Source organism: Anolis sagrei, chromosome 3 (assembly GCF_037176765.1).
Source record: "Anolis sagrei isolate rAnoSag1 chromosome 3, rAnoSag1.mat, whole genome shotgun sequence".
Lineage (NCBI taxonomy): Eukaryota > Metazoa > Chordata > Lepidosauria > Squamata > Dactyloidae > Anolis > Anolis sagrei.
Window position 1 is genome coordinate 233,949,079 of NC_090023.1, and position 60,948 is coordinate 234,010,026.

Below are 60,948 nucleotides of genomic sequence, written 5' to 3' on the forward strand. Positions count from 1 at the left end.
CATTCTGTGATAAATAATACAGGCGTTTTCTGAATGTAACTGGCATTCATTTGGTTTGCCAGTTTATCCAAGCAAAGCAGACAAGCTAGTCTTGATTTATAATCAAGCTGCTTCCTACTAATGACAAGTTCCTCCAAAACTAAATAAATGATTTTGCACTTTATGCCACTCCTCTAAAATTTCATTGAAAAAGAGAAGATTCCTGTAAAAAGATAATTTATGAAAATTACTCACACCTTTTGTAAACAAGCTTAAGGTCTTTCCAGTCAACAAAGCTGCACATTTTCTGATTGCGAGCCAGAACAATCTGTACAATTTCACGAGTGATCTTCTTTCTCTCTTTTTCAGGCAGCGTAATAAACCACTTCTGAAGTCTTAATTTCCCTTGTCGGCTGAAGAGCAGCAAAAAGCGTATCTAGAGTAAAACAAAACAACCCAATAATATGGAGGCAAAGGTAGAGACAGCTACCTTTCTTTTTAAAAAACTCTAATCGCTAAAGTCTGCTTCTAACCAAATAAATTCCTTGTTGGCTAGCTCTCTCTAGGTCAATGTAAGGCTGGGAAAGCAAAGTGTAATTTGTGGACTGCATAGGACTCCCCGGGCTGTTTTTGTAACCCCCTCAGTCCCATCAGAGGCTAAACAATGACCCCAAGGAAGCATTTCCACCAGGTTTCAAAACCCTTTGCATCCCCTACAAGTCAAAACAATAAAAATGGAAAAAAAGAATGGGGAAAAAATCTCAAAATAACTCTAAGGAAGCTGCTTATCTTCAAAGCATGGTAAGAACATCACCTAAGGTTCAACTCCACAACCATAAATGGGACAATCTTTCTCTCTCTATTGCCTCTGGTGGCCTCCACCCAGATAATGGAACAGTACCAGTTTCCTTTACAGATATGTTGGGGTTGTTGTGTGATTTCAGCTTCCCTTAATCACAGGGTTTGGAAGCCTGGAGTGCAAAGCAGCCAGAAGGTCAAACCAGGACACATGGGGCTGAAGGCCAAAGCAGGGGTCTATTGCTCTTCTTGAACAGAAAGGATTTCAGCAGAGCTAATGAAAGTACTGACATACCCTAATTGTGAATACATGGGATTATATATAGTACATTTGTCAGAAAGAAGAAGCAGTACAGAACAAATGGTCAGGCTGGTTTCCCATAGGCCCTGGAAGGTGCTGGCTCGGATATGCAGCCTTGTTGGAGGAGGTGTGAGTCTGCTTCTGCCTCTGAGCCAGTCAGAGGCGAGGCATGAAATGCAATAAATTGTCATTGCTCAGTTTGAGGTTTTCTGGCTGTTGCTGGTTCCACCTCTCATGGGGTGTGTGAAGGAAAGAATTTGAGAAAACGGGTGCTAATAATGGGAGTTTTCCCAGCCTGGGTGAGGACAATGCTTTGTGCTGGTGAAACAATGGATGTTTATCAGCCTGAATAGTTCCCAGGAAGAGGACAAAAGAGAGCATTGGGCATCTTCTGTGACCTCTGATTTGCTCCACTGTTAAGTGTGTGGAGGCATTGTTAGGGATTATGGTGATGTGGGGCATTGTTCCCTGGAGTCCCAGGTGTGGTGAAGCAACATTCCAAGGAATTCATGGAAGGTGACTATTTAGGGCAATTCAAAATGACTGTGTGACTGATTATATTTTCCAATTACATTCATATATTTTATAAAAGTCATACTGTGGGAGGGTCAGATTTCTCGATAACAGGGTGATGCTCTACTCCCATGTAAGGCTTGATCATATTTTGGGAGCTCTTCCCTTTCTTCTCTTCCTTCAGTGCAGTGAGAAGACAGGATTCCAAGGATTTTGTTCCTGGTTTTGATTAACCACAGATAAATTCTGTGGTTAATCAAAACCAGGAACAAAATCCTTGGAATCCTGTCTTCTCACTGCACTGAAGGAAGACAAGAAGGGGAAGCGCTTAAATATACCATGGTTAATTTGAAAGATGATTAGTGGGAATGAAGCAAGTTCAAACCGTTGATAATTAAGCTGGCTTGTTTGCACTAAACGTGTGTGTGTGTCTTCATGTCACTTATTGACTTTTGTTAACCCCATTCATTTTGTAAGTGTTTTGTTAGGCAAGGAATACTCAGAGATGGTTTTTCAAGTTCCTTACTCTGTAATATAACTTACAGCATCTGTTATTTATTGGTGGTCTCCCATTCAAGTACTAACCAGAGCTGACCTATGCCTTTGGGATCTTTAGAACCTACACTAAGCATAAGAAGACATGCTAAACTGTTGTAAATCTAAAACAGAATCAGACATTCCCCATCTCTGAGTCCACTCAGAGAGGGCATTCTATAAATAAAGTTTTTTTTAATTATCTCCTCCCTAGTCATAGTGGTGATGGTGGAGGTAGGATTAGATGATCCTGGGGACCTGCCTGCGGGTCTGCCTTATTTCTTTAATCATGGGCAATGGTTATACATTCCCTGCTTACATGCCTCCATTATAAGATCCTCACATTTATATTTATTTTATTCATTATTTTGCATTAGTTGTATTTATAGTCTGCTTCTTCTGTGCTGAGGACTTTCCCTAAAGGATGCCCTCTTGTTCCTTGGTCTATCCTTGCAATCATCTGTGAGATAGGACACTCTGGGGTTAGCCAGGGAGTTTCATGGTACAAACGAGACTTGAGCCGGTATCTTTCAAGTCCCATCCTAACATTGTAATCACTCAAGGCATTCGTTGCTGCCCAGCTGGAATGATTCTCAATACAGGGGGAAAGAAATGCTGCAAAACAGGAAGAACAAAGAAATTGAAATCATGTCAGCATGAAAGATGCATTAAATATAAATCCAGTGGTATCCTTTGTGGACATTTTAATTCCATTGATGATAGGGTTTATATGAAAGTTGTGGTCAGCTGCTGCTGGGACAACACAATGAGTTCTTACTATCCCTTTAAACAAACAGATAAACTACCAAACCAAAACCCATAGTAGAAGGAATTATGTTTTGATTACCTTTGGATGTTATTACAATACACACACACACAAAGCCCATGACAAAGCAACTATGGTCAAATTAAACAAGAATAGTCTAACATTCAAGGCTTAAATCAGATACAAAATATATACACCTATATTTGGTTTATAAATCCAACATAGTGACCTCAACCAAATGCATTTTGTTATCTTTCTGTTCACTGAAAGAAACAGTGGCTCTGCTCACTATTCAGGTTTGATAATGTTGAGTTGCATTTGGCTGTTTCTGGTATGAATCATAAAGAAAGACCTTTAAAAAACTTTCGCCTTCACTCCTCCAATATCTGGCACCAGTTGGTGCACAAGACCCTACAATGATCCTTCATATTCATGCCAAATGTGCAATAAAAATATAGCACATTGCAGATCAGTGACTATTAGGACATCCATTTCGTGAGACCCGAACCAACACTGCAAACATTGTCAACAACCTAGTAGTTCGGAACAGAAATTAATCTACTATCAGCCAGGTAGAGCACCAAAAGTCCAAGGTTTGGGGTAAGAGTAGTAGATTGTCAATAATTTCACTTACGATATGCTTAAATCATGGAGATTATTATTTTGCTGTCATTAACACCAATATATCTTGCATCACCTCTCATCTAGAAAATGCATTGTGTAGGGCTGAGTACTCCTGGCATTTGTTAATTTCTTTTCATGTCATTTTTTCTGCCAAAAACTCAGGGTGGAATATGTGGCAATTGCAGAACATGAAAATACTACTTTTTTCAACTACAACTCTGAATTCTTGAGCCAGTAATGCCACTTGCCATGTTGGCTAGGAGAGTCTGTGAATTGTAGTCTTAAAAAGCGTATTTTCCAAGCTTTGGAGGTTAGGCTAAGAGAACATGATCACACAATGACACTGAATGCTTAATCCCAATGACACTTAATGCATAATGCATCACCAGGGACCATCCTTGGGCTTCAGGAAACATTAAAGGCATGGATGATCCTAAACTGGATAGTCTAGTTGTTGAACTACAGTACGCATCATTTCTTGCCACTGGTGGGCTAAGGCTGTTGAAAGTCACAGTCTCACAATATCTGGCACACCAATCCTGGTTTAGGGTAGAAGCAGGGATCAGTGGATCTTTTTTAAAGAATCTGAGCAGTGGCAAAAGGGCAGAAAGGCCCTTTTGTGTAATCTCATCTGGTTGCCCTGCCAGTTACTCTGCAGATATGCAAATAAGAGGTACACAACAGAGTCAGAAGTAATAAACCAAGTAAATGTAAACAGTGTAAGCTTAGTCATACTGTCAAAGTATTTATTGCTGCAGTAGTATCACATTCCAAGTTTCCTAAAGGAGAAGATGTAGCATCAGAACAAGAGAAATAACTGGAGAGGATGGGGGGAAAGCAAAACTCATTCCCAGAAGTTTCCATTCAGAATTACCAAAATTAAAGTTTAGAAATATTACTGTTTTGGATGGCAACTCTCCATTTTAAGTATGCTTTTCAACCGAAAGAGAGAAAGCCTTATTTTAATTTAATCTCAGTTTTAATTTCTGTATCATAATCCCTCTTCATTGTATTCCAGCTCATTTGGCACTTAGCAGTGAATACAGGGACACATCAGCCTTACCAGAAAATCTTGGTCATGCCCCCCATTGCACCCCTTTTTAGGGAACACAGGGAAGATCTCATATTGTTTTGGAACTTTCTTTTTGAGACAAAAATCTTTTGGAAAATTTACAAAAAAATGTTTTGATCCCTGAAGGCGGGGGCTTTTAAGCATGATAGAAGTATCCTTCATTGCATTAAAAATATTCAGAGCAAAAGAAGTCAAATCGAAAAATATTGGCATTTTTTAAAAATAGGAGACATTAAAATGGCCCCAGGGATTACACAATCTGCAATTTGCACTTCGCCCATCCTGATCTAATGCAATTAAAAGAAAGCAACAGCAACAGTCTTATATATATATATATATATATATTCATTCAATTTGCTTTCCAGGGCCCATACAAAAGGTGTGTTGTTGATTTAAGAAAATGACTCATTTCAGCCCTTTCCAGTTTCAATGACACCCTGCACCGTTGACAATACTCCTCTGCCAACAGCAATCAATACATGGTGCAAAAGAAAAGGTTCAAAAGCTGCAAACAAGAGAACCGAATGTACTTTTCTGTTCTCCCTCCTTGCATGTATCACAGTGACATAATTAAAAGGGAGATAACAGGCAGATTCATTAAGTAACATTCACACCAGTTAATTTGAGCTCATGTACATTGTGCGATTACTCATTCATCTACAGTAGCCATTCTCTATCAGAAATCTCTTGTGATGTAGTTAGAGGAAGGCACCTCACAAAGCCACAAATTTAATGATTCCATAGAAATGAACTATAGCAATGAACTATAATTTTGCAAGGCAGATACATTCTAGAAACTAAGATAAACCTCATGGTGCTTGGGTCCAAGACAAACAGTGGTGAAAAAAAATTTACTCTGCTTACTATTTTCTTTTGGCTAGATTATGTTGCCAAAGTTAAGGTGCAATTAAATTTGGTGGTGTATTAGAATCACGTACGTGAACTAGTCGAGGGACCAGTTGGAAACTGCATGAGGTTGGCAAGTTTGCTAGCCTCAGTCTGAAGTCTGTGGCTCTTTCCTCCTGGCTTCCCTGTTCCAGAGTTGGAAGAGAGAGTGGGGAGGCAAACAAAACTGGTGCAGATGCAGACATAAAGGACCATCTGGAATGAGAAAGATAGCTGAAGAACTTTGGCTCCAGTAACAGGAAATTGAGCAGGATGGGTTTTGACTGGGGATTTGTCAGAGATATTCAGAGAGAGATCGGACTGGTGGGCAAGCCTCCCTTTCCCTTGCTTACCTGCTTGGTGCTGCTAATGGGTACCTGAGATGGCAGAGGGGCACTCCGATCTCCCCCTCCACCACCACTGCATGTCTCAGCAATGCACTGGGTGCTTAGCCAGGCTTTTGCCATTGGGGCTCGCCATTGGGAGCTGGAGCATACTGAGGCTGGTGACCCCTTCCTTCCTTCTTTCCCTCCTTCCCTTCCTCGCCATATAGACCCTTTCCTGTCTTGTCAAATTTTAAAATGCGATCCCTGTGTCCAAAAGTTTGTCCATGCCTGAGATAGATGGATAGATAGATAGATAGATAGATAGATAGATAGATAGATAGATGGATGGATGGATGGATGGATGGATGGACGGACAGACACACACAAATACCTTTCTTGGGGCTCCACAAGAAAAATTTCCTTTAAAAAGGGCTCCACGGTTGAAAAAGTTTGAGAATCCCTGGTTTAGAAAGTTAATGAGTGGAAGAAAGTAGAATCAAGTTGGCACAAAAACATCACAAAGTGTCTAGGGAATGACAGGTATATAAGCACTGTGAGAAGTAACATAGTACTGTACACATATAATGATTTAAAATGTGGTGGCTCAACATATTTAACTATGGTGATAGTACACAGGTTTAAAAAATCACTCTCCTGTTGTCTTTATTGATGGGGAGATAGTTGAATTACCTGGCTCTTCAACTCTATAATTCTCAGGTACAATAAATCTGGAATATGAAATGTGTACAGTCAAGTTGGAAATGCAAGAATGCTTACCACTGAAGATTGAACAATGCCTCAGAGTGGGCAATAGTAATAGGATTGGGTAGTTTGAATGACCTGAAATATCCTCCCTCTATGTTTACTTATCCTGAGCTGCCTGTGATACAAACTGATACTCTTAGGGATGCTTCTTCAACTTTTATTCTTTCCATTAGTCCTCTCTCAATCTTCCAAGATGTAACTGGGTTACATGAACATCCTGAGGAACTTTCCTGACTTAGAATGGAGTTCCTACAATAAAACTGAGTTTTGTTCTCCAAGCCATAGGTTTCTTTGCTCCTTAAATCAAGATATTTAACCACCGAAGAACTCTAACAATTCATTGATTCCCTTCCCAAATGGTAGGTTCTCCCTGTGTAAATTCTCTCTATCTGGTTTGAGGTGATCCACACTAAAATTCACTCCACACTACAATTTACCCCATTAAGCAAGGTCCTCTGACCCTCTGTTTAACATCACCAGGGGGATGGAAGGGATGCCAGAATAAGAAAGAGTCAGGAAATCTGCTTCCAACAAGACCTGTTGCAACACACCTAAATCTGGACCCAAAATATCTATGCATACTAGATAATGTTCCCCCTTTAACTGTGATTCCCTGAATCCCCCAACCAACATGGACACCATTCTCAATGAGGGATTCTGGGATTTATAGCTTTAAAAAATGACCTTCGAGGGCTTTAATCTGCACTAAATTTCGCCATTCTCTGTAAGCAAGGCAATATCTTTCTCCCCACTTTTTTACTATCTTAACTAGTGTCACTTAGCCATTCTCAAAAAACGAATGGCTGCACAAGGGAAATAATAAAATATTTATACATAGTGCATAGCATGTAGGGAAGAAACAATGCTGTTTTATTAGCAAGAGCACTTTCCACAGACCAAAAGGATAGGAAGGCTTGCATGCAAGGGAGATGAACAAAAAAGAACAAAAAAAAAACCCCAAAAAGCAAGGCACAGATTTCAATTTATTGTGAGTTCTTTTTATCTAAGATTCACATCTTGAACTGAGATAATGAGCTGTTTCACATATATGAGGAATGGGATCAGATAATCAAGATTGCAGGGAGAGGCACATAAAGAGAAGGAAGACTGTAATTACCATTATCATATCTCCTACCAGTCAACGTTTCCTAGTTTTCCATTTAACAGGGTTATGAAGTCCTTATACATGCCATAGTTACGCACACTGTGCGTTCCTATTCTGTTCACTCTTCTGCCAAAATTGCATGTACCCTGCAGCTAAGGATCTTGTCTGCTTGTCAATCTAAATTTATTTAAATAATCAAATGGCAAGCTTGTAATATGTAAAACTTATGCAATTGTGTAATATTATGCTGTGACTCAGAAGACAGCCTGATTAGAACACCTTTCCCTGACTGGGTTTTATATTAAGACATGCTGCTTGCTCTATCCCCAATTACCAGAATATGTGGGTAAAAAGAAAAAGAAGCTATTACTTTTTTGCTTTGCTAATACTTGGGTCAGCCCAAGGCATTTTGTTGATTGAAGGAAATGGCAAGATGACATGTGCATGATGTAATATAAGATATGAAGGAACACTACAACTGATGTGCCATAACGTGGGTCTGCGTCATTTTAAAGGGCAAAATCATTTCAATGTATACAGTGCTCGAAAGCTGTTGAATGATTGACAGAGTGTGTGTTATTTGCAGATTGATAAGCACTGCTTAGATAATAAGAAGGAGTAAAGTTTGGAAGGGCATCATTTGAGTAAAGGCGAGAAAGATGGGAAAGGCAATGAAACAAACCAAGAGAAGGAGACTGTAAGAAGCTTTAAAAATTAATGGGATGTCTAGTATATGATGAAATATAGTTATTGGCATGTAGACCTGTAGTACAGTACAATATTGTAGTCCTAGTATACCCTTTAACCAAATATTTACATGCTGCAAAGTGTTGAGGGCTCGAACATTGTATCATACTACACAAAGGTAAATTATGCCATATCTTAAACTTATAATAATAATAGCAGCAACAACATTTACTATTTGGTTACATCAGGAAATAGAAATGGTCCTCCACATTTGCAAGTTTAAATTTGCAGATATGATTAATATGCTCTCTCTAGAAATTTCTAGATCCTCCATGGTGACTCTGTTATCATTTGCTGTCATCATAGTCACTCTGGAGGACCTAGAGATTATGAGAGAGGTGTTTCAAGTTTTAAAAAAGTTTTTATTTGGCATTTCCCCACTTTTGTAGGGGTCTTGCACCCTTAATCCTGATGAAAGTGTATACAGTATAAACAGAACCTAAATGCCAATGCTAACACAACATATCTTACACACTTTTGATACTGAGAGCTGGATTTGTATAAGGGTCCTAGTGTAAATCCAAGCCGGCCACACAGTGTAGCACCAAAAGACCCAGGATAGTTAATGGAAACCAAGTATCCATTTCCAAATGGGAGCAAATTAAATGAAAGGAAAGGAAATATCTCAAATAGCCTTCTCCATTTTAAGTATAGAACCCATCTGCTTGGAATACACCAAGGTGGCAAATTATGCGCCCTTCCACACAGCTCTATATGTCAGAATATCAAGGCTGAAAATCCCACATTATCTGAGTGTGGACTCAGATAACCCAGTTCAAAGCAGATCATGTGGGATTTTCTGCCTTGATATTCTGGGATATAGGGCTGTGTGGAAGGGCCCCTAGTCTTAGTCTGAACCCTTTTGAGGAACAGAGTGCTACACCCTGGATAGTTCCTTTAACCCAAACAAAACCTGGAGCTGATTTGCCCTTTCACTGATATGGAAGTCACCAGATTCTACTGAATGCAGGCCAAGCAGTGAGTCTCTGTCAATTTTGAGATTGGTTTTTTTTATTAAGATTTCTAGTATATAGGGTACATTCCATTGGGTTTATAATGGTATTCCAGGTTTATGTCTCCAGATCTAAATCTTAAAATTTTAGTGTGAACATAGCAAATGAGAAATATAGACATTCTTGAAAATCATAGTTAAAGCAAAGGACATGCTTAACTTCCCACTCACTTTCATTTTCAGATCAAGGAAGCAATTCCCTTGTGAATAAGAAGCTGCTAAGAATCTGCCATCCATAGCAGCATAAATGCAATTACGGTAAAGTAAAGTGTCATTTTATGACATGCCAAATCTCTTCTCTAAGGGCCCTTCTACACAGCCCTATATCCCAGAATATCAAGGCTGAAAATCCCACATTACCTGAGTGTGGACTCTGATAACCCAGTTCAAAGCAGATAATGTGGGATTTTCTGCCTTGATATTCTGGAATATAGGGCTGTGTGGAAGAGCCCTAAGGTTGCTGTCTTGCCCTGAATTACAGTGCATTTGACTTGGAAGGCAAAGCTTTCATTGACCAAACTGGGCAGTTGACCCTCAACACAAGTAATAGATCAATATGTTCCATGGCACCTAATGGCAGCAGGGTCACTTAGAATAGTGGTTTAAATCGGTCTCATGTGCGAGATTGGCAATTACTTTTTTTACAAAATGCAAAAGACTGGCATTGACTTCAATTGTTCCTTTCTCTTCTGGAAACTTGCCAGGGACTGTCACTCAATGGTTCAGAGACTAGTATTGGTCCAAGGACCACCACTTTGAATATCACTGACTTAAAGAAACAGAGAAAGTTGCATGATCTCTGCCCTCCATTCCCCATCATCTTCTGCCTCAAATGGCCACATCACTCAATTTAGGAGTAGGGCCCTTTCTACACTGCCATATAATCCAGATTATCAAAGCAGATAATCCACATTATCTGCTTTGAACTGAATTATATGACTGCACTGCCATATAATCCAGTTCAGAGCCGATAATCTGGATTTTGTCTTGCTGTGAGTGATTCCGGCCATGAAAGCCTTTGACATATAAAATTCAGATTTTATATGGCAGTGTAGAAAGGGCCTAGGACAAGCTCTGCAGTGCAGCAACTCATGATGTCACCTCCTCCTGTACCAGTCCATACAGAAGTGAAAATGTTGTTAAGTGAAACCACAGATATTGGTTCCACAGATCAGGGTGTTGTACTGTATTCTTACATTGTATGGGGTAACACTAAATAGCCCTCAATTCTATAATTCTTCCATTAGTCCCCCTGCCCTCAAGATCTTGGCTCTGACATCCATAAAAGGCACATTTCTAAACTTCATCCTCAAGAAAGAGAAGTAGAATTCATGAAATGTAAGCAATGAGCTCTTGGCAAACATCACAAAGCTCTTTCCCAAATTGTTTTAGATAACACTAATCAGCAACACCACTGATTGCACATACTATTTAAACTGTAGAAAAGCAAAGTCAGGGGAACAAGGAATGGCAATGAAAAGTCTACAACAACAAACACGCAACTCAAGAGGTCAAAATCCACCTGCATCATTTACTGCCCTTGCATCTACCAATAAGAAATCTATTAAATGAAGTCCAAAATAGAGCTTGATTTGTGTTCAACAATGCAGACAGGATCTCTGATCATTCTGCGTCCTCATGTGTTGCTCAATATGTGTGTTTTTCCATTTATACAGCCTTGAACATTTCCACACTGTTGGGACAGATACATTGGTTCCATTCACTCCTCAGTCTCTCTATTACATACAACACTGACTCTGGCCAGACATTAGTGAAGCTCTAGTGCAGGAAATTCCTACTTCTCCCTCTGGCCCTTTCTACTGCCCCAGGAGCAACACAAGAGGGAGTGGAAATAAAAGAGAGACTCTCTCCAGGTTGTAGCTTGAGATAAGAAGGGAGGAAATCCTGTTTTATGGCAGCTACCTTCTTCCTTGTTCCTCACATTCTTCACACCAGGAACAAAAATGGGAAGTCATAAGGTGCAGCTTACGGATATTGCTGCCCGTTGTGGGAAAGGGACACAGCCCCAGTGCAATCTCTGCCTGTCACAAGGTTCTCCATTTCCTGATTTCTCCTGGCTTACACCTTGTTTCAAAGCACTTAAATACTATGTGCGGGTGCGCCAAAATCTGTGGACGTTCAAGTCTCATTATACACAACATGCACAATGGAGGACCTCCTTATAGCAACACCTTAGGAACTGCATTAAATAGTCAGTGTACATGGGGCTCTAGGCAAGAAATACTCAGGTGGATTTGCAGTTCCTGCCTTGGAAATGCTGCTATTCAGTGGTGGTCTCCCAGGGTAGACCTTGCTCAGCTTCCAAGATCAGGTGGGAATCTGGTGTCTTTAGGGTAATTCTAGAAACAATATCATACGAAAGCTGACTGGCACAACCTGGGGATCACAACCAGATACAGTGAAAAATTGGCCCTTGCACTTGGCTACTCTGCTGCTGAATACACATGCCCAGTGTGGAATACATCTCCCTACACTAAAACAGTGAATGTGGCTCTTAATGAGACATGTCGCATTATCACAGGATGTCTACGCCATACTCCACTGGAGAAATTAAACTGTTTAGCCGGTATTGCACCACCTGAAATCCGTTGGGAAGTAGAAGCCAATAATGAAAGGACCAAGGCAATGGCATAGAATCATAGAGTTGGAAGAGACCTCATAAGCCATCCAGTCCAACTCCTTGCCAAGAAGCAGGAAATTTGCATTTAAATTGTATTCTCCAAACCATCCCGTTTGGATATTAGCCAGCACGGCAACCCCTTAAATGAAGAAATAGTTTTCTAAGATCTACAGAGATACTCACAGGAACACCTCAGCAAGCGAGAGTCCAAAAGTGGCAGGCTAAAACCCAGAACCTCAATCCATGACTGATACTGAATGAGAAACTCTCCCTTGCGCACACAGAAAACTGGGCGATTTGGAAGGCGCTGAACAGGCTGCGGTTTGGCACCATAAGATGCAGAGCCAACTTTAAGAAATGGGGCCACAAAGTGGAGTCCATGACATACTAGTGTGAAGAGGAGCAAACTACAAACTGCCAATTACAATGCAGTCTGAGCCCTGCCGCATGCACAATGGAGGACCTCCTTATAGCAACATCAGAGGCACTCCAAGTGACCAGCTACTGGTCAAAGGACATTTAATAAAATGCCAAGTTTTTTTAAAACTTTGTGTTTCCAAATACTTTACAACTGTGTCCTTGGTTTTCTCCTGATAATATGATAAATAAAGGGTACTTCTTTCCAAAAGGAAAGGAAGCTTAAAGCCAAGCGTCTTTCGATGAAGCCCTCGCTTTACCCAACCTGCCCTTTACTCCGACTCTTATCCTGGGGCTCATTAATCCCTTGGAAGGTAAGAAACTACACAAAACCCTTGGTGATCTATCTCTGTTTGTCAGGCCTGAGGTCTCTCTCATTGGTTCCTCCTTCTTGGCAGCGCATCGGCAACAGGCAGCACCAGGCACACGGCGTCAGACTGCCTTAATTTGAAAGTGTAGACCAGGCATGAGCCAACTCCAGGTATTTTGGACTTCCACAATTCCTAACAGCCAGTAGGACCGAAGCTCATTTACAAAATGAATAGAATGTACATAAAGCTTGTCAAACTAATTATCATCTTAGCAATTCCATTTCCCAGCCTGGCATCACATCCAAGATTTCAAGGACCAATATCTTCGAATGTTCAAAATCCTGGTTTGCAGTTGTGTTCACTCCCCCCCCCCCCCCCCCAAGATATTTTAATACCCTGAAATCCTATTTTGTTGCAGAGTTCACACACAAACAAATCACAAAGTGGGCATTTTGCCAAACAGAAGATGGAAACTCTACTTACAGAATCAATCTACTAATAGGGCATTCTATAGTATTGTCACTGGAGCAGTTCTAAACAATGCCTCCAAGTTTCAGCTGTCTATTGTGCAGAGTTTGGGTTGTTTTGGTTTTATATATATATGTGAGACAAAGAATTCTAAGAAATTTGTTGCATTTTGCCTTTGGATACAGTTTAGTCCATGCTTGGGACAACTTGGGCCCTTCAGGTGTTTTGGACTTCAACTCCCACCATTCCTAACAGCCTACTGGCTGTTAGGAATAGTGAGAGTTGAAGTCCAAAACACCTGGAGGGCCCAAGTTGACCCATGCCTGGTCTGGACTTTCTACAACTCTGGAAACTCCCTAGCACTGAGCCATGGCGGTCAAACTGTTGTCAAAGTGCATTAATACAACCCTTCCTCCCCAAGTCCGCTCTGGCTGCACCTTGCTGCCTCACCTGGATCCGGCAGGTAGTCCCTCCCTTCCTCCCTCCAGGGCGCTTTCCTCTCTCTCCCCCCGCCTTTCTTCCTTCAAGAACCCCAAGAGTAAGACTTACCATGGCTGCTGGTCCCGGGGAGACCCGGTGTCTGGCCCCCTCCCTCGCCTCCTGCCACAGGTGAGCTCCTGCCCGCCCACCTGGCTACCTGCCCTTCCCATCATGCCCTCACACTGAAAGTTATCAACTCCTCCCACTCCTCCTCCTCCTCCTCCTCCCCCGGCGTGGGCGTGATGTCTCTCTCTCCAGAGGTCAGGTGTGCGACTGACTGGGAGGTCAGGCTCTGCCTCCAGCATCTCCACGCGGTAGTAGTGTGACGCCACTTGGACTGCCTTGGCTCAAGGCGAGGGTTTGGTGAGGCACCAGCACACTCACTCTTTGGCAGGAGGCAAAACCACAACTCCCTGGATTCCATCGCATTGAGACATGATTGCATCAATTCTAGATCAGGTATGGGGAAACTTGGGCCCTCCAGGTGTTTTGGACTACAAATCCCACAATTCCTAACACCTGGAGGGCCAAAGTTTCCCCATGTCTGGTGTAGGTGCGTCTTAAAAAACTGGGCATGTTTACCTTGCAGAAGAGGAGGTTAAAAGGAGACATGAGACATGTATAAATATGTGAAAGGGTGTCATAAGGAAGAGGGTGCAGACTTGTTTTCTGTTGCCCTTGAAACTAGGACTAGGAGCAATGGGTTCAAATTACAGGAAAGGAGATTCCACTTGGGGCGGAGGTTTAGCACAGCTAGTCAATCGTCAGCAATTATAAGATCTATCAACCAAAAGGTTGTAAGTTCGAAGCCCCGGGTTGGTGTGAGCTGCCAGCTGTTAGCCTAGCTCATTGTTTACCTAAGCAATTTGGAAACAGCGTTAGAGAAATTAGGTACAGCTAAAAGCAGGGGAGGTGTTTTAGGATGAAATAATGGAGCTGAGTTAACAAAAATCAAAACTTTCATTAATTATTTAGATGATGATGATGATAACTTGTATTTGTTACCTGCCTATGCATTAAGATGCACCACTATAAAAAAGCATACATCAAACATAGGGTGCAAAGATCAACACACAAGGTAATAGAATGCAAGTCCAAGTGTTATGGGTCAAAGTTGACTGGGAAGTCTTTCCAGGTGAGATGGATGTTCCTTCAGTCGGGTCTTAAATCCTGAAAGATTGTTTAGCTTTTCCAACAGGTCATTCCACAGTCTTGGGACAGCTAATGAAAAGGTCTTCTTGTTCTGGCTTGTTCAAGTAAATGTTCCCAGAGGGCCTAAGTGTCCTAAAGAGTGGATTGTGCGGGAGAAGGTGATCCTCTAAGTAACCTGGATCCAAATCATGTAGGACTTTAAAGGTGATAGGGTAAAGGTTTTCCCCTGACAGTAAGTCCAGTCCTGTCTGACTCTGGGAGTTTGTGCTCATCTCTATTTCTAAGCCGAACAGCTGATGTTGTCCATAGACACCTCCAAGGTCATGTGGTGGCATGACTACATGGAGCACTGTTACCTTCCCACCAGAGCAGTAGCTCTTGATCTACTCACATTTGCATGTTTTCGAACTGCTAGGTTGGCAGAAGCTGGGGCTGACAGCAGAAGCTCATGCCGCTACCAGAATTCAAACCTGCGACCTTTCGGTCAACAAGCTCAGCAGCTCAGCGGTTTAACCCATGGGTGATAAAGATGATAATGAACACCTTATATTTTTCCCAGAAACTAATTGGCAAGCAGTGGAGTGATTGTAGTGTGGGTGTATTATGCTCATTCCTAGATGTTCCTGTAACTAGTTGGCTGCCATGTTTTGAACCAATTGGAGTTTCCAAACATGGTATGGAGTGAGTTAGCCCAATAAAAAGCACACTTCAGAAGTCTAACCTTTAGTTACCAGATGGGATACTAACCTGCTAATAACTACTTCCTGATTGTCAGCCCTGCACGTCATGAATTTATGTGTTGTGGTCCCCAAGTTATACTCATCAAATTTACATATAATTCATAGTCAAGAACTATGCCATTTTCTCCTTCATCCCCCAGCTGGGAGACAAAGGAGAAACTGTGTTCCTTTTCTAAAGAAGGAAGGAGAAGTGGTATTGTCTTCCGCCAGGCAGAAGGGCACTGCTTCTCTCTCTCTCTCTTGGTAATGCACACCACAAAACTGGAGCATTAGATTCGAGTAAATGCAGGTAGTGATGGTTCTGCATTACACAAGTGACTTAGCATTAACAATCAGTTTTAAAGAATGCAAACCAACAGAGTATTTCAAGCTCGCTCAGGGAAATGATGTCATTTCAAAGCCATTTCCCCCCTCCTACACCCAATGCTATGAAATGGTCCCAAATCCAGATATTCTAGATCAACAAGTTTCTAGATTTCTTTTTCCCTTATAATAATCTTACTGATTCTCTTAATGACAACTGTATAACATGACAAGAGGATTCCTGTTTCTGTTATTTATGGTTGAATTACATCTTTCTTCCCAGTTGTCCAATATTATTTTATATATTTATTTATTGAAAGTGTTTCTGTATTGCCTCCCAGCCTATAAGGGCTGCCTTGGTGATGAACAATCAAAAATCAATCAAAACAATACAAAGATAAAACATTTTAAAAACTCATTAAAATACTCTTTAAAACTACTTTTTCAAAAAAATGAAAACTTATTTTGAAGTCTAGGTATGTAATATAAATTCAAATGCACCCCACATACTCACAATCGTGACACAGAGGCAGATTACAATTCAGAATGAGCTTTTTAAAAACTTGGTCTCTATAATTTAACCAGAACTAGCCTAGAATGGCCCCCTCCCTGTTGTCCTTTTGAGAGTTTAAGGTCTTTTTATTCATATACATTTTTAAAGAAGAATATTTTTAAGATGAGCCAGGGGTATATTGTATAGTTCAGCAATAATTAGTTCAGCAATTTTTAAACATAAGTTATTTTAACTGGTTTGTAGATTTAATTCTATTTTATTTTGCATATGTTGTAGATTGCATATATTGTATTTTTAGTACTGTGTCCTGCAATTGAGTCTCGACCAAGAGAGAAAAGTAGGGCAGAAATATCATCATCATCATCATCATCATCATCATCATCATCATCATCATCATCATCATTTTCTATTACTACTACTGTACTTTATGGTAGAGGAGGACATAAACAGAATTCTGCCAGTCAGGTTGCCAGTCTCCTACCGAGCATAATTAAAAGAGCTGGCTTTAGCCTATAAAGCCCTAGACAGTTCTGGTCCAGCCTACCTGTCCAAACATATCTCCCTCTATGATCCACCTCAGAGGCTAAGATCGTGAGGGGAGGATCTGCTCTCAGTCCTACCCCCCTCGCAAGCACAACTGGTGAAGATGAGAGACAGGGCCTTCTCAGTGGTGGCCCCTCATCTATGGAACTCCCTCCCCAGTGAAATTAGATTGGTCCCTTCCCTCCTGGCCTTCAGAAAAAAACTAAAAACTTGGCTCTGGGATCAGGCTTTAGATCAATAATGGGAGCAAGGCAATATGAGATTGTAAATTAATTTTAATAACAACCCAGACTGGTTCTGGAATATGACCTGGATTATGTGATTTTAATTGTTGTTTTAATGATGTTTTAATTGGATGGTTTTAAGGTTTTTGTTTACTCATTGTTATAGGTATACATGCGGCAATGAATTGTTGCCTTTGTAAGGCCACCTTGAGTCCCCTTCACGGTTGAGAAAGGAGGGATACAAGTATGGTAAATAATAAAATAAACAAATATAATCATGCTCTGCATAGATGACCTGCATCTATGGAGTAGAATTATCCACTCATTTTTTTAACACTGGAAACTACAAAACTAAGGAATGCTTTTGGGATGTTTCCTAGTTGTATCAGCAAATGCTCTAAATTAGAGTTGGGCAACGTCTGTGAAATACGCAACTCACCCCCTTTTTGTGGTTTCCAAGCCATGCCTCCTCTCCCTTTTTTTAAATGGCTAAAAATAACCAGAAAACCATCCCAAATGTTCCCTAAAGCAGCAGCTTGATCCAAGTTACACCTCAAAACCAGTTAAATCCTGTCTCAAACTGAAAAAAAGAAATAGATTGAACAGGAAATAACTTCTGGTCATTCCAGTTTGGTGGAAATCCCCGGCACCACTGCCCTTCAGTAGTCTCAATTCTGTGTCTTGCTGGTTGGTGTGATTAAATTATATCATACAATTGCTGACTAGCAATTTCAGTTTAGAAAGTTATGCCCACCTTCACGGACTGACAATTTCTTGAGTGCAAAAAAATGAGGGTGAGAAATCTCCTAAATGCAGTGAATACAAATAGCATTACATTATTGAAAACAGTTTTGTAGAGCATGTAAAAGAATGCCACAAAGAACATAAAGTACCTGGGGCAAAATCTGGGACAAGGTTAATAGCTTAAAGATTATTTTGTGGGAATGTAGGAAGGAATACCATAAATCACTACATTTTGTGGGAATGTAGAAAGGAGTACCAGAAAGAACAAAGAGCATCTGGGGCAAAATAGTCATCTTAAGTAGGTTACCCTTATCCCAGATGTATATTTATAGCCATTCATGCTTGAAAATAGGACTATTATGCCAGTTCCTTAATAGAAGAAGTGGGTTAAATTTAAGATATATTGGTTCACTAATAGATTTTCCTATTTACAATCTTGCAACCTAATTATTTACCTGTTAATTCTGAATGTTTGTTAAGCACAATTACTTAATTTTTGAGCCTACCTTTTTGGCAGCTAATTTTGAGAGTTTCTGTATCTTCTATATTGTTGGAAGAATTGTATCTTTATAGCAATCTAAGCCTAAATGTTGGTTAGAAAGTTGTAAATTGGATATTTCAGTTGTGTGGAATGGGGAATCAGAAACTCCTATATGCACTGTTTCTTTAGATCGATGGTTTCCAACATGTAGTCCGCGACCTCACTGTTACTACATCATTGCAACGAGGAGCGAGTGGCCTCGCAAAACCCTCTTATAGTGCTGAGCCTTATTAAATATGGTTTTCTGTGAGTAAGCAGATGTCAACTACTGGATGGCATATGTTCTGTATCAGAAATTAGAGCTGATGTGGTCTATCCAATGCAATTTTCTTAATCAGCACCCCAAATAACCAAACCAAATTTAAAGTTAACCAAAAACTGATTTTTCAACCCTTTGGATACTAATATTGGAGAATGGTTCCTGGTCAAAGTGGTCCCTGTTTTTTGTTTTTTTTTAAAAAAGGCTGGGAACCACTATTTTAAATAGAAAGATTGGCTTAATACAGTTTGGCATCTGTGTGATTCTTGAATACACTTTGTGAGGAAAATTCTGGATAAATGATGGCTACGGTGGAATCTGCATTGCCATATGATGCAGTCTGGAACTGTATTATATGGTCAGTGTAGACACATGAACTGCATTATATGGGTCTATACTGACCATATCGTACAAGTTCATACGGAATCACCTGGCAATGTAAATCCAGTTTAAGAAAGTCAGTGCCTTTCTGCAGTATATCATTTAGTCATGCCATGTTGATTGGAAATGATTCCTATAAAGTTTGTTTTAGGAAATTTCTGACATTTGCAGAATTCATGAATATTGCAGTTCTACAATGTGGTGACTTAACAGAAGAACAGGGTAAGAAAGTTCTCTGAGTCTTAAGTTTCAAAAGAAACTTCTATTTCAAAATTAGAATGGAACTAGGGGCACAAAGAAGCAGATAAAAATGCTTTGTTTATCTGAACATTATAATAAAATAGAGAATTGTAATGGAAGTATACACATCATATATTTCAAGCAGGGAAAGTTCAAAACTAGATGGGAAGCATGTTATTATCATGTTTACTGTATTGTCATGTGTTCCTCTGTTACATGGTTTAATGCATTAGAGCTCATCCACATAAATCTGTGGATAGTTTAACCATGGTTTTTTAGAAGAGGCAAAGGACTATTGAAGTACGAATAAACTATGAACCAAGTCCTTTTTAACAGTTTGGTACATCCAGCTTAACTTGAAGGTGTTTAAAATGCATTTTAAAATCTCATTCTTTTAAGATGATATTGTGAGCTGGGAAAAATCCCCCAGGCAGCTTGCCTGGAAAATTATATTATTCACTTCAAGGCAAGCAATTGAATAGCCCAGTGCCAGACACACAAAATATTCATAAAGGTGCAATAGAATTAGAAATATGAAACAGGAAGCAGACAAAGTAATGTGACATTCTTTTGAAAAGCAGGAAAGTCCAGTTTCGGCAAATAACCACCAGAAACAAGTGTGGAGTAGACTGTTTATCAATTTCTTGGGTTTTTTTAGAAGCATAGACCAATGTGAGAATTAATCTCTTAGCAATTTAAAATGAACATTCCTAGCAGAGCAAGTAAAGCCTAATTTCTGGATGCTTTGCTCTTCCGCCTTTTTTTAATAAGAAGACTAGCACTTCTGTACATTTTATATTGAGTTCTCGTTTTCTATAGCAAAATCCTGTACATATATACCAAGTTCAGTGGGATGTACATACAATATAGAGTTGTATCTCAACCAAGCCCCCAGCAATGAAACAGGAATGGAAGTTTTGTCTCTTTTGTATGTCTATTTTAATGCATTCTCTTATTGATACTTTGCCTTTTAATACCTCTCAGGCTTCCTTTTTCTACTCATGCCTTGTTTATCTGAACATTTGTTAGCAACACTGGAATTGGGAGAATAGCGATGGGAAGAACACATTGTTTTGGTGCCAGGTTGCAGCAATTATCTCTGCAGTACATTAAATAAATATTGAGATGGAGAAGAACAGGTTCTGCTCTACCCAATTTTACTGAAGCCATACATGACTATGACATGTAAGGTAAGCAACAGCTTCCAGAATTCCTTAAAGAGCACTAGTAAACAGCAAAACAAAAAAGGGCTAAGCAGATAAGCCTGCCTTACCAGTTCCACACAGGAATTTTTTAAAAGTACTGATCTTCTTGATGTTTCAATACTTTGCCCATAGAGAATGGTGAAGTCATGAATTTGGGGATTTTTAAAGTGGTTCAAACATTTTTGTTGATTTATGCAAAGCTCATCGGATCTGGTTTCATTTGCACAAGTGCAGTTAGATTTGCATAGTTTGCTGAAATACATATATTGAACTTCTCTCCCCTTTTGTGGTTAGAACATATTCCTTTTCTGACAGTTGTACCTAATTTTCTATTAAGGAAGCAATGCCAAGAACACATATGCAGCACCTTTACATTCGCCAGAGTTAGGGGCTCAAGGCCATCATAAACATGGAAAATACAAATGCAACACTATTTTTAAACCTGGTGTAGTTGTGTGTGATCTCCTTCAAAAAGTGACCATAAAGTCAGTGGAGAGCCAAAAGATTTCAAGAGAGACCACTTGATCAAATCTACTAATGATCAAGTCCACAAAAGTCCACATATTTGAAAGGCCAACTGCACTTCATTAACTGAGTTGTACATACAATATAAGGGGGGAGTAAAAGAAAGTGCTATGACCCACTAATTCAAAAGCTCGGCTGCTCCAATCACCAGGGGAGGTGGTATATGGTTACTTACTTTGGTTCCCATTTCCCGGCAGGTTGAAATGTGGGTAAGAATTAGCTGTGGAAACTTCAAGGCTGGCACAGATGGAAGTCTTCCTGGGGACCTTCTGAAAAATGAAGTCATGGATCTTTTCACCTTTGTCATTCTCTGTCTATCACATCTAGTTTTGAAATTGCATTTTCTTTGCATCTAGACAAAGCATCCGTTTCAGATTCTTCCCACTCATTATTTGCAGGGATAATCCGATCTTCTAACCCTAGAAGAACAGCTGTCTGAAGGATGTTCCACTGTGCTTTTGACCAGACAATTCCCTAGATAACTGGCCCCAGTTAGGATCCAAAAATTTGTCCTCACACTTTACACTTTACTATTGCTTTGTATCCAAAGTTATAATCATCTGGAGAGGCCCTGCTCGCGCTCCCACCTGTATCGCAGGCACGATTGGTGGGGATGAGGGAGAGAACCTTCTCTGTGGTGACCCCTCGACTCTGGAACTTGCTTCCCAGGGACATCAGACATACCCCAACTCTGGCAGTCTTTAGGAGGAGCCTGAAAACGTGGTTGTTCCAGTGTGCCTTCCGAGAATAAGGAAATACCCTCAGCAATATGTCCCTAAATGCACTTTATCACTGATTTAGGATTGTCTGCGCGCCCCATCTCTACCTGAAAACTCTATCCCAGTTATATCCTACCTTGCCCATGTCCAGCACTATTTTTTAAATTTTAAATTATTGCATTTGGCCCAGCCATAGGTTTTTAAAAGCTTGTTGTTATTGTGACTGTTTATTGTTTACTTTTGTTTATGAGATTTATTTTAACTGTTGTATTGATTGTTTTCTTATTTTTTTTTACTGTTGATGCACTTTGGGCTCGGCCTCATGTAAGCCGCACCGAGTGCCTTGGGGAGATGGTAGCGGGGTATAAATAAAGTATTATTATTATTATTATTATTATTATTATTATTATTATGGCCTATTTTATATTGCTCTTATCCTTGCTGCTGCTATATGACCTGTCCACTTTACTCACTAGTCCTATCCTCTGAAATGTTGTGGCACCGGTCCGTCCACCAATGACGAGACATTCAACTTTGCTATTGGTTGTTAGTTTGATCATTGTTTTATATTTTGTTATAATGCTGTCGTTCTTATTTTGCTCTATTTTATATTGTTGTTTTACAATTTAATGTGTTATGTTTTAACTGTATTGTTTGCCGGGCCCCATGTAAGCCGCCCCAAGTTCCTTCGGGGCGATGGAGGTAGGGTATAAAAATAAAGTTATTATTAAGATTATTATAAATAGAGGATTGCTCTGCCCCTCCCTGCAAGTGTGCTTAGATTTCCAGCCTTATTTTATACTAGTCTTATAGTAAACACAGATTAAATTGCACATGGTAGATAGCTATGCTGTTTCAATACTTGGCCTTGGTGTTATGTTCTGTTATTACATCGCAGAAGATATACACATCAAACACATGGTGCCATGCATCTCCCACATTTAAGCCCATACTTTACATAAGTTCTACTGTATCACTGTTTAGCAGACAGTACCTTCGTTTCAACACTCTATTTCACAGTGTACATTACACAGCAAAAAGGTGTTTTGTTTTTGCCCAAGACAACAGGTGATCAGAAATAAAGGGGTGAAAGGCTATCAGGAAATATTTTTTTAATTGTACAATATTCAAAGTTCTTTTTTCAAAAGACAGGAGGGGAACAATAAACGGCAACAACAGCATCTCAGATAATGAATGATACAGTCTTTCACAGGAACAAATCCATCAGAGAAAAATGCATTAGTACTTGTTGTTTCCCAGCCCCTGTTTGTTGGGGGAAAACAGGGTAAGTATGTCAAGTCTAACTCCACATGTAAAGTTACAAGGACAGTGTTACAGTGCACAGCATGATTCTTGTCCTCTTCCCCATCCCTCCCCCCAATATACATCATTTTCCTATACAAAATCAAGCAATATAGACTTAAGCAAAGATCTATGACTCATCTGAAGAATATGAATACTTGGAAATATGCAGACTGTTGTTTTGCCAACAACATTTCTCTAAAATGTTGGCTTAATCTAAATAATGTTAATTTGGTTTGCCACAAAGAAATATAGACAGTCTTTCATCCATGGAGCAAATTCAGCACCCTTTGGCAAAATATTCTTGGAAGATTAGCAATGTAATTGCCAAGAGGTGAAAGCTATTATTCTGTGGTTTATACTGCTAATGATTAAATGAGAATCTACTTTGTAAAGGTAAGTACAGATGTTGGGTGCCTTCCTATCTATGGTCAGAAGCCATCCCAAGTCATGTGTGCAAGGTAACACCAATTTAAAGGAGGAGGAGAAGGAGAAAAGATATAAATGTTTTCAAGTATGGTAATATTTTTGTAACACAGATGCACATTTCCAGAAAAAGGTCATCTTTCTGGCACTGAGGTGAAAAGACTCATTCTTGTTTAACTGATACAAGTTAAGTTCAACTTTTCGACAATCCTATAAGGCATTGAGTAGTATGGGTTTACTAGTCTTATGTATTGGCCTTACGAATGTATTAACTCTGAAGAAAATGTTCTGCTCTGAGTTACTCTTCTTTCAAATACTAAGCAACTGCACTAGTTCAAATGAGTGATCCCACCTTCAGGAGCAGCTGTGCCTTTTCTGAGGTTAGAAAATGCAAAATTTCAGAAGCGTAACACATAACATTGATTTATCCCTATTTTATGACCGTTTTAAGAGCATGATTTCCTCTTTCTTTTCTTCTTTTTTTTTTTTTTACTAGACTTCCCTTGATTCAAATGTTCACTTCACTCCAGGGACTTGCACTTTAAAAGGCTATACAATCAGCAGTGGCCTTGTGAGAAACATTTAGACATTTTCTTTTTTTCCATTTAGCACAATATTTTCAGTAAAGAACCCTTAGAGATGAACACTAAACTACACAATGGGACAAGAGGGGTCTTCTGCAGGCTAGGTAAAAATGAGGTTATCTGAACCACAAATCTTAACTGGTTCTCCAGAAACTAAAGAAGTATTTTGTTCTATTAACTTTCCAAGAACACACGGATTCTTTTTTTAAAAAAACAAAGCTATTATTTCTCCAAGAACTTAAATTTAACAATACTAATTATTCTCAAAAATAAACAGAGTGGACTTGGAGGTGAAGCTTCGGCTTCAAAAGACAATTCCCTTCTCATGATTTTGTAGTGTAACACGGTAAATGAGATTCATTTCCCAAAGGAATGGGACTTTAAATCTCAGTTTTTTTGTCACTTTGACTCAGGAATACATATATAAGGCCCCCTCTACAATATTACTGTTAAATGGTTCCAAAAATCACATTCAACACTTATTTTACGATCAAGATGAAACTTACCACTTCATTAACATCCTCTTTGGATGCTGAGAAACACCAAAGTCCATATTTCAGGGGCAAGGGAAGCACATAGCAGCTAATTAACTCAACAGAAGTCAGTTTCATTTATCCTCCACTGGGACATGTCTATACATACATGGCACATGATGCGTTGTGTTTACTTCAATTCTACTACTGTAAAAAAATGTTGCAAATTTGGTAATTTTGCCAGGTACAAAAAGCTACTCAAGACAATTCGGAAATCGTTTTCGCATAATATGAGCCACTTTTTAAGGGTCAATAACAAACAGAACTAGTAGAAAATACTCCAAAACATTCTAATCAACATTCTCATTCTTATTGCAATGCTGCTTGGAAAGAAAAAAAGTTATTTCTTTTCCCCTTCTGCTAGCAAAGTTTTACTTAATGCCTGTGAGCCAATCTCCACTGTTACTAAGACAAAACTAATCTACAGGGATGGTTTACAAGGACTGAGAATAAGTTACTACTATTTGTACATGTGTTGTCATCACTACACTCAATGTTACCTTTAGCCACTGTACGTAATATTTTTCAGCAGAGAAAAGCATATTGAATATTACAAGCAAATCAAGTTAGGAGTAGTCTTTCTTGACTGGATGTTTTCTTGCTTATAAATGCTTTTTCTGTCTTTGTTCCACAGGCTATGAGCTTGAAGTTGAGCTTCCTCTGTCTGTCATTCACAGAAAATCGTAAAAACAAATTCTGCTCCACAAAAAAGTGCTGTCCATCTTGCAAAAGAGCATTCACAGAGTCAAGCAGACAACCATTTTGTGTATGAGTCACAAAAGGGAGTGTATCCATTTGGTGCTTAAGGTGTATCATCCTGGCAGACCCAAATCAGCGTGAGGAGTATCCAGTTGCAAGGCCGCAACCTACTACTGGTGTCATATCCCATATCTGAAAAGTAGAATACATATGTTCTTTTAAAAAGCCTCTGAGTGATTTTTCAGACATCTGAATTATTAGAGGTAAACAACTATCTCCCATATGTGCATTTGGAAAGCTACTGTTTCTATCCTGACCTACTGTTACTGAAGCTGTGAGCCAGCAGGTTTCTGGCCCAAACAGTGAAGATAAATAATTAAACTTTGCCACTTACTTCAGAACATTGGTATCTAAGGTATCAGTTATAGGATCCAAAGGAGCTCGCAACAAAATAGAACACAATAGAGCAAAAAATTCAGGTGGTAGGAGAAAATGGTCAAGAACAAGACTGAATAAATTACTCAGTTATTTAATCTTAATCTGTTGCACTCTAGATGTTGCATCATGCAGTACAAGCTTTTTACTCACTACACGAAAGGGTCTGTATTAGATTTAGGTTAACACATGATGAGAAGGAGGTGGGCCCCACTGCTTTAATCTTTGGAAAACTAAAATACTCATAGTAAGCAATACAAAAGAAAGGTCTTTATCAGAAATCAGATAATCTTTCTGGATGCTGAACAGAATTGTTGTTGTTGTTTTTAAAAAATATTATTGAAAAATATTCCAGCTCAACAGTAACATTATAACATTCTAGGAAGTACATAACAAAGGCCGTCCTGTTTTAAGAAGACATGACAATCGACCACTTATTCAAAAACGGAATGTATCTGACTGGGAATACTGCCATACAAATTCTTATAAAGATTATTTCAGATTAATAAAGGACAAGTCAACCAACACCGGAGAATCCTAAGAGCTGAGTAATATATTATCAAGTTTGACAGGGAGTATATTTCTGATTACCAGATGGTAGAGGCAAACAACTATCTCCCATCATATCCTGCTCATGAATTTTTCAAAGGTTATCCTGAAGGAAGCTGCTGAAATCAGAGGTCTCACCTGAACAGATTTATGACCCAATTCGAGAAGACATTACTTGGAAACACAGAAATCTTACACAACACAGGTCTTTCATCATCACACCTTCCTTCCAGAACCTTAGCTGTCACTTGACACATATATCACATGTGGAGGAAACTAATCAGTTTGCAATTTCCATTTTGAGCTTAAGTACTTTGATCCAGGAGCTTATGACTACAACATCAAGTCATCTCCTTAATCACTTACTTTGTATAGTATCTAATTTGAAGTGTTCTGGTGACCTGTTTGGTACAATTTGGGAGCTAATCAAGTATTATCCAACTGTGGAGTCTGAAATTTTCAAATGTTCCAACAAGGCATAATTTGCTTTTTATATGCCACCTCTAGTTATCAAACTCACTCCAACTTTAATTTACTGCAAATATCAAATCTTTATTATTTATAATAGAAAGGCAAATAACTGCACCAGCCCAGAAACAGAAGACACTGGTTGCTAGGTCTTCACAGCAGGAGGATGTTTAATGCTCCATTGGTACAGCAGCAGCAGCAAGAATTATTATAATATCAATTACAATTCAGTACAAGGCACTCAAGGGAAGATGAGAGATCCCCTTTCCCTCTACATTGAATCCTAGAGTTCAACAGGCAGCTAAAGCAATCTTGCACCAGAGTCACATAAATATGGGTAATTTCATCCCAGGAGTCACAGACAGGATACTACAATAGTGTGAAAGAAATGGCACCTACTGAATTTATGTGCAACTAAATTTGTGCGAGATGTTATCTAACTTTGAGTATGCAAACTTCTCCTTGGTTCCCCTAAAGTTTCCTAGTCTGTTTCTGAAACTGTGCAATTTAGTCAGTAGCCTCTAGGACACTTGGGCCAAGTCAAAACCAAAACATCTTACCTTTACTACTCGGTCACTTCCACAGGTCACCATAAGTCCTCGTGAAATGTCCATGGACATATGGGAAATATTATGCTTTCCTTCATGAAAGGTTGCCAAAGAAGTACGACTTGAAAAGAGGAAAAACATCAGAATTTAAATAAGGTCCACTTGTGAGGCAATGCTCAATCCAGGTACAGGAAATTTCAATACAGAAAGCACTTGAGAGGAATGGCTTGTTGGAAATGGAATGTTTCAAGCCTGAAGCCACTAGCAACATCTGAATGACATTTCAACACTAAGCCAATTAAGTAGAAGTACTCTTTGGGTCTAAATATAGAAGAGTGGTCAATTCAAAACTTTGACCCTCTCCTCCCTACACCGCCGCGGTTGATTCGAAAAGCAATAGCTGTATCCCTTTTTAAAACGATGGTCAAATTCAATTCACAATGTTAGTCTTGAGCAGAGTAAATGAGGTTATGAGAGTTATCAAGGTTGATCTCCCAGCTTGTGTTTATGATATATATACACAACATTGATAAAGCATATGGCAATTCAGATGAATGAACATGGTATGGGCTCTACATAATTTTGTGAATTTGTGGAAGATAGAGGAGTGGCAGGTAGACATAAATATAAATAACACTCAATTGTACTCACTGAAGTCACCTGCTCTAGCAAGGGAATGAGGTGATAAAGAGATAAGGACAATACCCAAGGGGCTTTAGATTATTAACTTAGAGGAGCCATTTTGGCAACAAATTTTATCTGCCCTAGCAAAAGAATGAGTGATAGAGGTAAGGACTAAACTCAAGGAGGTTTTGATTATTAGCTGAGATATAGCGATATGGAGCTAATCTTCCTGTAGGATTGGGAAGGGGAATTTTCTTCTCAAGACAATTCTCTTGGCAAAAATCTGTCAGAGGTGCTACATGACAGCAGTGAGAGGGGCTACTTTTTTGTCCCATTCTTTCTCTTTCACCTGCCATTACCTTCCTCTCTTTACCAGGACACTGCCAAGGAAGGGACAGACTGCTCTGCCAGAGGCCCAAACAGGCTGCCTGTAGAGCCTTTCAAATGAGATTGGAAACTGCAGATCAATGCAAAGAATGCCTATTCAGTTTATCTTTTGGAATGAGCAAGAAATAAAAAAGAAAGATGCCCATGTGCAAAAGTTGCAGACCAAAGGGATCACCTGCAAATGTCTTTAGGTTGGACTCATCAAACTGAAGGTTTAAAGTGGACAAAATGAAAATACCTCTTAGTGATTCTTTCGAAATCCCTGATAGTTGCTAACTACCAAGAGCAAGGAAAGCAAATAAGAGAGCAAAGGAAAAGAACAAACAGAAGATGGGCTGTTTTCTTCACTGAGGTTTATACCGCTCACGTGCAATTTACATGGGATAATATTCTATTTAACATTGTCAATCTTTGAAATTAAAAGCAAAAAGGTACAATGCAGCAGGTTGAAGAAAGGTTGTTTTGAAACCCAGGCATATTTACTCAGGTTTTTTCTTTCTTTCATGCAAGTCGCTTCTGGTATGAGAGAATTGGCCATCTGCAAGGACGTTGTCCAGGGGACAACTGGATGTTTTACCATCCGGTGGGAGGCTTCTCTCATGTCCCCACATGGGAAGCTGGAGCTGACAGATGGAAGCTCACCCCGCTCCCTGGATTCAAACCACCGACCTTTCGGTCAGCAGTCCTGCCAGTACAAGGGTTTAATCAATTGCACCACCGGGGTCTCCATTACTCAGAAGGTAACTTTAAAGAATTCAATGGAGCTCAAAGGTATGAATGAATAGATTGCCACTTTATGTAAAAACTAAACTTAACAACAAAAAGAGAAGGCAAAGCTTTATAATGAATCTCACATGAAAAGGGGGAGAAAAAATTGCACACAATCCTCCAGGCCTAATCAGTACAGCCAGTGGTGAAGGATGAGGAGAATTATAGTCCAATAACTTAAGTCCTGAGTTATGTAACTTGGGACAACATGTGTGCTGATAAATGCATGTAATATTATTACGCTATCATGAGAGAAAGAAAATGGACTTTGCAGTCAACTAGTAGAAACCAATATTATGTATCCCATTTAACCCCTGGTGGCACAGTGGATTAAACTGCTGAGCTGACCAAAAGGTTGGTGGTTCATATCCAGGGAGCAGGGTGAGTTCCTGCTGTTAGCCCCAGCTTCTGCCAACCTAGCAGTTTGAAAACACGCAAATGTGAGTTGATCAATAGGTACCCCTCTGGCAGGAAGGTAACGGCACTCCATTCAGTCATGCTGGCCACATGACTTTGGAGGTGTCTATGGACAATGGCAGCTCTTCAGCTTAGAAATGGAGATAAGTCCCACCCACCAGAGTCAGACACGACTAAACTTAACGTCAGGGGAAAACCTTTATCTTTTACCTTATTTACCCTGCCACACTACATAGATTCTTGTAAAGAAGAAATATCAGAATACCCATACAAGGGGTGGTGATCCAATTCAGGTTAGCAGGTATGGAGTTCTTCCCTGGCTTGTTCACCAAGGGATAAATCAAGGAAACAGTCTCTATCTTATTTCACTATCATAAGGAGCAACAAGTCAAATTCTCGCAAAGCATGAAGGCATGAACACATGGAATATGAAGGAATCTTTTTGAAAAATACTCACTCCTCATCTTTGATTGAATCAAAACAGGCGTCACAGACCCGGACTTGGAATTCAAAACCCATGATAGGATAGCTGGACCGTTTAGTGCTGCACTTGCCACACACTGCCTTGCCACATTTCCTACAGTGATGCTAAGTGAATGGAAAAGAAGGAACATTTAAGAGGGAAAAAAGAGTAATGAGTCATCTCCTCACTAGCTCTATGAAAGAAATGTTCTCTCTCTTTCTCCCTCCTCAACCTGTTAATATCAAAAAGTCAGAGACTTTGGAGAGAAGACTCAGATTAAGATTGTGACTGAGAAGCAGATCCTCAATGCAGGTGCAGACGTGAAAGACCCCTTTTCCAGGCTGGCCCTGCAATTCCAACCCTTGGGCTCCTGTCGCAGAACCTGTCCTTTATCCCCACTTAATCCTTTCCTATCTGTGTTTGACATAATGTTTTAGCATAATGTGTTTTTAACCATGATCTACCTCAAGGAGAGGTGGGTAAGAATTATTATTATCATTATTATTACTCCAGAGTTGAGTATAGGGGCCTCAAGGTGATTCTCTATGTGGATCTATGGATCTGTTAGTTCATGGGCTTTTGTGGTAAGAATGACCTGATTCTTTAGCAGACTTGATAAAAACAGCCAGAGAAAGTTTAAAAACAGGTAAGTGGGATTTCATTTAAACACAACAAAGTAATACATTAACCCCTGAGCTCTTCAATCAATCAAAGCCCCCTAAAACCACAGCCATCTCTTTCCTGTTTCTATACCATCTGTTCTTGTCTCACCTTTGTCCAATCCAAACCCTATCTATGCATTTCCTGAAGGACATTTTGGGGCAAAATGAATTTCAAATACTTTTGCAGGTGAGGATTTCTTGGAGGAGCAACATAAGTGTCCTGTGATCTGCCCCGAGTCCCCTTTGGCGTGTGAAGGGTGGAATATAAATGCTGTAAATAAATAAATAAATAAACAAATAAATAAATAAATGTTCTGGGATGAAATGGGACTACTGATAGTGTATCCAAGTAGGTGCAAATACAGTGCTAAAAATTAACCATTGTTGTTAGCTGAATTGCTCTCCATACACAGAGGGCACTGGTGGCACCAAAGCTCTTTGCAACCTCACCTGTCTTAGTCCCAACGTCTTTGTGTCCCACATCTGCTTTATATTCCAGAAGAATGGCTGCTCACATTTTTGACAAGAATCGCTGTCCAACCACTGAGGGGCCTGGAAACAGAAGGATTTTAATATGACATCAAGAGAGAAAAACATTGTTCCACATTCAAAAAATGTCATAGAATTTAACAATCAACATGTTTTGCTTTGCATTGGCAACCAAATTAGAAATACATTAATGAGTTACAACTGAAAGGCTGAAGCTCCTAAAGCTCTGTCCTTGAAATACAAGCATGCCTTGTAAAATTTGCCACCCTCTAGACATAATTAGACTAATTCAATGTCAAGCTGCGCACATGAGGGATTGCGGAAACTGTGACAGTCTTCAAGATCTTTGTGCACCTCCCACACTCTGCCCTTCACTGTGGCATTTCTCCTTACGACCATGTTAATGAGGATGCTTCTCCTGCCATAGCTGAATTATTCGCTTGCTGCAGGGCTTTAAAATCCCCACTTTTCACCCTCTGGATGATTAAGAAGAGATACTGAATAATTGGAAAATCTGAAGGTTTCCACAGTCAAATGATTATGCCTTCCATTTTCACTCTTAATCTGGTGTTAAATATGTCCTGTTCTTGTTTCTGAGCACTACAGATGCCATTTAAAGCTATTAATTTTACAGTTTCCTAGGCTGATCTTCAGGATATGCATTAACATCTATTCCTGTCCTCACTGCAAATGATAATACTAGAAAATCCATGAAAGGAATAGAATTGTCCTTAGTCTGCTTTCCCACAGTCGGCATTCACAGGTTTTAGTCCAACTAAAAGGCTTTTAAAGATCCAAGTCTTTCCAATAGGAGAGAGTTAGGCAATATACATTGCAAGTATGTAAAACTTAAATACCTTAAAACACAGATACCTTCTGATCTTGGAAGCTAAGCAGGGTGAGAAACTGCCAATGAACACCTGATGCTATAGACCAGGCATGGGCAAATTTCAGCCAGTAGGTTGTTAGGAATTGTTGGAGTTGAAGTCCAAAGCACCTGGAGGGCCAAAATTTGCCCATGGCTGCTATAGACTATATTTCAGAGGAAGGAGAAGGTAAAATAATTCCCAGCCTGAGAAATTTAGATGAGGTGAAGACGAAAACACACAAAGTGTCCTGGAAGCTTTCACTACTATAACATCCTCAGTTCAAGGGAAAGGAATGTTTTGCCTTGGAGGTTGCTGCAACCCTGTAACATGATGGCAATCCAGTATTGTAAGAATTCCGCTCACATATTGGAATTCTTACTTCAGTTCCCCTACAGGTGCACATCCTCTCTTAGTATCTGCTTTAACGGCTCTCCCACCTTCCAGAAACAATTTGAAGAAACATAGGGGGTTGTAGGGAGAAAGAAAAAAAACCATTCCCTTTCAGTTCAATGAAAGGACCTAAATGGATGCCACCTATAGATTTATTATTTATCAATTAAAATATATTACCAGAAAACAAGCCCAATGTGGTGATTTCCACAGGTAAATGTGGAAATCCACTTGTGAATGCATCCTTCACATAGCAAAAATGAATTAAGATAAAATTTCTCAAGAAAATGTGAATGGATGCAACTATTAGGTTATCAAAGTGTTTTTCACTATTCCACATTTTGAAATACAGGCTATAAAGGTGATTGAATACAACAACAACAATATTTTTATTCTTATATTCCACTACCATCTCCCTGAAGGGACTCGGGACAGCTTACAAATGGCACAAAGTGCCTGAAAACAAACATAAAAGTGAATACAAAATACAATCAAATAAAACACATGTACATATAAAAACATCAATTCAGACTCTATCAAGCTGCGATCCTCTGTGGTGGTAAATTACTATAACCCTGGCTGAGTTGTAAACATTAGGAATACAATAAGTGCCAGCTGCAGTAATGGAGAGCGGGCAAGGGATAAAGTGCAGGCTGTGTGACTACTACGCAGTACAACTAGGGGCTAAATATTCTCAAAGGCTTGATTGAAGAGCCATATCTTCAAGTCCTTACGAAAGGAGGACAGTGTGGGGCCCTGTCTAATCTCCCTGGGGAGTTCCAAAGCCGTGGGGCAACTACCAAGAAAGCCCTCTATAACTCAGCCTAAGATGTATTCCTATTGAGGAAAGAGGTAGCATTTGTTCAAATATCTGCACTATTTAAAGCAGTTCCATCACCTCACTTTTTTTATTTTGGCAAGAATTATCTCCATTTGTTTCGAGGCTAATATTGCTTTACCATATTTATACCCCCACCCATCTCCCCCTGAAGGGGGACTCAGAGCGCCTTACAAAAGGCAGCGATTTGATGCCACACAAAGATACAGACAATTAAAATAAACATATATAATAAAACAAAACAATCTAAACACAATATTAAAAACCAAATGTTAAAACCACGTAATCCAAAAATCATAGTAACTGCTTTGCAGTTAACTGGATTTCCATAAAATAATGGATTCAAAAATTTTAGCAACACAATAATGACATTATTGCCATGAGGCACAAGTTTCTTGTTGGCATGTTTGAAAAGAATAGCTGAAGTCTTTGGTTTGCTGCCTATTCCTACCTCTTCCCTGTTAATATCCATATTCCAGACTGTGATTCCTCCATCAGCTGCACAAGAAACCAACTGTCGTGTGAGCTGGAGGTAACAAACGGCCTGTACTTTATCACTGTAAAAAAGAAAAAGAAACAGACACCATTATCTCTTTTATTACTGCAACTGATAAGAATAAATACAGATTTCTTGCCACTTTTTCTGTATTTTAGTTGAAACAATTTGTCATTTAACACTTGTTTCCACCTTAATATTCTTATATCAAAGTTCAAACACTCTTATGACTTCAGTACCAGAGCTAAAATCTTCACCTGCCTTTCTGGCAATCATTAAAACATCATATAGTACTGCATGCATTTAGAAGCAGTATGACATCAAGAGCCCTCTGATAAGGATCTGACTTCCTTTGGATGGATCCTTAGAAAAGGGGCAGAACAAAATTTCTCATCCATGCCTTAATATCACAAAAAACTGAACCAGCAATTAGATTTGTAGAAAAACAAAATGTTACATACTGGTGGCCTTGCAGAAGCAACGTCCGGCCTCTCCTCCCGCCAATATCCCACATGATTATGCTGTTATCCGAGGCTCCGGAGAAGAGTAACCGCTGAACAGGGTCCCACCAAAGGGAAGCAATGCTTCCTAATGAAAAGAGGGAAATACCATATATACTCGAGTATAAGCCGAGCAATTTTACCACAAAAAACTAGGAAAACGTATACTCGAGTATAAGCCGAGAGTAGGAAATGCAGCAGCTACTGGTAAATTTCAAAATAAAAATAGATACCACTACAATTACATTAATTGAGTCATCAGTAGGTTAAATATTTTGGAATATTTACATAAAACTGCAATTTAAGATAAGACTGTCCAACTCTGATTAAACCATTATTCTAACCTTCTTCAATATAAATGTGCTTACGTATCCTTCCAATAATAATAAAGAGTAAAATAATAACGGTAATAATAAAAAAGGAGTAAAATTATGGAAATGTAATAAAAAGTTATAACAGAGTAAAATAATAAATGTAATAATAGCAATAACAAATAGAGTAAAATAATAAATGTAATAAAAATAAAAATCATAACAGAGTAAAATAATAAATAACTTTGACTCGAGTATAAGCTCAGGGCTGAAAAACTAGGCTTATACTTGACTATATACAGTCGTTTTGTTTTCATTTAGTCAAAATTTGCAAAATTGATGACTGATAAAGAATCTACGGGCTGATAAATTCAATCCACTTCAGGACAGGGACTATAATATTTGGTATCTTTCCTTTTAAAACACCCACATGAATAGTAGCAAAAAGAGCAGAGTGCAGTATGATCTTCATATCCAGGTAGACAGGCTTACTCAAATTTGAACTCAATTATAATATTTATTTATACCCTGCTTTATCTCTCCCGAAGGAGACTCCAAGTGGCTTGACATAAAAATATACAGATATGCAAACATTAAAACAGAATTAAATAGAAACAGTATTTAAAAATTCACATCTCGAGCTACTTGAGAGGTAGGCAACAAATAAAATTATTATTATTATTTCTTCTTCCCTGGAGGATATGTTCCTGAACTTATAAAAACAGGAAACTGCATAATAATGATCCTTACTGCAATTAAAACCATCTGCCAGAAATTACTGTAGAGTTGCCTTGAATGTCTGAAAAAAATCCTAGATAGGTATCATCTTCAGGAATTTGCTAGGTCCTCCTGGGTGACTGTAAGGTAACTTCTAGTGGAAGTATATCACAGAATCTCCTGAAGAACCTAGAGAATTCCTAGAAAGGCCACATTTTATCAGATGTGGATAGGTGAAACCACTGGTCTCAGTCCTGTACTGCAACCATGTGCAGCTCTTGCTGGATTGTACTACTTCAGATTGGAGAAATATTTGAAAAAGATAAAATGGAATGGGTTAGGAGTATAACCCACTCAATTAGCACTAATATGTGTTAAGTCTTTGTCCCTTTATTAAGCTTCCTGAAAAAAATGCAGAAAGAAAGCCTTTTTTGAATAAGTGCAGCAGTTATGAGTGTCTGATATGAGGGACATAAGTTCAGATCCCCACTCACTATAAATCTAATTGGTTGACTAAAGATCAATATCTATCTTCTTGATCTCTGCTACTACATAGGGTTTTTGGTAGGATAAAAATGCCCCAGTGTATCACAATTAGCAACTCAAAGGAAAGTTTAGATATTAATGTAATTCATATAATCCCCCCCCCCCCCCCACCGCTGCCATTCAAACACAGACAGACAAAAAGAGAGAGAACAATTGCACCAGAATTGGGTATCCCTCAACCTAATAAGAATAAGAGGGGCAACTTGTCTCAAAATATTTTTGAAAGTTGAATATAACCTACCATGTATGTATGTATAAGCAATTGCCCCCAGTGACACAATGGGTTATACCCCTGTGCCAGCAGAACTGCTGACCGAAAGGTCGGCGGTTCAAATCCCAGGAGTGGGGTGAGCTCCTGTCTGTCAGCTCCAGCTTCTCATGCAGGAACATGGGAAAAGCCTCCCACATGATGGTAAAACATCCCAGTGTCCCCTGGGCAACATCTTTGAAGACGGCCAATTCTTTCACACCAGAAGTGACTTGCAGTTTCTCAAGTCGCTCCTGACATGAAAAAAGCAATAAACAAAATGCAATTATAAAAAAAAGATTAAGGCATAACAAAAAATTACCCAAAATTAAATCATTTTATTTTACAAAGGTTTAGTCCTCACAGTCCATGGTGTGTTCCCATATTATTATCCTTTTAATGAATTGAAGCTGTTTAGTCACTTTCTGCAATGACCCCTGAAATTTACTCTCAGTGATCATTCTCCTTTTATCAAGACAGCTAATCTGTGCCTGCTGTTTATTCCAATTTTGCTTTATTGTCTCTATTTGAACAGTGCTGCCCCAATATTGACTGTCTGTACCTAATTCTTATTGTTCGGTATTTATAGCCTACCAGAAAGATACATAGAAACTGGCAATTTTCTCAGGAGCAAAGCTGAATTAGTTAATCAGTGCTGGGCCACAGTGTGTGGAGAGAGCTGAGCAAGTAATTATCTCTGCTGGCAGCGGCATACATCACTTTGAGCTTCCAGGTAAGAGATAAGCAAACTCTACCACGCACCGATCACGCTGACTGAGGCAACACTGCAAATTAGGTTGGTTCAATTTACACCCCTCAAGCCTTATTATATAGCACCCCAAAAACTTTGAAGCCTGAATCAGTCATGACCAATGCATCTGGGTGTTTGTCTCATCAAGATCTTGCTTCATTCACATCTTCAAAGTCAAGTGAACAATGGGGTCCTGGCACATTCCAAAGTGCAGCGAGATGCACTTGCCATACCAAGCCATGTATCATTGCAAATACTAGTGAAGATTCAGAATTATTGTTAGATGAATGAAATAAAACACTAAGAGAGATTATATTATGATGTGAAGCAATGGCCTGAAGGACTTCTTTTGACAAATTTTCAATGCTGCTTTCAACCTTCCTTCTGTTCTATGTCATTATGAAGCAACAAGATAGCACAATTCAAGGTGCTGGTTTTGACCTACAAAACCCTTTACGGTTCCGGTCCAGTGTATCTGTCCGAACGTATCTCCCTCTACGTCCCACCCCAGAATTTGAGATCATCTGAGGAGGCCCTGCTCTCGACCCCACCGCTATCACGTGTGAGGCTGGTGGGGACGAGGAGCAGGGCCTTCTCAGTGGTTGCCCCTCAGAGCATCAACATCCCTCCTCGCCTTCGGTAGGAAGGTAAAGACGTGGTTGTGGGACCAGGCTTTTGGGCAACCTGACAATTAGATATGGAAACCAGATGGATAGGACTGAAAGGACTGACAATTGTGGAATTGGAATTTAAACTATGAGACTGTGAAACGCTGTCCATCAATGAGGTTTGTATTGGTTTTATGGCTTTTATGGTTGTTTTTGCCTATAATAATTATTGTTTCTGTTAATTGTTGTTATTACTAGAATTGCTGTCTTCGTTAACTGATGTTATTGTCTTTTGCTGTTATGTGATGCGGGCATCGAATTGTGCCTCACCTTTGTAAGCCGCCCTGAGTCCCCCCCGGGGTGAGAAGGGTGGGGTAGAAGCAACCGAAATAAATAAATAAAGATCCCTAGGAAACTCAACACATGTTCTTGCCCTTTCTGAATATGGTATCATTCAGTACACAAACATGTTTATTATTGAATACCAGGCATAGCAGATGAATACATCTCTTGCCATGAAAGCAATGAGTAGGCTTTTGCTAGACTGCCATCTAGTGTTTGTTTAATATGCTTGTTTTGAAGACAAGGAGGTGGGCATTTCAGACTTTGTGTGCAAATCAAGCAGACCACTACTACCTCTGTCTTGCCACAAGCTCAGTCTAAATTGTCAGGCATCAGGGTGAATGGCTGGGAATAACCCAATTGCTAGCAACTATTAGTCAATTTAATTCAATATTATCTGTTCTGATGGGGAGTGTCTCTCTAAAGTGACTTTCTCCAACTCTGCAGAGACCTGTGTTTATCCCCTGCCCTTTCTCTTTTTTTAGTACAGGCCTATGGAGCTGATGAACTGCAAAGGCCCAATAACTGCAAAGGCCCAAAGGCCCACCCCGGAGCCTAAGATCTTCTGGGGAGGCCCTGCTCTCGACCCCGCCTCCATCACAAGTGAGATTAGCGGGGACGGGGAGCAGGGCCTTCTCGGTGGTGGCCCCCCGCCTATGGAACTCTCTCCCCAGGGAAATTAGATCTGCAACCACGCTCCTTTCCTTCAGGAGAAAACTAAAAACATGGATCTGGGACCTGGCATTCGGACAAGCGGGTAAATAAAGAAGAACTCAATTGATGGCCAGGAAATGACTAACGGATTGGTCTTGTGGAACTCTGGAAACGAAACGCTTATTATAAGAATTGACTTTTATAGGATGTTTTATATGATGTTATACAATGTCTCAGGTACCAGTTGTTGATGTTTTATTGTGTCTATAGTTTTAATTGCATTTTTTGTATATTGTTCTTTTATATTTTTGTATACTATGTATTGTGTATAGGCATCAAATTCTGCCTTTTCTGTAAGCTGCCCTGAGTTCCCCTTCGGGGGTGGAGAAGGGCGGGGTAAAAGTACCAGTAATAAATAAATAAATAATAAATAATAATGAATGGGAATGAGGTCCAAAAAGGCCAAAAAAGTGGCTTCAATTTTCTTGCAATTCTCCTCTATTCTTAAAAAATGAAGGTGGCAGAAGACTAGAGCCATACTAGCATTTCATTTTAAACCATGGCTACCCTTCTAGTAAAACTGACCATCCAAAACTGATCCATGAATAACAAGAGAATTGATAAACGAGTCAAACAAGACTGAGCAATTGCTTGCTGCTTGGAAACATCGGGCCGACAATTTCAGTAAATTAAGAATGTGTTTATACGCCTGGACATGATCCTTGGGGAAAATGCTTGACAAGAGCACAAAAACAAACAGACAAACAAACAAAAAACGAGATAGAAGGAATAATGAGAGAGATTGGGAAGGGTATCATTAGCTGGCTGGTGAAATGAAGGAAATTGAGTACAGGTTGGTTGGCAGAGGTATTTGGCAGGAGGAACAAATTAGAGTGTGTCTAATAAACTGAGTAGTTCATTTAGAATTCAAAAATTGGCCTTTTATGAAATGGGAAGAGAATCGTAGGTACCAGGTTCTAGTTTTATAATTGGGGGTTCATTTATAATTGGGGCTTACTACCATTTCAGTAGAGTCTTGTTTATCCGAGATTCCATCTTATCTGACACTCTTATCCCGAAGCCCCCCTTTTCCTTGAGCATTTCCCCTTCAATTAAAGGAGCACTCCACAACTCTCTCCCCACTCCCAATAAGTGAAAAAGGCAAGACGAGGAGGAGAAGGACGGAGGAAAGGGGAAAAAGAGGCAGTACTGGAAGCAGAAGCATCCTCCCTCCTTCCCTCTGTGATTTCCACACTCCTCTTCCGCATCCAGGCATTTTCTGTTAGGCCGCTATAGCCCTGAGGCGTTGCTTTGCCTTAACCCTTTGAGTCCCTGTTGTTAGTATTTTAGGTGTCTAGCACCACATTGGATGGGTAATAATCAGAGACTCCGTATTATCCGGCATTTTCATTTATCTTACGTCCTGCCGACCCATTTATGTTGGATAAGCGAGACTCTACTGTACCTCAATTTAGAATTTAAACTTATATGTTGAACAAAGAGTGGAACTGGACAGCTCTCTGAAGGTGAAAGAGAACTAAGATTCTGACTTTATTGAGAGAGAGACTGAGCTTTGCAAACATCCACCCAGAAACATGGCTTCTGAAGTGTGGTTCACCTCCTAAAAATCAAGAGAGAAAATGAGCTGAAAAGAAATGAAGCCAAACGTTACCTTCATGGCCCTTGAGAGTTGTGATCACCGAGCATGTGTTCTGTTCAAGCTTCAGCAGGGTGATCTGTCCAGAGTAGTCACCAATGAAGGCATGCTGGGTTTCAAAGTCATATCTTAGAGCAGCCAAGTCAAGGAGTAGCTAATCACCATTTCATATCTGTTGCTAAAGCAGCACAAAAGCATACTCAAAGCCCAGTTATAGATATATGAATTTGGATTGAAAGCAAGTTTATTATCAATATTATCAATGCTACTTTTTCTCATGCAAATAAGGATCAAGCCCTCCATGACTGCTTTGGTCACTGTATTTTTTTGTATTTGTCAGCTAATAGCTCCAAAACGTAAGAAGGATGCTAGTTTTATTGTTCAAGACATGTTCTCTGAAAATCTCCTTATTCTGTTTTAACAGTCCCACAAGGGCAAGCTTAAAGAAGAAAAACAAACACAATACACTACACTGTGAGGAGCATTAGTTCCCTCTCCTGGGTAACAGGACAAGCAGAAAGAACAAAACATCTCTGGAGGCTTCATAACAAGGCATGAACAAGAGGGAGAACATGTGACCACACTGCTGATACAGATACAATTCCAGCCATCATAAAGATGAGGAAAAGTCTTTATGTAGCTCTATTCTGTTGGAAAGAAGAACTCCAGGGATGGATGCCCAAGAAACTTTCCTAACTGGCTCACTAATCAATATACTTCAAAGTAGCCATGGGCAAACTTTGGCCCTCCTACTGGCTATTAGGAATTGAGGGAGCTGAAGTCCAAAACACCTGGGGTTCAAAGTTTGCCCATGGCTGCTTTAGAGGCTCTTGAAAAAGATAGTGAAATAATAATCTCTCTTGTATTAATAACTCCAGCAAACAGTGCAATGCCAGGGGAAAAGAAAAGAAAGTCTTGACAATCAAAAGACAACATTTGCTATAAAAATCATACCAAATTCTAAACAGAGTCCAAAGCTAGATAGATTCATTGGACCTATATGATCAGGATTCAAAGACTCAGTCAAAACTTGAAAGCAAGACTCTCAGAAAAAAAGGCTCATCGCACCTGCACTGCTCTAAAGATAAAATGAACCACAAAATGGCTCAGGGCATGGAAACAAGAGAAGAGCTGGAAAGAACAAAACTGGGAAATAATGACAGAGTGATGACAAGGTGATAGCCAACCAGAAGCAGCACCTGAGAGAGAATGATGAAAAGAGACAAGAAGGCAAGACACCGAGAAACAACAAGACAGTCAAACTTCAGGATTCCCAACCTGTCCTGTCATCATTGCATTCCAGAATTTTGCCCTTTGCCATTGCCACGTGATGGCTGCCACCCTTTGAAAAGATACTTGCTATATTCTTTATGCTCCCCAGAGGTCAGTCAAGCACCAAAAATGCCTTGTAACATTTCTCAAGTAGGATGCAGCATTTCTCAGATAGGACACAAACATATGCCTCTTTGCCTTCTTACAATGCATTCATGTATAAAGCCTAAGTAATATTGGGAGGGGGTTCTGGCAGCTATGCTCTGGGGTTGATCCTTCAAGTTCATACTGTATAGAAGGGAGGAAGATGCAGAAAAAAATAGGTGTGGTGGGAGAGAGAAAAAAATCCAATAATAAATAAATAAAACTTCTGAAATTACTACGGCCAGCACCAAAGAGATATCCTGAGGGAATGTAGCCTCAGATGACAAAAGACTCTTCATTACTGAAAGGTGGGAAGTACATTTGGATGTACTGGTGGATCTCTAGGTGACTCCTCGTTACTTAATAATAACAGTAATTCCTAGACAAAACTATCTTGTCTCTAATCCTGCAGCTGTGTTTATGCAGAAATGGCAAAAGCCTGGAAAAACCAGGAGTCCATGTATATGTTTGAGTGTGAATTTCGTTCTGAAGTCATTACAACAAATTCACGGGCTTAGAATGATTTAAGTCTACACAAAAGAAAAGACTTGGAACATCTTAAAACTAACACATTTATTATAGCATAAGCTTTTCTAGACCATTGAGTACGTAAGGAACTGCACTTGGTCCATAAAACCTTAGATCACATTACAATTGTTAGCCTTTAAGGTGTCACAAGATGCCTGGTTTTGCTTCAAAATATTAGGACAGTACTCCTTGGGGAATTAATATTAATACATGTCTGTATCACCTAGTTCTTTTTCTGATCTCAAGGAGATTGTGTAAGACTGAGGTTTGTTCACCTCTAGACAAAATTATGCAGTGTTCTACAACTGCTATGCAGGAGAATTAGCTGAGTGGAATACTCTGCTTTCCTTGACAAAAACAGACCTTTCCAATGTGTAACCAAGCAATCTTTAACAATTGCAAGAGGAAGAAGAGGAAGGAGGAGAAAAGTGTTGGGGCAAAAGGAACAGCAGTCATTCCTGGCTTATTTGCCCAACTAGTACAATAAAATGGGTGTAAGTAATAAAGAACTCATCAGTCAACAACACGGGTTCTCTGACATGCTTTGTTTTTCTTTCCATTCCAAACCAAATTTATCTTGCATCTTCTGGATATTCAGAATAGTTTTCTGAACAGACAACCATTTTAGCACAGACACAGAACCAAGGCCTATCAACTATACCCACTATAACTAGAGATTATTGAAAATCTTTGTAGGAATAATGAAGTTATCAGAAACTGATCGACTGTAAATCGATTGGCAGACACTATACAATATGAAAACAGAAAAGCACAGCTGCCTTCTCTAGCATCCCTATCTGATACAGCTACTTTGAAGGATACTGTAAGGCAGAAGCCCAGGAGGTGAAGTAGTGTCTTCCCAGCATGTTTCCACTTCTGGTACACATCCAGCTGACACATTTATCATGGCCGGTACTGATAACCCATTCAGCTTCCAAGCAAAAGATCACCGCAGACACTCTGTTTTGATGAGCTATAAAATAGATAAGAATGATATCGCTTAAATGTGAATATTTATACTTAAATTCGAATAATGGATGGCTAGGCTTATCAACAAAACAGGTGGCAATCATGTCTGCTTGTTATTGTACAGACACCTCAGCACCTCCATACATTTAAACTTCATTTCTGTTTTATATGATAGCAGCCAGTGAGTTTGCATGAAAAATGCAAGCCATATTTTCCCAGAGTTACTGTAACTGTTATATCTTTGGTGAAATTGTAGTTGGCATCTCCAGTTCTAAAATGTGCTGGTTTCAATCATGCATTCTAACCATCATTTTGAATTTTGCATTATAAAGTATCTAACCACATTCAGCATTGTTGATTTAATGAGCACATGTTTCCTAGTTATGACTTGGGATTACAACATTAAACTGACTTGTTAGATGTCCCCCATGTTAGAGCAGTTCATGCTACACTAAAGAAGTTCTGGCATTTCTAGCAAATCATTCAAGTTTTTCATACAAAAAGTCAGAAGTACTGTCTTCATTGTGACTGATGAGCCTCCCGGCAGTGACTGATGAGCCTCCCGGCAGTCCTGCCTTGTGCCGGCAGGACTGCTGGCTAACAGGTCAGTGGTTCAAATCTGGGGAGAGTGAGTTGAGCTCCCTCTGTCAGCTCCAACTCTCCATACAGGGATATGAGAGAAGCCTCCCACAAGGATGGTAAAACATCAAAAAAGCATCTGGGCGTCCCCTGGACAATGTCTTGGCAGACGGCCAATTCTGTCACTCCAGAAATGACTTGCAGTTTCTCAAGTCGCTCCTGACATGAATTAAAAAAATGGCAGATGTTAAAAACTGAAGATTTATGGACTTCCTGAAATTAATCAGTTCCTTCACAAAGAAATATTTAGGCCATTTTCCAGTGAAGAAGGGAGAGCAATGAGATAAAGTCACTGTAAGGATCACTTTTCTGGAGACCTACACACTACATTGCACAAAAGGGGCGCTGTCATTCCTGAAAGTAAACAGGTCTTGGTAGTAGGCGACTCCCTCCTTAGAGGAACGGAAGCTGTCATTTCCAGACCAGATGGGATGGCTCGAGAAATATGCTGCCTACCGGGGGCAAAAATACACCACATCACTCAGAGGCTCACCAGGCTCCTCAAGCCCTATCACCGTCCTCCCCTCATGTTGATTCATGTAGGAACCAATGATACTGCAAGGCATACGTTTCAAAAGATCATAAATGATTTTCGAGCTCTAGGAGCAATGCTAAAAGAATGTAATGTACAGGTGGTCTTTTCATCCCTCCTCCCTGTTGTAAGGCACGGACCCACAAGAGCCCGAAAAATAGTACAGGTCAATGACTGGCTTAGAAAATGGTGTCAGGAGGAACGCTTTGGCTTCCTCGACCATGGCCTGCTATTCCAGGAGGATGGCCTACTGGCAAGGGATGGGGTGCATCTCACACAAGTAGGAAAACACTTTTTTGCTCACAGACTCGCAAACCTCATTAGACGCACTTTAAACTAGGTCCACCGGGGGAGGGGGACAACAGCCTTGCGAACACTACTTTACCCATAATGTCTGGGAATCGCCAGAAGGCTAAACGGAGGGCTGCACAAACACAACAAGGACCACGTACCAAAAGCACAATAATACCAATTAAACAGCTCAAGGGAAGATCCCAGGGGCTCACATGTCTTTACACTAATGCACAGAGCATGGGAAATAAACAAGACGAACTCCAACTTCTAGCACAACACCACAAATATGATATCATAGCCATCACTGAAACCTGGTGGGATGACTCCTATCGCTGGAATGTAGATATCGAGGGGTATAACCTCTTTCACAGAAACCGAACAAAGGGGAGAGGAGGCGGAGTAGCCTTATATGTCAAAAACTCTTATGCTGCACAAGAAATTCAAGACAGCAATCTGGGAAACCAGCTTGAAATCATCTGGATAAGAATCAAGGGAACTGGGACTCAAAAAGATGTCGTTGTAGGCGTCTACTACAGACCCCCAAGCCAGGAGGAAGATCTTGATGAAGTCTTCTGCCAACAGTTGACCAAACAGGCACAGAAAAGAGATGTAGTAGTCATGGGCGATTTCAACTATCCCGATATTTGCTGGAAAACAAACTCGGCCAAGAGTACAAGGTCCAACAAATTCCTCGCTTGCCTTGCAGACAATTTCATGGTCCAGAAGGTAGAAGAGGCAACAAGGGGATTGGCTACTCTTGATCTCATCCTAACAAATGCGGAGGACCTGATCGATGCGGTCGAAGTGGTAGGATCCTTAGGGGCAAGTGACCATGTGCTCCTGCAATTTGAGGTACAAAGGAAGGCCGAAACTAAGACAAGTCAAACCCGCATTTTGGACTTTAGGAGAGCTGATTTCCAAAAAATGAAGGAAACGCTGAGCAGCATTCAGTGGACACAGATACTAAAAGACAAGGGAGCTACGGATGGATGGGAATTTCTCAAGAGTGAAATACTCAAGGCGCAATTGCAAACCGTGCCAACAAAGAGAAAAAATAGGACAAGTGCAAAGAAGCCAGAATGGATGTCCAAAGAACTTCTAACTGTGCTAAGACACAAAAGAGACATGCACAAGAAGTGGAAAAAGGGAGAAATCACCAAAGAAGAATTCAAACAAATAGCCAACACCTGTAGGGAAAAGGTCCGCAAGGCTAAAGCAAAAAACGAGCTCAGACTTGCCAGGGACATTAAAAACAATAAAAAGGGCTTCTATTCTTATGTCAGTAGAAAAAGGAAAAACAAGGAGGCGATAGGACCTCTTCGAGGAGAAGATGGGGCAATGCTGACAGGGGATAGGGAAAAGGCAGAACTACTTAATGCCTTCTTTGCCTCGGTCTTCTCACAAAAAGAGAGTCTTCAACCTCAGCAAGATGGAGTGGATGAGGGATTGGAGGACATCCAACCCCAAATTGGGAAAGAAGTCGTCCAGGAATACCTGGCCGCTCTTAATGAGTTCAAGTCCCCAGGGCCAGATCAACTACACCCAAGAGTATTGAAGGAACTAGCGGAAGTCATTTCGGAACCATTGGCAACCATCTTTGAGAGTTCTTGGAGAACGGGAGAAGTTCCAGCAGATTGGAGGAGGGCCAATGTGGTCCCAATCTTCAAGAAGGGAAAAAAGGACGACCCAAACAACTACCGTCCGGTCAGACTCACGTCGATACCGGGCAAGATTCTGGAAAAGATTGTTAAGGAAGCGGTCTGCAAACACTTAGAAACAAATGCAGTCATCGCTAATAGTCAACATGGATTTATCAAAAACAAGTCATGCCAGACTAATCTGATCTCTTTCTTCGATAGAGCTACAAGCTGGGTAGATGCGGGGAATGCCGTGGATGTAGCGTACCTGGATTTCAGTAAGGCCTTCGACAAGGTCCCCCATGACCTTCTGGCAAGGAAACTAGTCCAATGTGGGCTAGGCAAAACTACGGTGAGGTGGATCTGTAATTGGTTAAGTGGACGAACACAGAGAGTGCTCACTAATGCTTCCTCTTCATCTTGGAAAGAAGTGACGAGCGGAGTGCCGCAGGGCTCCGTCCTGGGCCCGGTCCTGTTCAACATCTTTATTAATGACTTAGATGAAGGGCTAGAAGGCATGATCATCAAGTTTGCAGACGACACCAAATTGGGAGGGATAGCCAATAGTCCAGAGGACAGGAGCAGAATTCAAAACGATCTTGACAGATTAGAGAGATGGGCCAAAACTAACAAAATGAAGTTCAACAGTGACAAATGCAAGATACTCCACTTTGGCAGAAAAAATGAAATGCAAAGATACAGAATGGGGGACGCCTGGCTCGAGAGCAGTACGTGTGAAAAAGATCTTGGAGTCCTCGTGGACAACAAGTTAAACATGAGCCAACAATGTGATGTGGCGGCAAAAAAAGCCAATGGGATTTTGGCCTGCATCAATAGGAGCATAGTGTCTAGATCTAAGGAAGTAATGCTACCCCTCTATTCTGCTTTGGTTAGACCACATCTGGAATATTGTGTCCAATTCTGGGCACCACAATTCAAGAGAGATGTTGACAAGCTGGAAAGTGTCCAGAGGAGGGCGACTAAAATGATCAAGGGTCTGGAGAACAAGCCCTATGAGGAGCGGCTTAGGGAACTGGGCATGTTTAGCCTGAAGAAGAGAAGGCTGAGAGGAGATATGATAGCCATGTATAAATATGTGAGAGGAAGCCACAGGGAGGAGGGAGCAAGCTTGTTTTCTGCTTCCTTGGAGACTAGGACACGGAACAATGGCTTCAAACTACAAGAGAGGAGATTCCATCTGAACATTAGGAAGAACTTCCTGACTGTGAGAGCCGTTCAGCAGTGGAACTCTCTGCCCCGGAGTGTGGTGGAGGCTCTTTCTTTGGAAGCTTTTAAACAGAGGCTGGATGGCCATTTGTCAGGGGTGATTTGAATGCAATATTCCTGCTTCTTGGCAGGGGGTTGGACTGGATGGCCCATGAGGTCTCTTCCAACTCTATGATTCTATGATTCTATGATTCTATGATTCTATGATTCTAAAAGTCACCTGCAGAAAAAAGAAGCATTCCTTTGGATTCAGGAAAAAAGTAATCTGTTCTTGATTAAAGGTCGTTTTAGTCAAAACTGCACTTTTTATATGTTAAGGAATTACATGTCATGACAGAAATCCTCATGTGGGGTTGTTTACGAATTGACTAATATGTTGCTTGACATTTTGGTATCCATGCCCTAAGAGTTTATCCCAAGATAGCTTGTTCTAATATCAACATGCTTTGCTCCTAAGACTACATTAGGTACACTGAGTATTAATATTTAAAAGCTTCATTTTAATTGTTACTGTAATTCTAAAGTTAAGGGTAGTTTAATTGTATTCCCCTAAGTTTTCTATGTCTGCAAGCAGGCACAAGAATCTCTGCAAACGTTTGATACAAGTTAGGGACTAATTTAGCATCCAAGTTATTCATTTAACATTTGTTACCTATGGTGAAATGCATGCTTCATTGTTTTATTACCTGGATAAGTCTTGACAAAATTCATCTTATTAAAGTCTTCTGAGATATGGAACTCCTGAAACCAAACAACCAAATGATTAAGAAAAAGAGTCACAAGGGTCTTTCAGTACTGTGGAGGTGGCACTGATGATACCAGAAAGCGTTTCCATTTAGAAAAAAAATGCTGCTGCTATAAAGAATAATTGCAAATGGTTAGCATCTTATGTTTGATTTTTAAAAACAATGTTTATGTACATTTGGCTACTGGGGATTTCAGTGAGAAGATGACAACACTACTGAGAAACCAACGTGTAGATTAAGGTATAGATTCAGGCAAATACTTGTAACAGTGATATTTTTTCCTTCCTTATAGTTACACTGACAGTTCCGGTCTTAAAAAGGACTGATTACAAAACACATGTCTGGAAAGGAATTTCTAGGACCTAACATAGCCATGGAGAAGGCCCTTTCCTGTGTTCCATGTTGTAGTAATCTAACTAGGGTGTAACTAAGATATAACCAACATGTCACCATGTCCAGATCTCACATCTCACACATTTTTTCTGGTTTATTTAGCGGGTGTCTTACTATGGATGGGGGAGAGAGAACTGGGAGCAAAATGGCTGTGTGTATTAAGACACAATGTGAAGATTTTGAGAGAATTGTACCTATGTTTGCCAAGCCATTTCAACCACTGTAAGGCAGAAACATGAGAACAATTTTTTTTTACAAAAATTCATTGAACAAGAAGACACCTGAGAAGATTATCCTAACAGGATGTGAATGCTTTGGACTTACAATGAATATATGCTGGTAAGAATAGCTTTTACATCAAACAAAAACAGACTAAGACCCAGAAATGATTACTATTCAATTTATGTATTAATCAAGCAATCTGTGTTTTCATCTTTGACTGATGTTTTCTACTAGTTAAGACTAAATGTATGTACATTTAACCAATGGTTCCGGGCCTGCCAAATCTTTTCTATTCTCCATGCCAGTTGTCATTTTACACGTTGAAAAGACACCCTTACTGTCACAAAAATAAGGTGATTGTAAACTTGAATGTTGCTGAAAACTTTGAAGTGCAATCACATTGCCTTAATGATCCACCTTAGCAAAAGAGTTCCTTCTAACACAGAGAGGGGATGGGCAACTGAATAAATTTTGCCTAAGAAAGCTTATGATGTGGCCACCCAAAATGATTCAATGAGTCGATAGCACATAACAATAAGAAATCATGCTGTTACATACAAGACAAGCACAATACTACTTGTTCACTTTAAAGTTAAAGTTAATTCACAGCAAACTTCATTAGAAGTTATGTAAATAAATGCTAAATCAGTAAATAAAAGCAGCTACTGTTCAGTTGAATTAACATGCTTAATTTGGGAATAATAAAAATCAAATGCATGTTTGCAAGGCAAAATCGGCAGAAATTAAGAAGACTCTCTGTAGAAATTATATGCTCACCATAATGGCTCCATTATCCTGGCCAACAAATATTCGTCTGCTATCATGGTGATAAGCCATAGTTGAACAAGGAGCTGTCCAAAGAAACCTCAGTTAGCAAAGTAAGGTTGCATCCATGCACTTGTCAAACAAAATCAGAATATGCTCTGCAGAACACACACATTCTTTGTATCTTGCCACTGGATTCCTTACAAAGAATGGCTATAACTTCATTGTTTCTGCATCAACTCCTACCCTTCTAACAGTAGTTTATTCTGAGAAACAGAATGGTTGATGCTCATGTTATAATGAGAGCTGTTTGATTTTTAAAAATAATGAAGATGTTAAACATAAAGAAGAAGGGCAGGTCGGGTTTTCTAATTAGTTAGCAATCATATTTACAAGCAAATTTTGATGGGTTTCATTTAATTTATAGGCTGTCTCGCTTGAATGGTGACTTTGAACTTAGTAACATCTTGGTAAGGAAAATATGTGTCCTATATTTAGTATGCATCTTTTCTTCTCTGTGGTTAGAATTTATTAAGACCAGATTATGTAAATGGTAAAACAAAAGAAGTCATTATGTTAGCTCCATTAAGGCATTAATTTGCATGACATACTAGATTTAAAAAAACCACTTCAGTTAAGTGACTGAAGCCTTCAGAAGCAGATGTTTGATCTTATGCAACTTCACAGAGCATGAACGGCATTTTTGTTTTTGTCAGCTTGATCTGACTGCCAAGTTCCCACTGAGTTGCCAAAATTATATTTCTTCCATAGAAGGTCAAAGATATTTTGCCTTTTCATGATCTGTCATGAAAAATCCAGAAGATCACAAGATTGTCTTGTGAATTATATGCAGACAGCTAGAACAAGCCTTTTGGGAAATCACTGAATGTGCCTCGATGCTGTAAGATCAGAAAGAGGGTCAGAAAGAGGATTAATAAATACCACAAAAGGATCAAGAAGAAAATAAACTGGTTGACATAAACTGAGTAGCTTCAGGATAGCAAACATACTCATCTGAGGAGTGGGATGGAAAATGTAGCACCTTATTGTGCTACAACTTAACACAATAAGGTGCTTAATGTAAATTACTGTTAATTGATAATACTGTTAATTCCCTAAGGCCTTTTGAGGTATATAAGGATAAAGGGTGAGATCCTCCAGAGTTCTGGAGTTGGGTGCCATCTCTATGTAGATGACATGCAACTCTACTACTCTTTTCCACCCCAATGCAAGGAAGCTCCTCATATCCTGGATCAGTGTCTGGCAGGTCCCATGATTTTTTTTAAAAAATGCTGCCTGTTTCAACCCTATCAATCAGGAAAAATTATATTCAGAAGTGAGAATCCTTGTGCACTTTTAATACAAAAACACAAGGTTGGGAGCATGGGACACTGAAGTTGGTTGGAACGTATAGTATCCAGCATGCAATGCCAGTGGTACAAGTGAAATGTCTGTCCTGAACATATATACTGAAACCATTTAACAATGCTAAAATCCCTAGCTGTTCTGCCCTCCACTTAGCAAAAGAGTATTTATCTTGATTTAATACTGCACATCATCATCAACCGCACCACAGAAATAAGGGGCATTTCCGCCTTAGGATTCAATTTGGCTCTCTCTAATCAGCGACAACAGAAGAAGCAGGTGCCACCAGCACATCCTCTTACATCCTATTTTCAGCACAAGACTGCACAACAATGAGCTAATGCAGGCACAGTTCAAATTAGATACTAATGCATAGTACAAGTGAAAGAGATATAAAGTGCAGTCTTATTTCAGGCCCAGTCCTAAACCTTCACACAGACATTCACTTCAGGTAGTAAAGGCTAAGACTGATGGCAGCAAGGTAAGGAAGGAGAGAGTTGTTTGCCATGCGCCAGGAGTTAAATATACAAGGTATTTAACCTTCTCTGACACAGAATGCTGGTGCCTCATGAACTACATATCCCATGATTTGACAGCACTGAGCCATAGCAGCTAAAGGGATGTCAAACTGCATTAATTCTGCAGTGCAGATGCAACCATTGATACCAGAGATATACTCAAGAAACACGTCAAGAAAGCAGCCCATGTACTTACATGACATGGTGTGATAAATGCTGGGCCAATACTGGCCACTGTCTCTCTTCAGCCATACCCTGATGGTCCTGTGGATTTCAATAAAAGAAAAGAGCATGTGTAATTCTTTACAAATCTATTTCCAGACAATACGTTATTTTAAATGTCCTATATTTCTTCCACATCTACAGTATCTTCATCGGCACTTTTCAAACAAGCACATTAAGTAAAACAGTATTTCAAATTATTCTTAGATGTTCTTCTCCATTCACTGTACTACTGGTATCATAACAATCAGCTGATTTTTTTATGAGCTACAGTGTAACAGCAATATAAAACCCACACTAGCTAAATTTTAAACCATTATCCAACATTCAGACTATGGACTTGGTTAAGGAAGCACATGATTCATAAACAGGCTTCCTTCCCTAAGTGCAATCCTTAGAAGTGGGACTAGAGACCAGATATGATCCCCATTGCAGCCCTTCTACCATAGTAGAGTATCATACAATGCAAAGAGATGGTTACTTCACATAACTAGTATGGTTTAGGACTGGCATGAGCAAACTTCAAGTTTGCCCATGCCTGCTCTATAGCCAACTTCATCCAGTCATGAGGGGTATTTTTTAAATACAGCACATCTGTAGGAATCTCTAGGAATCCCAGCCAACTGTTGGGATTTCTGGGAGTTGAAGGCCAAAACATCTGGGGACCCACAGGTTGAGAACCACTACTTTGGGTCCTCCAAAGGGATTCTATGACACGTTACCAGTGGAAGTGGGTCACAGAAATGTGCTGGAGAACCTAGAGATTCTTTCAAATGTCTTCTCTCAGTAATATCTTTATCCACAGTTTTTCACTTTTGGTCTTGTGCTTCTCACCTCAGAGAATGTGGAGGGCTGACTGTACATCTATGTATATACAGGAATCATTATATGCAATGTTTATGCCAAACCATGTCTCCAGTTTGTGTGGTACATTCAACTGGTTGCTATGCTTTTGAATTTCCTGTGAAGGAACTGTTTCAAGTTAACAAGATCCCAACTTGCCATTCTTATAGCTAGCAGACAGAATAATGCTAAAATGGAGCACAGAAAGAGATACGAAGCAAAGCCAATGGAAATTAACAGCTTTCATAGCAAAATATTTTGACCAGCTGTTTTGTGAGCTTAAACAGCACCCACTGTGTTTTAAACAATTCTAGTTCAACATCAGGCATTTTCCCTACTTTGTACTGTCATGTCTTTTAAGGAGAAACCAAATCATTTGGAACATTAGTACTTTATGTATCCTGGTTTTACGAGTACAAGAAAAGAATAAACTGAAACAGAAAAAATTAGAAAGGATAGAAAATAAAACCTTCAGTATAATAATCTATGTGTCACAGAGACACACCAGTAGAAAATAGAAGCCTAAGAGGCATATAACTGAGATTAGATCTCGGGATTTGCCATCTGATTGCTTGCACTTAGCTAATGTCCCACCCTGATTTTTCAGCAAGCAGATGAGATTATAAACGTACAAAAACACCTAAGGTGTGTGTTGCTGCTTGATGGGAGGAGGGCCTCTTGTTGCACAACAGCCCATGCAAACAGTAAAGCACACAACTCCACAATTCAAATATAGTTCAGAGTAAATGTGTTGTGTCCCATCTTGAATCTTTTAGTCCCATTGTAAGACAATAGCTCATCCACTTTGAGGAAACACATTCTTCTTCTAGTCTAAAATAATCCAATGTAACAGATGCAGTAATCCCTAAAGACCTGGATAAGCAAGCAGCAATTAACCCTTTGCTCGAAGGAAACAGATTATCCAGTTATTTAAGCATGGGAAAACATTGTCTTGTATGTCATCTCATTAGCTATCTTTAGTGCCATGCAGAAGTATTCACATAGCCACACTGGCTGTTCCACATATGGTGGTTTTACAATCTGGAATTTAATAAAAAAAATTGGTCGTGTCAGGAGCAACTTGAGAAACTGCAAGTAACTTCTGGTGTGAGAGAATTGGGCGTCTGCAAGAACGTTGCCCAGGGGACGCCAGGATGATTTTTGATGTTTTATCATCCTTGTGGGAGGCTTCTCTCATGTCCCCGTATGAGGAGCTGGAGCTGATAGAGGGAGCTTATCCGCCTCTCCCCGGATTCGAACCTGTGACCTGTCGGTCTTTAGTCCTGCCAGCACAGGGGTTTAACCCACTGTGTCAATAAATGGCTTTGATTGACATTGTTACCACCAGTTCAATCTTAGTTTTATGACACCGGAGTATCTTTCCCCAAAAGTTTGCAGCATCTCCCAGATGCTTTCTGAAAAACCCCAAATAAGACTTTGATATGGGTTTATTCCAGCAATACTTTTCTTCATGCCACTATTTCCTAAAGTCAATGTTACGGCACATTCCTTCAGAACTGGCCTCTCAGTTACTTCTTTCAGTAATGCACTTGTGGCCTTCTTTCACAGTTGAGTCATAATACTTCTATTGAGTAATAATGGAATTACCTATGCTTTGGGGAATGTTTTGGATATTTTTTTAAATAACCCATCCTTCTGAATAACTTTATCCTAATCTGTTTTTGAATAACAGCTTGGTCTTCACGGTAATGTTCATTATATATATGCTGTTTATCAAACTCCACCCAGAAGTCACCAAAAGCAGTTGAATGGTGTCCATCTGAGTGCAATTTCAGTTCCACAGACTGTTCCAGATTAAATGCATTTCTTTGGGAGGGCTTCCAGAAACAAATCCATTGAATCTGTAGAGTTATTTCCACAAACAATTGCTTTACTGAGTTCCAGACTCACTTTTCAGACCCAGGTTCATTCTCCACTAATAGTCCAGAATAAAATTGACTTGAGTCTAAGAAAGACCCCCAATCCTCTCCAAATGAGGTAATAAACATCAGATATCTTTAAAAATAGATCTGAGACTGGAGATTACTTGTGTTCACCAATTTTTGAGATTTGAGGTTTTGCTTCTTCCCTTAGTTTAAGCTCAGGTTGGATAACACCTTCTTCCCCGCTGTGATCCCGAACAGAGCCAACATAGTGTCATGGTTTGACTACGACTCTGGAGATTATGACTGTGTGGACACCAGTGTCCACAGTTTTAGTCGTGGTTTCCAAACAGACACGGGTTGGCCATCTATCAGGGGTGCTTTGATTCAGTGTTCCCAGATAGTAGGGGGTTGGACTGGATGGTGTAAAGAAGCGTTAATCCCACCACTTGTCAACCAAAAATGTAAAGAAGCAGCGCTAATCTCACTAGATGCCACCAAAATTATGTGAGGAAGCTTCTTTTAAATATCAATTAAGCTGCCACCAACATGTTTAGAGACGCTGGATTATGTCTCTGTTTATCTTTAGTTGTGTTGTGAGGTGACTTTGGTAGTGTGGAATGCACCAAGCATAAAAGCAATGGAGGAGGCAGGTTTGAAATACAAAGAGAACAAGATTTATTGTTAACAGAACGTAATTGTTGCAGTTTTGAGAATTTGAACTTGGCACAAGGCTTGATGTTACAAAATGGCTGGGTTGAGATACATGCTTCTGATGATACAATTCTACAAACTTCTTCTTTAGTGAAGTGCTTATACTACTTCAGAGTTCCCTATTGTGAATATCCACACGGTTTGCCCTATACTCGGAACAAACCACTGATCACCAGTCTTTCCTTACTGGCAATCCTGAAAACCCCCTCTGTTAGATTCCTTTAACCTAAGCAATCTAACAAGGTAACACCTTCAGCTCTCTTGCTGAAGAAATATTCACAAATTCTAGGAACTACTGAATTCTCACAGCTTCACAACAGAGCCCTAACTGGCTCTCCTCTTCCCCGGGTCTCTTCCACCGGACTAAACTACTTTCCCCAGAGTCCTTTCTTGACTCTGCTATTTCCCAGAGCCCTTAACTGGCTCTGCTCTTCTCCGGGTCTCCTCCACCGGACTGGAGCTTAACTGCCACTTTCAAACCTTTTCCTCCTTAAGCTCCGCCCACCTCCTCTGAGGCTTTGTCTTGTCACCATGGCAACCTATCCCTCACAGCTAGGCCATGGCAATAAATGTAATATATAAATACAGATTCAACACAGTACATTTAACACTCTATAATAAACATTATAAATAACACTTTATAATGAACACATCTCTACAATGGCCCTTCGAACTCTATGATTCTATGAAATCCTGCTCAGCCGTGGAACTCATTGGGTGGTCTTGGGCAAGTCACATTCTCTCAGCCTCAGAGGGAGGCAAAGAATCTCTCTGAACAAATCTTGCCAAGAAAATCCCACAACAAGACAACCCTAAGTAGGAAACAAATCTGAGGAGTTGCCTTGGCAGAGAAAATCTTCTAAACTTTGCAAACTGTAGTACATTCCTTTGCATCTCATCGCCTTTGGGAAACTTTCTCCACACTCCAGGCTGTCATTCACTCCATTTTTAATGCCTTTCAGCTGTTAGATTTTATTATGTATTAAATGTTTGTGATGTGTTACATTCTGCCTATTTAAGTTGTTAATTTTTAAAAGATTTGGTTACCTTTTGGATTAGTTATTATAATTTTATATTGTGGTTGTTTTTGATTTGATGGGTTGATTGTTTGTTTTTGGCACTAAATGTTTGCATTTTTGTTGGAAACTGCCCTGAGTCCCTCTGGAGAGATAGGGTGGGTTACAAATAAATAATAATAATAATAATTATTATTATTATTATTATTATCCCTTGTCTAAGTATAACACTTCATGAAACTGGCAAATTTCACTACAGCAGATCTGATATGTTTTATTCCCTTTCTCATACACATTTATACTGCTATTACACTATAACAACATTTGAAAGATTTTCTGCTCCTGGTTTGAAGGTGATATTTCCTGTTCAATTCTGCAGGTAGTTGTTATACTTCAGAAACTTCGTTTTTATGGCTGCCATTTAAAAACCTTTCAATGTGCCATTTTCAACCTTTTGTGTAGACCGCAAAACAAAGATTTCACAGCTAAATAAACTTTTCCCATGTTTTCATGACAGAACCAATTAGGGAAACGAGATTTATAACCCGGGAACAAAAAAATCATGTTGCATAGTGTAACTGTTATGCCCCCCAAAAATGTAATCCAAAGGTATCCATGATTTTTAAATAATGATGCAAATAAAAGCATATTAAAAATATCCTTTAAAATAGAAGCAGCATGAAAAGAATTCAATACATCACTAAATGGGAACAAAAACAATTAAAAGACTCTTTTAAAAAGGAGGTCAGTTAAAACCTTGACTGCCTGAATTTTAAAAAAGGGTTTCAGCTTTCTTCTTGGCCCTTTTTGGTAATGGTTCGGGCCCAGTCTACTTGAGGGACTGACCGCATTTCCTCCTACGATCGTTAATAATGTATACTATTAGCTGGCCCTGATTGTTTCTTGTCTGGTTTTTTTTTTTTTTTTTTTTTTGCATTTTTATGTTATGTAATTTTGTCATTTTTTTAACCATTGTGTGCCCACTCTGAATCTCACCCATGGGAGAAAAGCGGGGATGAAAATAAATAAATAATAATAATAAGAGGGTAGCGAATATAAGAAGTTAAATCTGGAGAAGATTTAACCCAGAAATGAGAAGACGGGAAGCTAACCTCCCCCCCCCCTTTCCTTTTCCTCCCCTGAATCTATCCCATTTTCTTTCTTTACTATTACCTATCCTCAACTCAACCTTAGCACAACCCTTATTCCCTCGCCCCTATCCTCTCTCTTTCACTTTCCCCAACTTTTCCTCACCCCTTCCTAAATTTACCCCTCCCCTTTTGTTTTATGTAACTGAAAACTTTCTTAATAAAAATATTAATTAATTAATTTTTTTTGTCGTGTCAGGTGCTACTTGAGAAACTGCAAGTCGCTTCTGGTGTGAGAGAATTAGCTGTCTGCAAGGGGACGCCCGGATGATTTTTGATGTTTTTATCATCCTTGTGGGAGGCTTCTCTCATGTCCCTGTATGAGGAGCTGGAGCTGATAGAGGGAGCTCATCCGCCTCTCCCCAGATTCGAACCTGCGACCTGTCGGTCTTCAATCCTGCCGGCACAGGGGTTTAACCCACCACGCCACCGGAGGCTCCAAAATAATAATAATAATAATAATAATAATAATAATTCAACACATCAATACCTGGGAACAAAAGCAATGAAAAGGCTCTTTAATCCTGCCAGCAGAGGGGTTTAACCCATTGCACCACCGGAGGCTCCAAAATAATAATAATAATAATAATAATAATAATAATAATAATAGGGTTGTTGTAGGTTTTTCCGGGTTATATGGCCATGTTCTAGAGCATGGCCATATAACCCGGAAAAACCTACAACAACCCAGTGATTCCGGCCGTGAAAAGTCTTCGACAATACAATACAATAATAATAATAATAATAATTCAACACATTACTACCTGGGAACAAAAGCAATGAAAATGCTCTTTAAAAAAAGAGGCCTGTCTGAATTTTTAAAAAAATGGGTTTCAAAACCTCACAACCTCTGAGGATGCTTGCCACACATGCAGGAGAGAATGCTTCTAAGACATGATATTGACAAGCTGGAATGTGTCCAGAGGGCGGCGACTAAAATGATCAAGGGTCTGGAGAACAAGCCCTATGAGGAGCGGCCTAAAGAGCTGGGCATGTTTAGCCTGAAGAAGAGAAGGCTGAGAGGAGACATGATAGCCATGTATAAATATATTTATAAATACACTAGCTGTACCCGCCGCACGCTGTGGCCAACCTTCCCTTTCTCTCCTTCTTTCCCTCCTTCCTTTTCTATCTCTTTCCTTCCTTCCTTCCCAAATTTCCTTCTCTTCTTCCTTCCTTCTCTATCTCTTTCCTTCCTTCCCCTTTTCTTTCTGTTCTGCTGTCTCTCTTTTCTTCCTTCTCTTTCATTCTTTCCTTCCCTCCCTCTTTCTCTACATCTTCCCCCCTTCCTTCGCTCCCTCTTTCCTTCCTTCTTTCCCTTTTTTCTTTCCTTCTCTCCTTCCTTCTTTCTCTAACTTTCCTTTCTTCCCCCTTTTTCTTTCCCTCCCTCTTTCTCTCCTTTCTTCCTGCTCTACCTCTTTCTTTCCTTCCTTCTTTGCTTCCATGCTTCCTTCTCCCTTTCCTTCTTTCTTTCCCTCTTTCTTACTTTCTTTCTTTCTTTTTCTCCCCTTTCCTCCCTCTTTCTTCCCTTTTTACTATATTGTCATTTTTGTCATTAGATTTTTGGGGCATTAAAAGTCCCTTCTGCTGTGTTTCTCAGTGTTTTTATGAGCGAAGGACATACATTGGGTTGTTAGGTGTCTTGTGTCCAAATTCGTTGTCAATTCCCCCAGTGGTTTTTTAGTTCTGTTAATCCCATATTTATTTAAATATATAATTAGTGCATTTATAAATACATTTATACATTTATACAAGAGGAAGTCATAGTGAGGAGGGAGCAAGCTCATTTTCTGATGCACTGGAGACTAGGATGCAGAACATTGGCTTCAAACTACAAGAAAGGAGATTCCATCTGAACATGAGGAAGAACTTCCTGACTGTGAGAGCCGTTCAGCAGTGGAACTCTCTGCCCCGGAGTGTGGTGGAGGCTCCTTCTTTGGAAGCTTTTAAACAGAGGCTGGATGGCCATCTGTCAGGAGTGCTTTGAATGCAATTTTCCTGCTTCTTGGCAGGGGGTTGGACTGAATGGCCCATGAGGTCTCTTCCAACTCTTTGATTCTATGAGAGGCTGGATGGCCATCTGTCGGGAGTGGTTTGAATTCAATTTTCCTGCTTCTTGTCAGGGGGTTGGACTGGATCATACGGGGTGTATCATTCTATGGCCATACACCCCAAAATATACAACAACAGCTTTCTTCTTGGCCCCTTTTTTGGCAACATGTCTACCCTGCTGAGATTCCTGGCTGCAAAAGGAAGAGGAGAAGGGAGAGGAGAAGGCCTGGCTGCTTAGGACGCCTGGAGCTCTCTTTTTGTAAACAGATTTAACACAGAGAGACAAGTTAAGTGGGTGTATTTTCTTGGTTTCCCTCCTTGGCAGCTCCAAAAATAAAGGAGAAAGGGGGCGTGGCGCTTTCAGGCAGGCATGGGCCAACTTGGGCCCTCCCTCCAGGTGTTTTGGACTCCAACTCCCACAATTCCTAACAGCCTGCCGGCTGTTAGGAATGGTGGGAGTTGGAGTCCAAAACACCTGGAGGGAGGGCCCAAGTTGGCCCATGCCTGGTGTCGATAATGAATAAATCTCCCCAAATCTGTATCCCGAACCCTCTTGACCTGTCCTCGCTGGCGGTGATGACGCCGTCCTCCTTGGGGATGACGAGGGCGGCGCTGACGGCGTCCTGGTGGCCCTCGATCTTGCTCAGCAGCACCGGGCGGCTGCTCTGAGGCCGAGAGTGGATCTCCGCCGCCATCTTTGACGCCGCCAACAGGAGGAGGAGGAGGAGGACGAGAGAGTGCCGTAATCGCCCTGAGAGCGGCGCCCCCGGAAGCAGCGCGAGCGTCTTCCGTAATGTCCGGATAAGCAGCGCGCGCCCCCACCCCTCCCCTTGTGTTTTTTTATTTACCCCGGAAGCGGCGCGTTTGGGAGAAGAAAGCCTCTCCTGCCGTAATGGCGGGAAAAGCCGCGCGCCCAAGATTCATGGTATTCGTATTCCCGTAAAACACAGTCAAGAGGCGCCGCTGTGAAAGGGGCAAGACAATAATAAGCCAGTGGAGACCAGGCCTGGGCCAGCTTGGGCCCTCCAGATGTTTTGGATTTCAACTCCCACAATTCCTAACTGGGCTGTTGTAATAATCTCTCCCTCTCTCTCTCTCCCTCTCTCTCCCTCCTCTCTCTCTCTCTCTCTCTCTCTCTCTCTCTCTATATATATATATAAATGACTAGCTGTCCCCTGCCACGCGTTGCTGTGGCCCAGTCTGTTGATCTGGAACATAAAGTAACGAGAAAGTATTGGTTTCTAATATATGTAATGTCTTCCTGCTTGTGGGTAAACAGTATTTCTTGATGTTTCTTTGTCAGTGTTGATGTGGAGATTGTCTGCTTTGCCTACTCTGGAACAGGCAACATATAATTGTCCTTCTTCAGGGGTCCCTTTCAAATCTATGATTCTATATCAGTGTGTGTGCGAACCATATCTATCTATATGGCTGGATGGCTCTTTGCCAGGAGGGCTTTGATTACGTTTTCTTGCCCTGGTGAAGGGAGTTGGACTGGATGGCCTTGAGTATTTTCTGTTGGTCATGGGAGTTCTGTTTGGCCCAATTATGTCGTTGGTGGGGTTCAGAACGCTCTTTGATTGTAGGTGAACTATAAATTGTAGGTGAACTATAAATTGTAGGTGAACTATAAATTGTAGGTGAACTGTAAATCCCAGTAACTACAACTCCCTAATGTCAAGGTCTATTTCCCCCCAAACTCCAT

General features: G+C 40.1%; 2 protein-coding genes across 3 annotated transcripts in view; both read right to left on the reverse strand.

The window, feature by feature from the left end:
* The window catches only part of AP1S3 (adaptor related protein complex 1 subunit sigma 3), a 30,130-nt gene extending 16,171 nt beyond the window's left edge, over positions 1–13,959 (reverse strand). Inside the window, exons 1-2 of one of the 2 annotated variants that reach the window (XM_067465960.1) lie at positions 13,814–13,959; positions 237–415 (exon numbers count right to left, since the gene is read on the reverse strand). In XM_067465960.1, the coding sequence (XP_067322061.1) occupies positions 237–415; positions 13,814–13,816 (182 nt within the window). In that variant the 5' untranslated portion in view covers positions 13,817–13,959. The remainder of the gene's footprint in view (positions 1–236; positions 416–13,813) is intronic. The other variant, XM_060766782.2, reaches the window with a different exon arrangement.
* Positions 13,960–22,929: 8,970 nt separating this feature from the next.
* WDFY1 (WD repeat and FYVE domain containing 1) lies at positions 22,930–60,050 on the reverse strand. Its single transcript, XM_060767886.2, has 12 exons — positions 59,802–60,050; positions 51,562–51,629; positions 49,495–49,568; positions 48,043–48,097; positions 42,881–43,031; positions 40,130–40,242; positions 34,243–34,369; positions 33,737–33,842; positions 31,150–31,251; positions 30,032–30,162; positions 27,391–27,499; positions 22,930–25,570 (listed from the first exon to the last, which is right to left on the reverse strand). Exons 1-12 carry the CDS (start codon positions 59,936–59,938, stop codon positions 25,511–25,513), a joined length of 1,233 nt encoding a protein of 410 aa, XP_060623869.1. The 5' UTR covers positions 59,939–60,050; the 3' UTR covers positions 22,930–25,510.
* Between the last annotated feature and the right edge of the window lie 898 nt (positions 60,051–60,948).

Coding starts and splice junctions, on each gene's coding strand:
- WDFY1 (XM_060767886.2), bottom strand. CDS start 59,938: ATGGCGGCGGAGATCCACTCTCGGCCTCAGAGCAGCCGCCCGGTGCTG. Junction 43,032..48,042: donor TTTTGTCAAGACTTATCCAG/GTAATAAAACAA, acceptor TCTATTTTATAG/CTCATCAAAACAGAGTGTCT. Junction 30,163..31,149: donor AGACGTTGGGACTAAGACAG/GTGAGGTTGCAA, acceptor CCATTCACTTAG/CATCACTGTAGGAAATGTGG.